The following is a 65,706-nucleotide window of genomic DNA, read 5'->3' as shown; positions in this document are numbered from 1 at the left end:
GAGAGATAACGAGAGAGAGAGTTAGAGAGAAGGAGAGAGAGAGAGAGAGAGAGAACTAGAGAGAGATAACTAGAGAAAGTTAGAGAGATAAGGACAGTTAGAGAGTTAGAGAGACAACGAGAGAGATAACTAGAGAGAGTTAGAAAGATAATGAGAGAGAGTTAGAGTTAGAGAGATAACGAGAGATAATGAGAGAGAGTTAGAGTTAGAGAGATAATGACAGTTAGAGAGAGTTAGAGAGATAACGAGAGAGAGAGTTAGAGAGATAGAGAGAATTAGAGAGGGAGTTAGATAGATACGAGAGAGAGAGTTAGAGAGATAACGAGATAGTTAGAGAGATAACGATAGAGAGTTAGAGAGAGTTAGAGAGATAACAAGAGAGAGAGAGTTAGAGAGGGAGTTAGAGAAAGTTAGAGAGTGAGTTAGAGAGAGAGTTAGAGAGCTAGTGAGAGAGTTAGAGAGAAAACTAGAGAGATGGTTAGAGTTAGAGAGAGTCAGAGAGATAATGAGAAAGAGTTTGAGTTTGAGAGATAACGAGAGATAACAAGAGAGAGTTAGAGCGATAACGAGAGAGAGAGACTTAGAGAGATAATGAGATAGAGAAAGAGTTAGAGAGAGTTAGAGAGATAACAAGAGAGAGTTAGGTAGAGTTAGAGCTATAACGAGAGAGAGAGAGTTAGAGAGATAACGAGAGAGATACAGAAAGACAATGTCAAAGATAACGGCATAAAGAGAGAGAGAGACACATGACAGTACACATTGATCCCTTACATTCTTCAGGCCTAAGCTGCAAGCCCCATAATAATTCATGAAACAAGACAGGGTCCTCTCTCCTTGGCCTTATGTGGCAACAATCTACCTCCGTTATCCTGAGATAAAAAAGCAAATGTCACTGCCACACAACACAGTTATTATCCCCTTTCACCAATGTTTGGAGATTATCATTTGCAAGTAATATATTAAATGTAGTCACCATTTTCTATTTTACTTCATATTTTTGCCTATTGAGACAAAGTGTAGTTTTCCAGAGAGATCTAGATATGATACCAGGCTATCAAGGATATAACTTTTTTCATGGCTGGATACCTCTGTCTTGGGATAAATTAAAGGGAAGAGCAGGTAGTAAAGAGAATGTCTCTGTAGGAGAAGGCAGAGAGAGAGAGAGAGAGAGAGAGAGAGAGAGAAAGAGGGAGAGAGAGAGAGAGGGAGAGGGAGGGAGTGAGAGGGAGAGAGAGAGAGAGAGAGAGAGAGAGAGAGAGAGAGAAAGAGGGAGAGAGAGAGAGAGGGAGAGGGAGGGAGTGAGAGGGAGAGAGAGAGAGAGAGAGGGGGGAGGGAGGGAGAAAGAGAGGGAGAGGGAAAGAGAGAGGAAGCAGCCATCTGAACCCAGTCAAATCCAGCCTCTCTCAGACCATTACCCCATATTCACAGATAATGACACAGTGAGAAAATACTCTTTCCCCTCTTCTGCTCATCCTAATCATCAGTTTTTCCCATATTTTTTTCCATTGTTACTTAATTGTTTCCTATGCCCTTTATATCCCTTTTATAATCTGTCTTTAATGAAAAATAAATACTTGAGAGTTTGACTTGAAATGAAGTGATTGTGGTAAACGTGTGTTGGAAAAATAGGCACTGAAGAATCAAGGAAGTGTTAATGAAGTCTGATCAGGAAAATATATGAATCGCCTCCACAGGAACATAGTACTTTAACCAAATAGTGTGGCAGTTTGTCTGACTATTGTGTGGGTAGGGTAGAATATAACCTACATTTATTATGCAGTGGAAATTTCAGGAGCATCTCTCACACACTCTCACTCTCCTTACTCCCTGTAGCCAATAACATTAGAGCTGTTTCCTTGGAGACCAACAATTCACCCCTACATCGTATTATGCCATTTCTGTCATCTAAGGACTGAAAAATGGACACTTGACTGGCCTTCGGGTGGAGAGGAGTCAGCTGTGGTGAAAGTGACAATGACACATAGGAATTTGAAGGAATACAAAGCCAAAGCCTTTTAGCATGTCTCTCAGCTCTAAACACTTGAAACTGTTGCACAGGTTAGATGGTTAGATGGCCTGTCGATTAGAAATATTGTTAATCTCTCTTTGAAAGACCATAGAAAGGGTTAAGCGGGTCCATTGCCATCACACTAAGGCGATGCCAAAAGGGGGGTCTACACAGGGTCTTATGTACACAGGCAGGAGCAGGACAAGGTTTCGATAAGGAGCAGGAGGTTTCGATCTTGCTCACCTTTTGATACACACACACACAGAGAGAGAACAAGCAACCTATTGTTCACCTAATGTCAGATTAAATTAAAAATAAAAATTCAAGGGGGACCTGTCTGGGAAAATGTCTGGTAAATGTCAGCGGCTGACCCGCTGTGAAATTGATGAGTCTATATCGCTCTGTCTCAATCAACAGCCATTTTAAAGCCTCTGGGAGAAAGAGAAAATATAATCACACTCACCACAGCTGAGTTCTGCTTGCTAACACTGGCTCACCCTATTGTTCAAAGCCAGCCAGTTGGACCTTCATAGACACATTAAAGGAACAGGTTTTATTTGGCTTTAGCAATGATCTCTGATTCATATGTCATTTGGATAAGCAGACAGTGGGTGTGATTGCAATGCCTAAGTAGATCTGTGCCATTATATATAGGTGAAAGGGTGTTTACTTACCTTGTTAGGTTGATTGGGTGAATGATGGTCCGGATTGAATGAGGAGTCAATAACAAGTCTTACCCGTGAAATTCAGGTGCATACACTTAATTGCCAACAGGAGGATCATAGAAAAAACCATTCCACTTCCAAGCCCACTAATCTCGGTCAATAACAAGTGAGTGGCTATCTTAGCCTGTGTCAGATGTCAAACTGAACAAAGACATTCTTCACACTTTGATAATTCCTTGCAAAGATGATGGAAAGGATAAAGTGCATAAGCAATGATTTGAGGGCATGGTGACGCCTTTCTATGTACAATATTTTTAAAGCGTAAAATGAAATAGTCCCAATACTTTTTTCTGAGACGCCCTCAGCGTGCTCAGTTTTAGAGGATCATCCAGGGGCTGACCTTTATTTGGTTCTCCTGACAGCTGCCAAAATATAACGACAGAATGATAAAAAAAAAAAAATGGACTCAGACAAATTATACTGTGCTTTTCCTTTTATAAAGTAGACTTTCCTCTATGGTCCGGTTCTGGTTTACAGCCTTGAGCCAAATGATGTTGATGTCCTGTGTACTCCTGCTCACTGCAAATCATTCATGACTGAGTTAGAAGATTAAGTTGAGTAATCATGTTTTACTTTTTCATTTGGTGTGCAAACACTATCTTCATTCATTTCTGTGGTTCTTTAGAAGTCTTTGAACACAGTGGGAGTGTGTAAGGAATAGCGATGCGGGGTGAAATGTCACTGGCAGGCCAATCAAAGTCGGATCTTTCTCAGCCCTACTTACACAACCCAACTATGTGCCTTCTGTTTTTTCCCCTCATAAAATGTGACAAAAGATGTGTTAAGATTAAAACTAGGCTGTCTACAGAGATCAGACGTATTTCTTGGAAATATAGTTGTTGTTCGATGGATAACGTCTAAATAGGAAAGAGATAATAATGACAGAGGGAAGCTATCATCAATTGTATTGCTTTAGCTCTTCTCACCTTCATTTCTCTGTTTCATCTCTGTGTATCCCTTCATTCCACTGTTAGTCCTTGCACTCAATTACCTGCCACCTCAAGCAAAATATAGATGACACACCACATTAGAGGCCTAAACTGCAAGCCCCATTAAATCTGCACTTTGATTGGATGTGTTTCCTGTCTGGTCACCACAAAGGGCCACATTTAGATCAGAGCTATGAGAGAAATATATAGAGAGAAATTATATATATATATATATATATATATATATATATATATATATATATATATATATATATAAATAAGAGAGAGAGAGAGAGAAAAATATATATACAGAGAGAGAGAGAGAGAGAAATATACAGAGAGAGAGAGAGAGAGAGAGAGAGAGAGAAATATACAGAGAGAGAGAGAAATATACAGAGAGAGAGAGAGAGAAAAATATACAGGGAGAGAGAGTGAGCGAGAGATAGTAGCAGGGATGGAATTAATAAGGGATCACACTTATCCCTCTCAAATGAGGAGAGAGTATATGGGTGTGTGTAAGAAGGAAGGAATTATGTTTTCATCCCTCAGATCTTTAGCGCCCAAGACAGTAATGATCTATGCATTTCCATTACTCCATCAGCTCAGACTAAAAGCTTAACATTTCTGTCCAGAGTCACTGGTTAGACCCAAGACACGTCTAAAACTGAGCAATCTCCATACTAGGCAAAAAAGGGCTATGCTAAACATTAGCATGAGAAGCTAAATCACAGGCAACTGACTAATAACCACTGAACACCAAGTTGGATAAGAGTCATTTGAAAACACCAAGACAAGCTTAAACTTGACTCCCAGTGGCACACCAAGAACTCACATCATTTTATGGATAATCCAAGATTAAACACACATTTAGAAAGTGTATACAGAAAGTTGGCTGTGCTATGCGAAGTGGCAAACTGTATTTTCCCTGCCATTGCCCGGGGGAGCTCATTACCCACCCTCAAAGCAGGGTTTTGATGCATGTCTGCCCATATTCTGTCGTAATTAATTCCAGTCCTTTTGGCTTTCTTTTCTCCTCCATTAATCTGTGTATTTAATTAAGGCCCTCCTTGTTTTTATGGTACACGGAGAGAGAGAGAGACACCCCTCGGAACCGTTTTGCTGGAGCTGTAAACGGTTTCATGGTTGCTTCAACATCAGACGTATCGAGTGATGGGAATGCTTGGCAAAGCAGAAAGTTAGATAAACAAACCGGCTGCTGGAGGTCATCCAGACTGAAACTTAAACTTCCCCCTTCCTCCTCTTTTCCATACGTGTCTCTATCTCTACCTCTTCCTCTCTTTCATGGGTGTCTATCTATCCCCCTCTCCGGTGTATTTTGACCTCTCTTTCACACCGGCTGTATCACCCAGTTAGCCATTAGACAAAGGGAAGATGGGGTGAGAGATTATCTCCCTGTGTGCCAGTACATTTATTTTGTTCTCAGCAGAACATGCTGTATTCTCTGGGATGTTGTTGGGTGGTCTGCGCAAACTGAATGCTGATTAGAAACTAAACAGTACCTGTCGCATACCTTTCTTGTCATTTCCTGCCTCTTTAACATGATTTGTGTGTATTGAAATAAATAAAAAATCAAACAAATCTGGCCTGAAGACAAAATATGGATACTGCGGTAATAAATCCAGTTATTCAGCAATCAGCATAATGAATTGTGTATAAATATTTACATTTTATTCATATTATTCTCCACAAAAGTATGCAGTCAAAACGGAGGCAAAATGTGGGTGAACATGAAGCAAGCTATACAGTACTCATCACGGAACACAACACATACAGTGGTCGAAACATATACATGATCTTTAACATAGAATTAGCATTGCACAACAGTGGTTGGACATTGAATGAGGCCATCTACAGTAGCTATATGTGAAACCATATTAACTGCTGACAAGCTTTGATACAAAATATCTTTAAAAAAGGAGTAAAAAACAAAACAACGGCAGGCATTTAAGGTTCCTTTTAAAAGAACGAGGTGATAGAGAGGCGAGAGAAGAAGCAGAAAGACTATTTGAAATATACACAGTTCTCAAACAAATGAGTTGGGGAAAAAAAAAAAATGGACCACAGCCGGAGGAAACCCTGAACAACAAGAGTGCACGTTCATCTTAACAATTACAGAGCTTTATAAATAAACGTATTCAGCTTGTTTGACACACGTGACAAAGACTAAAGAACATGGACACCATTTCAAAAGTTTATCCTCTTAGTAATGGGTCGAGTCCACAGTCATGAACGGAAGGTGTCAAAGAGTCTTAAAAAAAATGTGGTGCCATATTTAGAGTACAAAAATACATACCATGCCAGGTAGTGACAGTTAAAATAGTATTTGTGAATACTGAGACTGTAGCATTGTGTAGTTTGGCTGGTGGCAATACGAAGGTTGGTGGGTGAGGGGGGCAGTCTAGTGCTCTCGTCCTCCCGGGGGTGAGAGACTGAAGGCAGATTCGGAGGAAGCAGGACTCAGAGGGAGCAGACAGACAGGCAGCTGTTGTGCAGAATCTCCAATACAAAACAGGGAATAAGGTATGTTCTACATTTTAGGTAGATATGCAAAATGATCCAGAAAGGTAGGGTCAGGGGTTGGGTTAGGATGGTGATCGACGTTGGAAGGACAGCAGAAGACGGAGTCTGTAGGTCCAACTCAACAGTATAAAGGGGCTTTCTCTCTTCCTCGTTCTTTTAGCTATACTGATGGGAAAGAAATTGAAAGGGGAGGAGACAAGTTGCAACCTGTGAGGGATGACGATGGTGATGATGATGGCCAGTTTGGTCTAGATGGCACAGTCGTCCTGAGAGGCGGAGCTGAAGGCGGAGCTCCTGAGCATATCCAAGCAGTTGACAAGGATGAGCGTGCCCGTAAGGTGTTTCCAGCGCTTGGTGATGGGGCTCTTCATCTTGTCTAGGCCCATGTGCAGCTCCTGGATCACGTCCCGGTAGCTGTCCCCGATTTGGGCCGCCCACGTCAGCAGGAAGTCATAGGCTGGCTTCCACATGGCCTACACAGGGAGAGAGTGAAACAGAAAGAGGTGGAGATTGAAGCGACCATATTTAACTGAAAGAAGATCACATGGGACTTCCATGCTGTTTCCTGATGTTTCTATGGTCATAATTATGTTGTTGGCGTATAGCCTAGTGGTTAGAGTGTTAGAGTGTTGGACTTGTAACCAAAAGGTTGCAAGATCAAATCCCTGAGCTGACAAGGTAAAAAAATAATGTGTCGTTCTGTCCCTGAACTAGGCCGTCATTGAAAATAAGAATTTGTTCTTAACTGACTTGCCTAGTTAAATAAAGGGTAAATTTAAAGCAATTGCACATGAGAGAGCTGGCTAAACAGCTCAATGAAAATACAGGCCTAGTCCCGACACATCTATGGTTGCTAGCTGGCCTTTCATTCTATAGGTTAGGTTGCCAAAGACTTGACCCAGTCGTAAAGTATTTTTTGTTCTATATCCAGTCGTTCATTCTAAATGTTTCATTGCCATGCTGGCGGGCAATGCTCTTACCCCTTGCTAGCTAGCTAACTATGGCTAGGTCAAACAGCTAGAATAACCGCAAAGTAGCTGCATTTACGTTTGTTGAAGCTGTTTTGGACACATGTATAACAACGAGCTGATTCATGATTTCGACTGGCTGAGAAAAGATGTCTGTCTCTTCCTGACACATTCATTCTCAATAGGACAGTGGAGATCGAATTTCAACATTGAAACAATGTTGCAAATGTCGAGAGACAGAAAACATCGTCTGTACAACCCCGACCGTTGTTGCAAACCAAATGTTAGGCTAGACGCAAGGGGAAATACTGTGTAGATGCTTTTTACAGTGTAGATCAAGATAATGAATTGACTGTGCAGGGCTGATGGGACAGTAGCTGCGCAGGGATTTCTCAGATGGAACAGAAAACATTTTTGCGTCATAGGCCTACTCGTACTAAACAGATTGTTTTGTATGGTTTAGAACACGTCTCAACCAATCACAATGCTTGTTTCGACCAACCCGTTGTAGAACACACAGTACAGGGAGAGAAAAGGTCAGAGGACAATGAGGGGTGGCAATTGAAGACAACATTATGAACAGTGTGACAACAAATTGCATGCTATGTTCTGCCAGTTTAATTTACTATGGTCATGGTTATATGGGTGACATTCACTGTATATCATTCCAAAAGTATAATTAAAAAATGAATAAGCATATCTATAGATCGCAGGTAATATAATTTCAAACAGCTATGTCTAGTGTTCCATTTTTCAATATGGTTGCCAACAATGTTTCAGTAGGATCGTGCCATCCAAACCACTTACCTCATTGTCCACTACTCCATTCTTGTTTCTGTGGGGTGCCTCATATGCATCCATCTGCAGACGGGACACCTTGGCCAACCTCTCAGCCAGCTCCCTCCATCGACCGGCCACCTCCACTGCTGTGGTCAGCAGGACAAAGTCCATCACCAGCCTGGCCACCAGGCCCTGGCAGTCCATCTTCAGCAACGCCTGAGAAGGAAGACAGAGAGACAGACTGGTCAGGATAAAAAATAAACACACTGTACATTCTTATCAATACAATTCCATGAAATGACTGGCTCATAGACAAGGAGACGCTGGTCAGGACAGGATAACATACAAAACCCACATAAACAAACACACAAGAACACAAGCATAAGAGCCCATGAAATTCCATGACTTCCTCCTCTGCATTTTGTTTCTTGGCTATGCTTCACATTGCTCCCAAAACATCCTATTTTCCATCATCTGAAGTCTGTGTCATTTCTTCAGATGTATTCTAGAAGGCCTGACGGGAACTGAGCCGCTAAGCACCACCTCACCAGGAGGGCTACAGCATTCCAAGGCCATGCAGGCTCCAACTCTCTGGCTCCGGCTAGCTAGCAGTTTGATTAACTCAGCGATAGGCAAGGGAGCTGAGCAGGGGACTACGTGCCATTATGGAGCACAGCTAACAGCAGAGAACCAAAACTACACTACTTCAAATGGAGAAAGAGTGACATTTGACTGACTCGTGTGGCTTATATTTCTGTATGTCTAATTTGTTTGGAGTGTCATCCAGACCAATCCTTCAACCTTTAACCCCCCCCCCCCACCACGTCTTGTCAAGTTGGGGTGAAACTAAACTGTGCCTGTGCTGTGCTCATTGAATCTGAAAACACTATGGAATATTTTCAATATAAGCACAACCTCAGGCAAAGAGAATCATAGGGCAGGACTGAAGTGCTGCACACATGGACATTTGCAAAGTCAAATGCAGCCACACAAACAAATGCAAATACATGAACTCACAACAAACCCATGCACACACCAAAGAGCCTTCCCGTAAATGATACTCGGCAACCACAGAATACATGGTTAGACTCAACAGAGCCAGGGAGAATAAATGGGACATTAAAGTGCAGCCAACTAAAGCTCTGATTTGGGCTTTAGTTCCATGGGCAGGAATGCATGGAATGACAGGAAACCGGCAGGGAGGGGGGTTGAGGAGGTGAAGGAATGTGGTGATGCTTGTCTCTCTTACACCCCCCCCACCCCCCCCCCACACACACACACACACACACACACACACACACACACGAGGATGAGATAGTGTGCTGGATGCCTGGAGCTCCTGTTAACAGTTAGCCAGGAATGCACCGTTTCGGCCCAGATCACAGTAAAAAAGCAGAGGGGATTTCCACTTCAGCCCAGACTACATTATATAATCAGATTATTTCTGCTAAAGCAACATGGAGTTAATTTCCATTTTAGTAACTATGCAAACATTCTTATGCAGAATGATTTAGAATAAGGACATTGAACGATCCCATCTGTGTGCATTTGTTAGTATGTATTTCCGTACGTGTGTTTCTGTGTGTTTGTGTATGTTGTGGAAGGAAGAGTCCTACTGAAAGATAAGGCTTCAGACAAGCACCTGCTTCCTCTCCGAATAACAGCAACAGGAAATCCCTGCAGAATTCAAGGAGAGTACTGCCCATGTCACCTCCAGCTAGATCCCGACACAGCTAGGAGTCATGCTAACAGACAGACAGACGATGCTCCACATATAAAACCAGTTGACTGTACAAACAACGCACACAGAAAGTAGTTCAGTGCTGACCTACTACACTGTTTGCCTGGGTTGACAAAAGCAAATAATTCTTGAGATCTAGGCCCTCTTCTGACCACAAAACTAACAGCCTGTTACTGGTTCATTAAGGAAACAGTCAGGAACAAAACAAACATTCTTATTAGGTTTATATTCGTGTGTTGAACTCCCGCCACACAACTGCGCCTTCACATTATAAACACGTCTCTCGTCCTTGTTAGAACTGAGAGATGGATAAATCATTGACAGAGCCAGTAAGCCCATTCTACCATGCTCCGCTCCCATGTGCCTCTTTGTTCGCCTCACACTGTTAATACTGCAAGCTCCAGTCAAATTGCAGGGTAATCTGTGCCTGATCCCTCCCCTTCACTGTGACTTGGTGCTGAACTGTGAAGGCTTTTGCCAAGTATTACCAAAGATTATGAGGGCAAGAGCGGAGATCCAGAAATGACAGGGTTGGATATAGTCGTCAATATGTCCACTGTTGAGGGGTGAGGGGCTTGCATGGATGTGGGGTGAGCGTTTATGATCACAGAATATAATGAATATAGCAAAAGGCTTTAAGACTGAATAGGAGATGCAGTGTTACTACTGTAATGACGCATGACACACTTGACATGTCATAAATTCATGCTGTCAAGAGTTGTATGATATCCGGTCACAATGCCGACATGGTTTCAAGGAAGTTTGAGCTAACTGCCATTTACACAGCTTTAGGCCAAAGACCGTCACAGACAGCTGAAGAGGAATTATAAACGGGGTGGTTTTGAGCCCTGAATGCTGATTGGCTTACAGCTGTGGTATATGAGACCATATACCACGAGTATGACAAAATATCTATTTTTACTGCTCTAATTACATTGGTAACCAGTTTATAATAGCAATAAGGCACCTCGGGGGTTTGTGACATATGGCCAATATACCATGGCTAAGGGCTGTGTCCAAGTACTTTGCATTGTGTTGTGCATAAGAACAGCCCTTAGCTGTGGTATATTGGCCATATACCACAACCCCTCGTGCCTTATTGCTTAATTCCATACTGAGTATACAAAATATGAACAAAACTTGATCCATGACAGACTGACCAGGTGAATCCAGGTGAAAGCTATGGTCCCTTATTGGTGTTACTATTTAAATCCACTTCAAATCAGTGTAGATTAAGAGGAAATGACAGGTTAAAGAAGGATTTCTAAGCCTTGAGACAGATTGTGTATGTGTGCCATTCAGAGGGCTCCTGAGTGGCACAGCGGTCTAAGGCACTGCATCTCAGTACTAGAGGTGTCACTACAGACCCTGGTTTGATTCCAGGCTGTATCACAACCAGCTGTGATTGGGAGTCCCATAGGGTGGCGCACAATTGGCCCAGCGTCGTCCGGGTTTGGCCGGGGTAGGCCATCATTGTAAATAAGAATTTGTTCTTAACTGACTTGCCTAGTTAAATAAAAAGAGTGTGAATGGGCAAGACAAAATATTTAAGTGCCTTTGAAATGGGTATGGTAGTACGTGCCATGTGCACCCGTTTGAATGGTCCACCACACAAAGGATATCCAGTCAACTTGACACAACTGTGGGAAGCATTGGAGTCAACATGGGCCAGCATCCCTGTGGTACACTTTCGACACCTTGTAGAGTCCATGCCCGACAAATTGAGGCTGTTTTGAGGGTAAAGAGGGAGTGGCGCAACTCAAAATTAGGAAAGTGTTCCCAGTGTTTGGTATACTCAGTGTATATGCTGTGTTTTTATTCTCAAAATGTCACTGAGGCACAAGGGATTGGTGTATTGTGTCTGTGGGTGTGTCCGAGTGTGTGTGTGTCTGCCTGTCTGCATGCAACTGGTTTAGCTAAATGTCACAAAGACATCAATGCAGACATCAGTGCATAGAGACACTGCATCTTCTCAACTCCATAAATCATCTCACTGTCAAGGTGAGAATGCAACTCTGTCAGGCATATTTCTGAAAGGGGCGGTCGGGCGGGGGGGGGGGGTCTCTGCGGTATGCGTCTTTACACAGTGTCAATCAGTCTTCGAAGGTATCGTCTTCTATTTGAAAACAAAAGTGTATGAAAGCAAGATATCTCAGAGTGAGGATAGCTCAGAGTGATCATTGTCAGGCTGAGAACTGAGGGACTTCATTTGATAAATGTGATGCTTCTTGAAGAATAGCAATCTATTGTCTCTCCAGTCTCCTCCTCGTCATCCTCCCATTCCTTGGTTTTGTCTAAACTTCCATCTTTTCCCCCTCTCTTCTATCATCTCGCTCTCCATCTCCATTTATGTCTGAAAGGTTCCCGTGTCGCTCTTCCCATCTTAGCCACTCACTCTAATCTGTATCTCAGTCACAGTCTTGCCCTCTACTTCAGGGGTTCTACTGCAGGGGTCCGCGGCCAGATCTCAAAATAACATTTCATATCTTTTAAGAGTATTTCTACCAACAGACGAAACACATTTTGGCTAAAGTATCCATAGAATAATTTGAGGGTGTAATAAAATACAATGTAATATTATTAATTTACTCATATACTCTTAACCTTGGGAAACATGGGACTGGGAGGGTCACATGGGATATTGGTATCCACAGTGCTTCACCAATTATACATTTTTCAACCAGTTATAAGATCATTTTACCTAAATGCACTGTAATTTAAAGCTAGAATCCTTAGTTGCTACATCCATTTTTGGTATGGCATACCATGAAATAGCCCATTTATTCTTGAAGAACATGATTTATAAATGCCTCAGGAGCTTAGTTCAACTGTCCTACCCAATCAGAACCAGAAATATAAGCAGAACCCAAAATATAACCCAATGTTTGTAAACAATGTAAATGTAAACAAACAATATATAGCCTGAAACATTGCTAAAACTATAATTTCGATATTATGGATGGTCCGTCCTTGCATCCATAGTCCTGTCTCTGAATTTGAGAGGGGTTGCATTTCTCCAGGCCCATCCCTCAGCTTTTAACCAAAACAGAGGCGTGTAGAATTAGCTTAAACTGCTAAATGTTAACTCCAATGCCAAGAGTTGGGCCTTTAAAATGTTAATTCGCAGGGCCCAAGACTTGGTTTGTCCTGCCATGCACTGCCAAAGTCATAGTAAAACTCCTTGTATGCTATTTTTTCTCTCACTGGAGTTATGAGGGGTCCCTGGTGAATTAGCTATTACAAAAGGGGTCCCCGGCCCCCAAAAGTTTGAGAACCCCTGACTACTAAGTTCTACTTTTCCCTTTCAACTTGTACTTTCAACGTGTACTTCTCTTACTGTTTTCCTGTTCTGAATACACAAATCCACCTGATCGCCTTTATACCCTCAACCAAACAGTCTGCTGAGCTGAGATGAGAGAATTCTGGGTTCTTTTCGTGACACTCCGCCCTCTGTGTGAACCCCGTCCATTCTACCCAGACTGGCAGAAGACGAAAAACACACAAACAACGTTTCTCCAGAGAGAGACAGATATGTCGTGCTGTCAACTGTACCAGCACAGCAGTTGGCCACACCCTACTGCTGAAGGAAGGAGGAAGGGAGAGTGTTGAGCAGGAAGTGAAGAACAGAAGATGGAGTCTAGGGATGCAGAAAAAAACAGGGTCTGTGTTAAAAAATGGCAACACAGAGCTAACTGCACATGATCATCCCGATGGCCGCTCCCAAAGTCATCTTCCAGAAATAGATTGTTATTATTACTCCCAAGTGCTATCAACTTCAGGGATCTCTCGCTCTCTCTCTCTCTCCACAAATAATTCAAAGCGTAGGATGAGGATTGGGACTCGGGAGGGTCTGCTACAGAGTTGTGTGCGTGAGTGGGAACTAAATCCCTCTTAGTGCAGGACACAGTGGGGTGCCCACCGCGCAGTTTAGAACCTCCTCCAGATTTTTCCTCTTTTGCCAAATCCTATTTGAGGAATGGGTGCAATGGTGGCTCAGAACCCGCCTTAAAACTAAAGTCAGTATATATACACAAAACAGTACATAGCACACTCACTGGCCTCCAATTCGTGGCCCAACAACACCAGACAGAACAGGCAGCTCCGTAGAGTGTTTCTGCATAGTTGTCTGGTCATAGCTGAGTTGAGGTAGAGGGGCTATGTGAGGGGCAAGGGGAGGTGGTGTGGAATGCAGGCGCCTCTTGGTCCATAACTGGCACTTCTGTTTAGTCTCAACAATGAGACAGGAAACATCTGTGGGGTAATGATCCTCCACAGAGACATGTCTTTGCCCACATCCATCAGACGCCAAACGCCACGGCCATTTCACACAGACCTCTAGTCCTCAGACTGGGGTTGATACAATCCCACTAGGAGTTTAAAAGACTCAATACACACAATAAACAACAATATGGTGTTTCTGCTTATTTTAGTCTCTCAGTCAGTGACAGGGCTGGATGTTTGATGTCAGAGCAGAGATTCAAAAGCTGGGGCTTGATTTCATACATACCGTAAGGCAGGTCTGACAAAGTATTGGGTTCTTTCTAGTCGGGATTACATTAAACTGCCGGACAAAACAAAGCAAAAGAGAGTATGTGTCAAGTCAACCTTGGGAATTGTTTAAGTATTATTATTGTGCTGATGATCTTGTCCTGCCCTGAATGTTAATGTTGGGAGACATAGCTGAAGAAGCTTAATGCTGAGGACAATTTACAGTTTTAATTTCATCTAGACTCAAGTGCATTTGGCTGAAATGGTGAAATCAATAGAGCTCACTGACCGCCAAGCGTTAATGTGGTGATTATTGCACACATACTATGCAAGTGGCCATTTTGTAAACACAGGATGCATGTGCAGTTTAAATGCGTCCATAATGTTAGGACACACAGGGGCCTTAAACCTTACAAGGATGAGGGGCATAAGGGACAGGTTAGTAAACTGATTTAGAGGCTTTGTCATTTCCTTCCTATGTGTGAGTCAGTAATATAACAAATTACACAGCGAAAGGAATACAATACATTGTTAAAAGCAGGGCACAAATATGAACTTAGGCTGGGTTACAGCAGGTGCATACATACACACACACATTCCCTATGCACACAGCCAGACACACGCAAATGTGTGCAAAAAAGCAGTGGCTAGGGCTGTTATGAAGGCAGTGAAATTCCATGTGACCATTTAATCATGATAATAAGGCCTCTCCAAGCTCTGATGCTACTGACGGTCATTAGTAGCCTACCAAAATTGGTAACTTCATGGTACTCAGCACTCTATTGTCCCTCTAATCACTCTGACATCAATACAAATGTATTCTAAAATCGAATTAAACACTTAATACTGCGCAACATTACAATATGCTATGCAATTGTGCGAGAAAACAGAGTGATGGCCTCTACTAAAAAGAGGAGAATCAGCTTTCTTTAGGCTAGGCCTACTACAGTGCATTCGGAAAGTATTCAGACCCCTTGACTTTGTCCACATTTTGTTACATTACAGACTTGTTCTAAAATTGACAGTGCATGTCAGAGTAAAGACCCAGCAATGAGGTTAAAGGAAAGGTACCAAAACATTTCTGCAGCATTGAAGGTCCCCAAGAACACAGTGGCCTCCATCCACCTTACATAGAAGATGTTTGGAACCACCAAGACTCTTCCTAGAGCTGGTCGCCCGGCCAAACTGAACAATCGGGGGAGAAAGGCCTTGGTCAGGGAGGTAACCAAGAACCCGATGGTCACTCTGACATGGCTCCAGAGTTCCTCTGTGGAGATGGGAGAATCTTCCAGATGGACAACCATCTCTGCAGCACTCCACCAATCAGGCCTTTATGGTAGAGTCGCTAGACGGAAGTCACTCCTCAGTAGGAACATGACAGCACGCTTGGAGTTTGCGCAAAGACAACTAAAGACTCTCAGATCATGAGAAACAAAATGATCTGGTCTGATGAAACCAATATTGAACTCTTTGGCCTGAATGCCAAGCGTCACGTCTGGAGGACACCTGGCACCATCTCTACGGTAAAGCATGGTGGTGGTAGCATTATGCTGTGGAGATGTTTTTCAGCGGCAGGGACAGGGAGACTAGTCAAGATAGAGGGAAAGAAAGACAGGACAACGACCCTGAGCACACAGCCAAGACAATGCAGGAGTGGCTTCGGGGCAAGTCTCTGAATGTCCTTGAGTGGCCCAACCAGAACCCGGAGTTGAACCCGATTGATCATCTCTTGAGGGACCTGAAAATAGCTGTGCAGTGATGCTCCCCATCCAACCTGACAGAGCTTGATAGGATCTGCAGAGAAGAATGGGAGAAACTCCCCAAATACAGGTGTGCCAAGCTTGTAGTGTTATACCCAAGAAGATTTGAGGCTGTAATCCCTGCCAAAGGTGCTTCAACAAAGTACTGAGTAAAGGTTCTGAATATTTATGTATAAGCAATTTCAGTTTTTTTGTTTTTATAAACGTAGCTTTTTCATTATGGAGTTTTGTGTGTTGATTGATGAGGGGGAAAAAAACATTTTAATCCATTTTAGAATAAGGCTGTAACCTAACAAAACATGGAAAAAGTCAGGGGGTCTGAATACTTTCCGAATGCACTGAATATTTATTTCTCAACTTTCCTAACATTAACCACATTGCTTATATTTACAACAGGAGTATAGTCTACCTGGTTGGCATGAAAATAAACCACAGGGACAAGCATCTCCCATTCGCTATTTAAGTGCAGAGATGACATGTATTTTTTCCCGTTTCGATAATGGTCCATTCTGAATCAAAATCAAATTTCACACATATGTTATTTAGGATATGAAAAATCAAGATGAAATCAAGAATAGTCTGATTGGTGACAATATTAGCCTATGACTTGTGAATGATATATTATCACTTGTGATGACTTATGATGCCAAGCATGAGAAACCATGTTTTTCTTTTGCAACTTTTTCGAATCATCACCATCAGCATGTCATCAGACTCATTCTGATGAGATGTTCTGTCTCCTAGAGATGAACGTACTTTGGTGTGAAAAGTGCAAATCAATCCCAGAACAACAGCAAAGGACCTTGTGAAGATGCTGGAGGAAACATGTACAAACGTATCTATAACCACAGTAAAACGAGTCCTATATCGACATAACTTGAAAGTCTGCTCAGCAAGGAAGAAGCCACTGCTCCAAAACTGCCATAACAAAGCCAGGCTACGGTTTGCAACTGCACATCGGGACAAAGATCGTACTTTTTGGAGAAATGTCCACTGGTCTGATGAAAAAAATATATTACTTTTTTGCCATTGTTATGTTTGGAGGAAAAATGGAGAGGCTTGCAAGCCGAAGAACACCATCCCAACCGTGAAGCACAGGGGTGGCAGCATCATGTTTTGGGGGTGCTTTGCAGCAGGAGGGACTGGTGCACTTCACAAAATAGATGGCTTCATGAGGGGGGAAAATTATGTGGATATATTGAAGCAATCTCAAGACATCAATCAGGAAGTTAAAGCTTGGTTGCAAATGGGTCTTCCAAATGGACAATGACCCCAAGCATACTTCCAAAGTTGTGGTAAAATGCCTTAAGGACAACAAAGTCAAAGTATTTGAGTAGCCATTACAAAGCCCTGACTTCAATCCCATAGAAAATTTGTGGGCAGATCTGAAAAAAGCATGTGCGAGAAAGCAGGCCTTACAAACCTGACTCAGTTACACGAGCTTTGTCAGGAGGAATGGGCCAAAATTCACCCAACTTATTGTGGGAAGCTTGTGGAAGGCTACCCGAAACGTTTGACCCAAGTTAAACAATTTAAAGGCAATGCTACCAAATACTAATTGAGTGTATGTAAACTTCTGACCCACTGGGAATGTGATGAAAGAAATCAAATCTGAAATAAATAATTCGCTCTACTATTATTCTGACATTTCACATTCTCAAAATTAAGTGGTGATCCTAACTGACCTAAGACAGGGAATTTTTACTAGGATTAAATGTCAGGAAAACTGAGTTTAAATACATTTGACTAAGGTGTACGTAAACTTCCAACTTCAACTGTATGTCACAACCTTTGGTTCCTTCCCCAGGCGTTATTGTTTTTGTTTCAGTTTCATGTCTGTCCGTTGTTTGTGTTTTTTGTTTTGTATTATGTTTAATTTATTGATTCAATTATTCACTCCTTAAACTTGCTTCCCGACTCCCAGCAGAATAACGTTACAGAATAATCCCTCACCCAAGGGAAGCATCAGGGAGTGTTTTTTTTTTTTTTTTTTTGTGGTGGAAGTTATGTCAGGTCCGGAGCTACCGGGGAGTCCTCAGCCAGCTCGTCGGGCTCTCAAGCTTCAACCGGCTCGTCGGGCTCTCACGCCTCCGCCGGATCGTCGAATTCTCAAGCCTCAGCCGGATCGTCGAATTCTCAAGCCTCGGTCGGATCGTCGAATTCTCAAGCCTCGGTCGGATCGTCGAATTCTCAAGCCTCAGCTGGCACGTCGGGCTCTCACGCCTCATCCGGCTCATCAGATTCTCAAGCATCAGCTGGCTCGTCGGGCTCCTACTCCTCATCCGGCTCCTACTCCTCAGCTGGCTTGTCTAGTTTCTGCGCCTCAGCGAAGGCGACTGGTCCGCTGCTGATCCCCGGGATCAACCACTTGGTTGGCGTCCTGCGGGTGGAGCTGGGCACCAGGGAGGGGGTACTGTCACGTATATTCCCTCTCAGTTCGCCAGGCTCCTGCGCCTCAGCAGAGGTTACCGGTCCGCTCCTGATCCCCGGGATCGTCCCTTTGGTCGGTGTCCTGCGGCTGGAGCTGCACGTTGGGGAGGGGGTACTGTCATATATACTCCCTCTCTGGCACTCTAGGTCACCAAGCTGCTCGTTATGGTGCACACCTGTCACTCAAGTTACACGCACCAGCATGTCATCAAACTCACCTGGACTCCATTACTTCCCTGATTACATTCCCTATATATGCCACTCCCTTTGGTTCCTTCCCCAGGTGTTATTATTTCTGTTTCAGTTTCATGTCTGTGCGTTGTTCGTGTTTCTTGTTCTGTATTAGGTTTTGTTTATTGATTAAATGATTCACTCCCTGAACTTGCTTCCCGACTCCCAGCGCACCTGTTACAGGCTTGTTCTCCAAAGCCTAGAGGATTGTATGTATGTACCAGGAAGAGAATACTTTCTGTTGTAGTCGGCTTAATTATCAGGCTCAAAATCTGTTTTGCTTTTTTGTTGTCAAATGTAGATTCGACTGAACTACAATTAGTACTTGATTAACCCAGCTCTGAATTATACATCCATAGCTCAACTCCTACACAATCAGTCATGGGCAAATTAGCTAGATCACAAAAGCATATCAGGGCTGAGTCTTGAATGAAATAAAAATGCAAAATTAACAGAATGTACAAAACATACTTGATCATATGTGGTGATTAGATAACCTCATAGGCATTGCAGGTTTCATTAAAACAAAGTTTAATTTACAAGCTCGCTCCTAGATTTGGATGAACATGGGCACTACTGTTTTGTGGTTTCGCAGTAGAGTTCAATGTGTTCACCATTACCATATGCAAAATCATTTTCCATATATTTGTTTTGAAATAGAAAGTGTTAATTAATTGTGATTATGTTTCAATAGGCAATTACTACAGGCAATGCAGTTCTACCAACTAAGAAAGGGACAAAAGGGGGAAGTGGAGGGGGCAAATAAGAGGAATCTTTCTCTATTTGGGATGTGTGGATATAGGCCCATGCCTAACACTGCTGATAATTCCTTTCTTCCTGAACAATGAGATAAAATGTGCATGCCTTCAGATACTCAAGCACAAAGGCTGTCATCTCCCTCTGAGGTGCACACAATATTTGATTTCCTTTGCATCTAAAAATACACTCTTAGCTCTCCGTCAAATGATATGCAAGCGAATCAGGAGGGATTATTTTCAGTGTCAGAGAAAACACTTAATTGCCGAGAGACGTAGGAGACGGTAATTAAATTGACAGCCACATACAAAGTCTCAGAAGACCGCAATTGAAGCCCACCACTATGTAAGTAATCTATTGTTTGGGGGATAAACAGTTGCAAAAAAAATCAGTACACAAAACTCCTCGAGAAAAACCAGGGTGAACAAGCGGCAACTGTTTTGTTATTGTTGTGCACACAGGAACAGCGGCTACCTACATTGGATTAGCCTAACCTAGACATCAATCCTAATCTGTGAAGCTGGATAGGTGGATTGGTGTAGACACACTGGTTGCAAACAGTTATCCACCCGGTATGCGTTGGTTCCCTTGTAGCCTGCCGTGGAATGTGAGGATATCTTAGCTGGGCTTAAATAACACTAACATCCTCTCAGTGGAAGGAAGTGGATACTAACTTTATAGTGCCCATTTCAACTCTTGTTGCATAAGTACCAAATAACCTTGTGTGAAGTTGTTTAGATTGCAGTATTTTCCATAAATAAACTAAGAGTGTTTGTTGATGTCTTTGGTAGTTATTCATCAGGAGTTGTACATTCTATGCATGCACGGCTGGATGAGTTTGCTCTAAGTATGCCACTTGCTTTGTGAATACTTTTGAATTCTGTAAGGATATCAGTATGACTGGTTGCTGCACCATCGCTTCCAAAGGTCCATCCAATGAAGTGCATCCTATTTGCCAACATGTTCTATGTACATTTGAAAAGGGGAAAACACACCCAATTAATAGTACTGATTCTATCACATCATTACGTAGTGTACACCAAACAACTGAGCCTGAGAAATGGGAAGTGTTGTGGAGGACATGTCTTCTCCACCACGGACTCGTCTTTATATAGTTCTTCTCCTCACTGAAGTTCCCCCATGTCTCTAAATGGTTGTAATTGGTGTTTACAACCCGGCGTAAATTATATAGTGTTTATGTTCCATCCTACCTCAGAGCCTGTTCTATTATGACCATGACCTCTAAGAGACTTCAACAAAGGGATGTTATTGAAAAAAAGAAAATCATTATGTTGGCAGTGAGAGCGAGTGAGGCTGACGTTGAGTATTCTTTCTCTTTAAGTTTGTGAACGTTCTTACCCAACACACACTGTATCGAACTTGGAATGATATTGGCACGCAGATGACAAAAAAAATAAATGATTTCAAATCAACATCACATCTCAGAGGTTGTCAACACTTTGAAACATGAAGGAGAGACTACATATTGAAAAAATGTTCAATTTTGTTCTGCATAGAAACTTATTGCAGGGCCTGCTGCCAATTTTTCCAAAAGCAATACTGGGAAATACTGAATGAAACTGTCTTGAGGACAACATCTTTGCACACAATAATGTGAGAAAGGGAAACAGACAGACAAGGGTTGGGTTTGCAGGAAAGTTTCCAAGTCAGGCCCAAACCAGCTGGTTTCTGGTCTATTGGTGGGTGGGGTGAGGCTACAGTGTAAACGAGTCTTGACACGACAGGGTCAACAATGGGGACAGAGCCGACTGAATAATGCAGATGTTTAAAGATTACAACAAAAGTTATATCTGGTGTGTGCCCGCTCTTCCGTCTCAGACACTTTTGAGGGGAAACCGTCTCACCTCATATCAATGTCATTGTTACGGCGTGACATGAACTTCACCTATCAAAGAGAACAGAGAGCAAAGTGATACTCTCTGCACTCCCTCAGCAACATGAGGTGAAGAATATTCATCAGATATACTGCTAATCCATACAGTATGACATGCTTCTATGGCTCTATTCTTCAATCATGTTCAGTGTTTCCTCCATGTTCATTGAAAAGTGTCAGGGCTAAATTGCTGACCCCAACACCCAAAAATGTTTTATCGGGATGACTAAAACATGATACAAAGGATGTAGAAAAAGATAATGGAGCTACACTATATATTTTTGAAATAAGATCTTTAAGAACTAAAAATCACCAAAATAAAAACTAGACAGTCAGGGAGAATCTAAAATTCAAAAAAACGTCATGGCAGATACATATTGATTTTGTTATAACGTTTGTGTCACTCAGAAAGCATAAGAACATTGAATAAGCCATGGTAAAATGTGTACAATTGTATAAAATAGCTTTAAACCTGTAAAATGTTCTCTCCGCCCCATAGCAAAATGTGTAGAATTACAAGAAAATAAGCATTTTGTGTCTGCGTCCAAGACGAGGGCTTCTAAAACCACGCCATTGGCCGTGCCCACTACCACGCCCTCCCTGCTAACTTTGCAACTGCTGCTAAAAAACATCCTAGGGGAAACACCGATGCTAATTATTCTCGACACCAGCGGAGGCTGCTGAGGTGAGGACGGCTCATTATGGAGTGAATGGAATGGTATCAAACACATGGTTTTAATATGTTTGATACCATTCCATCCATTACACTCAATTCCAGCGATTATGATGAGCCATCCGAGCCTCAGCAGTCACTGCTCGACACCATCTACAATGGTCAAAACACTGATTATCACTTCCAAAATCAAACCAAGGACTTTTTCATAAAAAGTGTTTGACAGTATGGTTGTATTCCTGTAGGTTTTGGTTTACACATTATGACTAGAAATGAAGACGGAGCATTATCAACACAGGCTGAGCCATGATTTGCATTCACGAATGCAGCACATACAGTATCTCTAACTCAATGTTTTCGAGACAGAGGTGTGGGTTCGTGCTGTGCCAAAATATTCTGCTGCTCTCCACAACTCCCTAGTCCCCATAAGACCCTGATGCCCACGCAGCACTTATTGACTGCCCACTGGACCATAGCCTCAGGCAGCTGTAAGTAGATAAGGAACCAAAGCCACGACTGACCTGAAAAAGACCTAAGCTAGACACACAAGTATAGAGACAGATGCAGGCACAGCGCACACACAAGACCAAACACAAGACACAAATATGCACACTAGAACAAACAGAAGAAACAAAAGTGCTAAACACATAACCTCGGTTTCCATCCAATTGGCGACAGATTTTCATGCAAATATTATAAATATGCGCATTTTCCCAACCAGCGAAGCGTTTCTATCAAACTGACTGGTTGCGGATAAAAGGCTGTGCGTGATGAAGTGAACATAAAATGACTTTTGTGGTTAAATTCCCATGTACGGAATAACAAATACTAGTTTAAATGGATTTCCATCACATTTTCAACTTTACTGATGGTTTTGTCCCAAAACAATGTGTTATATAGCAAATGTGCCCACTCTGGTCTTGGCACGTGCACTCTAGCCAACAACTTTCAGCTAGTGTGTGGGTAAAGCCTACGTCTGTGTTTCCCAACTCCAGTCCTCCAGTATTCTCAACAGCACACATTTTTGTTGAAGCCCCAGACAAACTCATCTGATTCAACTCATTGACGACTTGGTGATTAGTTGACAAGTTGAATCAGGTGTGCTTGTCGAGGGCAACACCAAAAAATGGTTGGATGGAAACATGGCTATATAGAAATAAAAAAAAAGTGAATCACGCAAAAAAAAGATTGAAAGATATAGACAACCATTTAAGACTGAAGCCCAAACAGATAACATTGAACTAAAATATAATAATTTCAAACATTGCTTAGATTCGTATATGATCACGTCTCTCTATTATGCGTGGGAATACTTGGGAACAAATTTCCAAAATTGAAAATCACTTGATACTAATTTTCTGGTGTTTTTAAAAGTATTTCATGTCCAACAATAATACAAAAAAGTTATGTGTATGTATTTATATATAATATTGTACACACAATATTTATACACACATTGTAGCTGGAAACGGCAGATTTTTAATGGAATATGTACATACAGTTGAAGTTGGAAGTTTACATACACATTAGCCAACTACATTTAAACTCAGTTTTTCATCATTCCTGACATTTAATCCTAGTAAAAAAAAAATGTGGATATAGATACTTTTGTAGAGATGATCGTACTTTGGTGTGAAAAGTGAAAATCAATCCCAGAACAACAGCAAAGGACCTTGTGAAGATGCTGGAGGAAACAGGTACAAAAAGTGTCTATATCCACATTAAAATGAGTCCTATATCGACATAACCTGAAAGTCCTCTCAGCAAGGAAGAAGCCACTACTCCAAAACCACAAAAAAATGCCAGACTACGGTTTGCAACTGCACATGGGGACAAAGATCGTACTTTTTGGAGAAATGTCCACTGGTCTGATGAAAAAAATATAGAACTGTTTGGCCATAATGGCCCTCGTTATGTGTGGAGGAAAAAGGGGGGGGCTTGCAAGCTGAAGAACACCATCCCAACTGTGAAGCACGAGGGTGGCAGCATCATGTTGTGGGAGTGCTTTGCAGCAGGAGGGACTGGTGCACTTCACAAAAAAGATGGCTTCATGAGGGGGTAAAATTAAGTGGATATATTGAAGCAACATCTCAACACATTGTCAGGAAGTTAAAGCTTGGTTGCAAATGGGTCTTCCAAATGGACAATGACCCCAAGCATACTTCCAAAGTTGTGCAAAATGGCTTAAGGACAACGAAGTCAAGGTATTGGAGTGGCCATCACAAAGCCCTGACCTCAATCCCATAGAAAATTTGTGGGCAGAACTGAAAAAGCATGTGAGAGCAAGCAGGCCTACAAACCTGACTCAGTTACACCAGATCTGTCAGGAGGAAAGGGACAATTTATTGTGGAAGGCTACCCGAAACGTTTGACCCAAGTTAAACAATTTAAAGGCAATGCTACCAAATACTAATTGAGTGTATGTAAACTTCTGACCCACTGGGAATGTGATGTAAGAAATAATTGAAATAAATAATTGTCTGTACTATTATTCTGACATTTCACATTATTAAAATGAAGTGGTGATCCTAACTGATGTAAGACAGGGAATTTTTCTTAGGACTAAATGTCGGGAATTGTGAAAAACTGAGTTTAAATGTATTTGACTAAGGTGTATGTAAACTTCTGACTTCAACGGTATGTACACACACACACACACACACACACACACACACACACACACACACACTACCAGTCAAAAGTTTGAACACCTACTCATTCTGGGATTTTTCTTTATTTGTACTATATTGTAGAATAATAGTGAAGACATTGAAAACTATGAAATAACACATATAGTAACCATAAAAAGTGTTAAACAAATCTAAATATATTTTAGATTCTTTAAGGAAAGAAATTCCACAAATTAACAAGGGAAACCTATTCATTGAAATTCATTCCAGGTGACTACCTCATGAAGCTGGTTGAGAGAATGCAAAGAGTGTGCAAAGCTTCATCAAGGCAAAGGTTGGATGCTATATATTTTTTTGTTTAACACTTTTTTAGTTACTACACGAATAGTAAAACTAAAGAAAAACCCTGGAATGAGTACGTGTCCAAACGTTTGGCTAGTACTGTATAATTTTATATTTTTTTGCTCAGAAAACTTTGGGGTGGAGGGGGGGAATAACACCACTCATGAGCCAAATTCGGCTTGCGGGCCTCCAGTTGGGGAACCCTGCCCTAGGCCATTACTTACAGTCATCAGTTCCTTCTGGAAGGACTTCCTCTCCTTGCCCTCTGCATTGTTGCAGTCCTCCTTCAGCTTCTCCAGAACAGATGCCACCCTCTCAGGCTCACTGTCAGGCTCTGTACGGCAGAAATGTGTCAGTGGTAGGTTGACGTAACCCAGGGCATCAGCAAACGCCCTCCAGCTTCCTACGTTCTCCATCAGTATAGTCCTTACAGAGGCATAGATGTACGTCAGGAACTTGCTGGGCTTAAGTATTTGCTCCAGTAAGAGTGTAGTGGTAAGTTCAGCACCGCTGAAGTATATGGGCTTCACTTTCCCCACCACCAGAACATTTTTTGCATGGACAAGTCCTGTCCTACCATGATAGTAACCAATGTACCATTCCTTAGTCCACAACTGTCCCTTCAGTTTGATTTTCTCCTCGCTCAGAAGTGCAACGTAATCCCCCTTTTTGTACTCCAGTAAGTATTGGTTCTTGGTCTGACGGATGACTGTTTTGATAAATTTACCAAACTTCAGGTTGTGGATTCGTTGGTCATGGAACACAGGGTACTTGTTAGTGATGGCCAGAGGGGACAAAACAATTTTCCCTACTTCCTTCTTCTTCAGGAAGCGCCTCTGCGCAGACGTCCGTGGACCAGTCTTGGGTGGAGGTGTTGGTGTTTGAACGCAGAACTGGGCGAGAATACAGTCCTGGTCATCCTTGACCTGGACCCGCAATGTGAAATCTGAGACATCGTCAGCAGTGCGTGAGGCAATCATATAGACAAGCCGGCTAACCTTTCCCAGTTTGACCTGGAACCCCCTGACCACCCTGGCCTGCTCACTGTCCTTGACCTCATAGTTGGCCATATTGGAGTAAACCCCGACCCGAAGATCCTGTGGTCTAGCCAGGACAAACTGGTGCTTCCCCCAGAGCTGAAGGGCCACTGGAGGAGCAGAGTGGGCCTGCCTCCCCACCTCACTCACCAGTAATGTCTTTGGGGCACAGTCATGGCCGAAGATAGCCACCACAGTCTTAAAGGATGGGTGAATGTGCTTAGGCCCATAGACGCCCAGGGTGACCTTTTTCACCACGTTATCCCAAACTGTGGTGCCTGGAGCAACCGACTGTGCCTGGGCCACAACAGACACATACATGCAGGGTTCAAGGTAATCTAGACAGACCTGGACGGTGTCCCCATACATGTACGCCTGTGGGATTGGAGTGTAGGGGCCCTCCTTGCAGTCACTCCTCACACACATGACCTCTGTCGTCTGTCTGCTCTCCTTCTTCACCACAACTGACACGTTCATCTCAAGGGTGACTGTGGTTTTGGTCTCCATGTTGCTGAGTTTGATCTCCACAACGGGGCTCACAGTGGTGCAGCGGTCATTGTTGAGTTCCAGAGGCGGGTCCAGCAGGGCCTTCATGGAGATCTGCTGGGTGTCTCCAGGGGCCACGTGGCCCTCAGGGATGTGAATGCTGATGCTGGTGTCTGGAAGCTGGACAGCTCCTCCAGAACTGTCTAAACGACAGACAATGTTGGTCTCTACCGGCTGCGTTTGGCCCCAGCCTGGGTTCTGGCCCAAGGAGTCCAGGTCATGGCAGGACCTGGCTTGCTTGCGGTGATTGAGCCATGCTTCCCGGAAATCCTCTCGGCTCTGGAACTGCTCAGGCGCAGGTGCTTTCAGGCCTCCAAAGAAACTGGAGGATGCCTTTGGGGCGTCATTCTGAGCCTGCAGGATGGAAAGTTCTGAGAGACTATAGGATCGCTTGCTCCTGAAGAATGGGTTGTCCCTGCGTAAGGTCTGGCCCACTCCCAGGCTGGGGCTGATGTGGTTCAGATCAAAGATGTCACTGCCAAAGCCATTGATGTTGACAGTGCTGCTGGTGGAGTTTGGTGGGACAGAGGGTGCTGTGTCAAAAAGAAGAAGATCCACTGACTTACTGTTTTCATTACTGTTCTGATCCAGCGAACCCTGAAGGGCTCCATTGAGGAAAGGGTTGGTGGCGCTACGACTAAGGGGCTGGTGATGGGGGGCAAAGGGGTTCCCGTTTTGGGGGGCAGTGGGTTTCAGGAACACCCCGGTCCAATCTTCAAGGAGGTCCAGCTCCTTGGCTCCCTCCTCAACAGAGCAGTCTCCTAGGCTGTCGATCATACCACTGTCACTGAATGAGGAGTCCCGGTAGTTGATGGGTTGGACGTATGCTGCAGGGATGTAACCCATCTCAGTGCTGTTGTGGGCGTACCACCACTCTCCACCCGATGTGTCCAGCACAAAGAGATGTTCTCCCTTGGAGAACTTGAGGGTGGTAAAGCTGGAGGGACAGTAATCCTTAATTGCAATGACTTCCCTGGCAGTGCCAAAGGAGGCAGTGGCGTCCAGTCTTAAGGCACTGGGAGAAGGCACTGCAACAAAAAAAAGAACACCAAAAAAGTCAATCTGTTAACAGGTAATCAATACTACAACAAAATATCTCAAATATGAATAAACTTCATTAGCATACCTTTGACATCTGTGAGGCAGTTAGATTCAGAGACTCCATCACTGAGATCAATGAGTGTCCCCTCTGACTTGCAGCGTGGCAGTGCAATGTTGTTGGTCGCCCTGATTCGATGGGCGGCCATTGTTGGTTCTTTCCCTGCACACACAACCTACGTGCTCAGGCTGCTCTCCTGGGTTCCCTTTCAGCCAATGGCAGAGTTAGTCGTCAACAGCCTTTCATAGTCTCTGGAGATGAAATAGAAAAAAAAACAGGATTAACTAAATGGCTTATTTATATCTAATTAGCTTTTAGCGACACTTGACAATCTCATTAAATGGGCCTGATGCATTCTGATTAGAACAATATATCTTGCAACCTGCTCACTAATATAATTAAGAGGCACAAATAATGGATTGCCAAAATGGTGACAGAAAGTAAATATCCCCCAGGTATTTACAAGTTCCACATCCCAGAAGATAGGATTTTGGACGTGGCAATTACAAGAAAACACAAATCCCTAGTGTCTCTGTGTGTGTGGTTGGGGGTGGGTCTGACCATGTAATTTCTGCACACACAAAACACAAATTCCTCTACCTCGAGGTGGGTGGAGAGGACATTCAACGTGAGATTTCAAGGTATGCATTACTATTATTGGAATTTCATGTGAAACCCTATAGACACTGAATTGTATTAACCTCATCTCTATTTGGTCTACAACCTTGACATTATGCATTATGTTATACTATACCAAAGGCAGGTCGCCCTGAGAGAATGCAACTGACAGCTTAATAACTTTTTTTGCCTCCTCTCGTCTTTGAAATATATCCTGTTGATGTTAGCAGGGCCCTTCATAACGCTATGCTTGAAATAGTAAACCCTTGGGTCCTCCAAATGTTGTTTTAACTTTGAAGCGTTTGTGGGTTTCACTCCACTCAGTTAGTTCTCCTGTACTTTGAAAAAAAAAATCGAACCATCAAGGAGATATCAGTGAAAGCAATTTCTAGAATATGTACGTTACAAATAGTGTGTAGAGCTAATTTCCATATCCATTCCCTTCCCTTCCCTGTGAAACTTTTTTTTTATCCTTGATCATCCTTTGGAGAGGATAGTTCTGCACTGAGGGCCATCAAAAAGGACCTGGAGGAAGAAAGGGGATAGCTAAAGACCCATACGGAAACAGAATGATAAATGAAGTGCATATCCAAAAAGCTCCATTTGAATTCAAGTAAACATTTTAGCCCACAGACTTCAGACGGGAGAGCAGACAGCAGTTTGAGCTGCAGCCTAAAATAATCGGACAAAATAGGCGTGAATCACAACATAACTTTTATTATAGCCTACTTTTTGGCTAAAAACAATCTACATGAAGCCTTATATATTTTACTGCTTTTAACAAAACAACAGACCAGGTGTTGCTACTCGCTGATCCAGACCTTATCTCAGCTAGTCTCCATTCTCTTTCCGCATATTTTTTTGATGACCCAACGGCAACACACATCAGAAAAACAGTCACATCTGCTGCCTCTCCCACACTCAAGGAGAGGTGGTTTGTGTAAAGTGCCAAAACCCCATGCCTAATCTCCTGTGCAGTACGAAGGCAACAGCACACAGTGGCTTCTGACAAATGAATAGGCTTGTGGCAAAGTATACAATTTGAACTGTAATATGACTTATAGCAGTGGTCAACAACCTTTTCTTAGTCAAGATCTACCCCTCAGGATTATTTTTTAAACATGACATAGAAGATGCAACATTAACCTAATAAAAATAGTTATGTAGGAATGAGGTTTGTGCAGTAGGCCTAATATATTATCACAGCATATTGGCTGTACGCCTGGCCTGAAATATTGTTATTCTCAGACCATATTATATTTCAAAACTTGACCTTTGATTACAAAATAGATCAGGTGGAGTAGCACTTGCGAAGCACAGCGGAGCATGAATTGAAATAATTAGATTTTTTATGTTACTGGTGTACCTGCATCTGATGGACATGGTGCTTTCAAGACAACTGGGACGTCAGTGATCTTCAGGTCGGAAAGTCAGGGGTCTAGAAAGATGTCAGAGTTTCCAACTTGGAACTGGGAGTCCCATAGGGCTGTGCACAAATGGCCCAGCGTCGTTGGGGTTAGGGTTTGGCCGGGGTAGGCCGTCATTGTAAATAAGAATTTGTTCTTAACTGACTTGCCTACTTAAATAAAAGGTTAAATACAAATAAATAAATTAAAACAATAAAACATTTTTAAAAATCCCCAGTTGGATCACGTTTTTTCCCAGTTGTCTTGAACGCACGGAAGTCTGAGATTTCCGAGTCCCCAGTTGTTTTAACACACCATTAGTCTCAGCTGGAAGGAGGGAGAAGCACGTTTTCTGTTTTGTAATAGTGTTGAATAAAAACAGTGCTGAATATTTTTTTTTAACATAAATAATTATAAAAACAGCAGCTCTTTGCTGTATTCTTTGACAGTTTTCGCTCTGGTCATGGTTTTAAAAGTTATTAAATCTTACTTAGGCTAGTGTCAAACTTTGCTGTGGCCGGGGTTGTAGAAGCTCTGTAGGCACTGTGATTTGAGCTATCCAATTGGCCAGCGCAGTAGACGCACTTGATTTACCCACAGATCCTCCGGTCCGCCTGGTAGGCGGCGATCCTCTTTTCAGACAAATTCAATGGTTCAAAATAGAAAATACTTTGCTTACCAGGTGCGCAAGGCTTCTGAATCAAGTGCACCTACCGCCCACAGTGCAACATGAATGATAAAATAAAAGGAGAGCAAGCCTTTCTCACAGCCTGATATCACAGTGGCTTTTTCACTGAAATGTTTGGTGATCGACTAGGAATGGTCGACCGGTTGGTGACCACTGGCTTTCAGTTGTGACTATTATAGATGCTCTCTTGACAAAGAGATTATGTACCAATAACACCAAACTTTAAAACCTCTTTGAAAAACCAGACTAAAGAGGTCAAAATGCAGCAGAATACAATAAACAAAACGTACATCTCAACTCTATTGCTCTATTCTTGTAACCAGATGTGGGTCAGTAGAACACAGCACTGTTTCTTGATACACAACAAACTACAATTCATCTATAATTCAGTAACTTCATAGGTTCTGGGAAGGGGTGTTCATGGAGGAAAGGGCTTATGACACCACTGACATGTTTTTAGTAGAGCATGAGTGATTCTAAGGGTGCTCCGCCAGACACCAGCAAGAGAAAAAAAAGGTATGATGTGAGGAATGCAACATTGCTTCACAAAGTGGTGAAGATGAACTCCTCTGTCCTTAAGACTGCCAACACGAGACATTGATAAAGAGTATGGGGGAATTTGATTGTCAAATGTACAGTGGGGCAAAACAGTATTTAGTCAGCCACCAATTGTGCAAGTTCTCCCACTTAAAAAGATGAGAGAGGCCTGTAATTTTCATCATAGGTACACTTCAAATATGACAGACAAAATTAGAAAAACAAATCCAGAAAATCACATTGTAGGATTTTTTATGAATTTATTTGCAAATTATGGTGGAAAATAAGTATTTGGTCACCTACAAACAAGCAAGATTTCTGGCTCTCACAGACCTGTAACTTCTTCTTTAAGAGGCTCCTCTGTCCTCCACTTGTTACCTGTATTAATGGCACCTGTTTGAACTTGTTATCAGTATAAAAGACACCTGTCCACAACCTCAAACAGTCACACTCCAAACTCCACTATGGCAAAAACCAAAGAGCTGTCAAAGGACACCAGAAACTAAATTGTAGACCTGCACCAGGCTGGGAAGACTGAATCTGCAATAGGTAAGCAGCTTGGTTTGAAGAAATCAACTGTGGGAGCAATTATTAGGAAATGGAAGACATACAAGACCACTGATAATCTCCCTCGATCTGGTGCTCCACGCAAGATCTCACCCGTGGGGTCAAAATGATCACAAGAATGGTGAGCAAAAATCCCAGAACCACACGGGGGGGACCTAGTGAATGACCTGCAGAGAGCTGGGACCAAAGTAACAAAGCCTACCATCAGTAACACACTACGTCGCCAGGAACTCAAATCCTGCAGTGCCAGACGTGTCCCCCTGCTTAAGCCAGTACATGTCCAGGCCCGTCTGAAGTTTGCTAGAGAGCAGTTGGATGATCGAGAAGAAGATTGGGAGAATGTCATATGGTCAGATTAAACCAAAATATAACTATATATAACTAATATAACTTTTGGTAAAAACTCAACTCGTCGTCCTCGACACAATATTTTGCTGCCTGTGCCATGTCCCATAGCAGTCTCTTTCTGATTTAAAGCAGAGGCAAACTGAACAAGTGGTGCAGTTCATGCGACACAGAACACAACGACGCCTCCATGCTGTGCCCTTTTGGCTCTGAGGCACAGTCATGCCTGCAGTAATGAACTGTGGCTTATGAACACCACAGGGGGCAGAGGTAGAGCGGGCAGCTTGGCACCGGGGGCTCCCAGTCGGAGTCGCTATCATCGTGAAAGAAAACATAAAAAAATATTTGTATTGTATGAGCCTTTTATCATCACATAAAATAAACAGATATGTATTGTATAGAGCAGAGGGAACAGTCACTAAGGTGAAGTGCTGTTCCGTTCAACTCCGGCCATTGTTGTGGGCCTGCCCTTCCCTGAACAGCACCCAATGGCTATTTCATATGGAAATGGAGAGGAGTAGCAGGCGCAGTGGCCATGTGTGTGTTTGCTGTTCTACTCCATTCCATTTGAATAAAAAAAATGGAAAATATAATCTGACATGGAAATATATATATATCTGACATGGAATATATATATATGCACACACACCCAAACAAACCAACACACACACACTTCATTGCAAATTAATTAAAAAAAAATTTTTTTGGGGGGGGCATTAGCACTTACCCGTCCAGAAGTACGTCCTGTCCTTGCAGAAACAGCTCCTCAGTTCCTATTTAAATCATAACACTCAAAGATTCCTAAAACTAAAAATCTGTCTCACTTTCACTTTTTCACTTTCACTTTAGACTTTGACTTCGCTTTTCCTGATTTATTCGCCATGATATCTTCAACGAAATCGTTGAAAATACAACTTTCCGAAATACAGCTGTGCGTAACAAGCCTCACAGCAACTCCTCTGATCATCAAGACGAGAATGGAGTTCGTTACGCATGCGTTTACAAACAAGGAATGGTGGTCCAACCCAAAACCATTACATACTGGCGTTTACCTCAGCTCATTGGCTATCTACCCAGCTAGATTTCAAGAAGATCAGTGGTCATTGGGCAGAAATACAGTCCATCAGCGAAGCTTCGCTAAAATGATTGGTGCGCAAGAGAGTCATTGCTCGTTGTCTTCAAATCAGTTCACTTCGGTCAATACTCCCCGCAAAAAAACAATGACGTTTGGGTGTGTTGCAAACATCCAGAGGAATGCACTGAAACCAACCATGACTAGATAAATAATGGTTTACCATGTGTAATTACGTCGAATGCTCCGTAAAAAAATGATAGAGATGGAATTCACGGCACAAACGGGTTAAAAATGTTTCGATTTAAGCTATAAAAATGGATTTTTATCAAAGAAAACGGCACTTCATTTGATCACTGGGACCCTCAGGAAGAGAAATAAGAGCAAGATATTAGAATGTAAGTCATAATTTTACCTTCAGATGTGAATGTGTAAAAACTGCCATGGCGGAAAATGTTTCTGTTGTTGATTGCTCTTCTCAAACAAAAGCATGGTATTTGTTCTCTGTAATAGCTAGGCTAGCGGAACCCCTCGACAACATTCCGCTGAAAAGGCAGTGCGCAAAATTCTAAAATATTTTTTAGAAATATGTAACTTTCACACATTAACAAGTCCAATACAGCAAATGAAAGCTAAACATCTTGTTAATCTACCCATCGTGTCCATTTTCAAAAATGCTTTACAGCGAAAGCACAACATATGATTATGTTAGATCACCGCCAAGTCAAAAAAAAACAGCCATTTTTCCAGCCAAAGATAGGAGTCACAAAAAGCAGAAATATAGATAAAATTAATCACTAACCTTTGATGATCTTCATCAGATGACACTCATAGGACATCATGTTACACAATACATGTATGTTTTGTTCGATAATGTGCATATTTATATCCAAAAATCTCAGTTTACATTGGCGCGTTATGTGCAGTAATGTTTTGATTTCAAAACATCCAGTGATTTTGCAGAAATACTCCTAATAAAAATTGATAAAAGATACAAGTGTTATTCACAGAATTAAAGATTGACTTCTCCTTAATGCAACCACTGTGTCAGATTTCCAAAAAACTTTACGGAAAAAGCATAATCTGAGAACGGCGCTCAGAGCCCAATCCAGCCAAATAAATATCCGCCATTTTGGAGTCAACAGAAGTTAGAAATAACACTATAAATATTCACTTACCTTTGATGATCTTCATCAGAAGGCACTCCCAGGAATCCCAGTTTGAGAATAAATGACTGATTTGTTCCATAAAGTTCCATAAAGTCCATCATTTATGTCCAAATAGCCACTTGTTGTTAGCGTGTTTAGCCCAGTAATCCACCTTCATGAGGCACGAGCACTTCGTCCAGACAAAAACTCGAAAAGTTCCATTACAGTTCGTAGAAACAAGTCAAACGATGTATGTAATCAATCTTTAGGATGTTTTCAACATAAAACATCAATACTGTTCCAACCAGAGAATTCCTATGTCTGAAGAAAAGCACTGGAACGAGAGCCAACTCTGTTGGGAGCGTGCGTCACGAAACAGAGACACTCTGCCAGACGACTGACTCAAACAGGTCTCATGAGCCCCTCCTTTATAGTAGAATTCTCAAACCAGTTTCTAAAGACATTTGACATCTAGTGGAAGCCTTAGGAAGTGCAACTTGACTCCATAGACACTGTGTATTTGGTAGGCCAAGCTTTGAAAAACTACAAACCTCAGATTTCCCACTTCCTGGTTAGATTTTTCTCAGGTTTTCACCTGCCATATGAGTTCTGTTATACTCACAGTTTTAGAAACTTCAGAGTGTTTTCTATCCAATACTAATAATAATATGCATATATTAGCATCTGGGACAGAGTAGGAGGCAGATCACTCTGGGCACGCTATTCATCCAAAAGTGAAAATGCTGCCCCCTATCCCAAATAGGTTAACTGACTTACATAGTTAAATAAATAAAAAAATAATAAAAATCCCCACAATGGATATCAGAGTAGTGGAGGTATACGCCATATCAATTAATAAGGCTGATGGAACAGATCAAAATCTGCAGCTTAAAATGTTGATAAACTATTATTTCTTTGCATATGCCAGCCGTTTCATGGACAGAGATGGAGATATCCATTAGACATTTTAAAAGAGGGAGATCTAAAGACGCAACAACTATCATGGGTTGCTAATATGACTAGGATAATGCCTTCGGCTCCTAGACAATGAAAGAAAGATTAAATAAAACCAATAGAACAGGAGAACGCATATGAGGACGCCTTTATAAAATAATTGCCTCACGTTTCCATGGTGGGCTATAGGCTACTTTGAAGCAAGGTAAGACATCCATCATAATATGAAGTAAAACGTAGAGGTTTCAAACAATGAGGGAACAGGAAAAATAAAGTGACACTAATGATAGGCCTAATCCATAAAACTTTCGCAAGTAAAATGTTAACTAGCTACAAAATAGCCTGTGCTTACCTGGCAGAAACCTGTGCATGAATTTCTGACTTTATCTGTTTCAATAGTAAGCCTACTATTAGTGTACTTGCACAGTACAGCTTGGGTTATCCTGACTGTGAAAAACCAATATGGGATAAATAATTGTATGTAATTCAGAGTGTATGTCACCGTTTCTCATACAAAAAGGGTTCAAAAAGGGTTCTTCGTCTAGAAAGGGTTCTACATGGAACCCAAAAGGGTTCTACCTGGAACCAAAAGGGTTCTGCCTGCAATCAACAAGGGTAATTCAAAGGGTTCTCCTATGGGGACAGCCGAAGAACCCTTTAAGGTTCTAGATCACACCTTTTTAAAAAAAAAATTCACACCGCTCGTCTTTCCTTCGCCAGGTGGGCCGTTGGGAAACATATCCAACTCTCCAGGCAGCACTACTCCACTTTGTCCATTTGCTTTGACACTACCCCTGGGTGGTCTACATCTCTCTGACCTATCCCCTGACCTTGACCAGTGACCACCCTTCAGTACTTACTTAACCTCACAGCAGCAGATCAAGGACAATAGCGGAAAGTGACATGATACCCAATATGTAAATCTAGTTGCAAAAGCAGCACATTAACAAAGCGTTTTGAGAGAGAAAGCTAAATTAGGTTTCAAGATAACGTCACTAACAATGGCATGTCATTTAGAGTCTCACTTCACATCTCAGAAGCCCTTTCTGCTCTGCTTAGCTGCTCAGCCATAATCTCTTCCTCGTTGGTTCACATAATGGGAAGATAACTAGTCAGGGATTTATTCCAGTAGGGTGATTCCTCAAAAACGAGATCAAAGGGCCAATACTTTTGGTGGGTTTTCACAAAATGTAATACATAGAAGGCTCCTTTGGAGGAAGGATTGTAGACATATACAGTGATGTCCATGTTGGTCACGGATACCTTAAAAAAATAATAATGGGCAAATGTTGTACAATCCAGGAGTGCAAAGCTCTTAGACACATGCCCAGAAAGACTCACAGCTGTAATCCCTGCCAAATGTGATTCTAACATGTATTGACTCAGTGTGTGAAAACTTACAGTTGAAGTCAGAAGTTTACATATACACCTTAGCCAAATACATTTAAACTCAGTTTTTCACAATTCCTGACATTTAATCAGAGTAACAATTCCCTGTAATAGGTCAGTCAGGATCACCACTTTATTTTAAGAATGTGAGATGTCAGAATCATAGTAGGGAGAATTATTTATTTCAAGTTTTATTTCTTTCATCACATTCTCAGTTGGTCAGAAGTTTTCACACACTCAATTAGTATTTGGTAGCATTGCCTTTAAATTGTTAAGCTTGGAACAAATGTTTTGGTTAGCCTTCTACAAGCTTCCCACAATAAGTTGGGTGAATTTTGGCCCATTCCTCCTGACAGAGTTGGGAGTAACGGAGTCAGGTTTGTAGGCCTCCTTGCTCGCACACGCTTTTCAGCTCTGCCCACACATTTTCTATAGGATTGAGGTCAGGGCTTTGTGATGGCCACTCCAATACCTTGACTTTGTTGTCCTTAAGCCATTTTGCCACAACTTTGGAAGTATGCTTGGGGTCATTGTCCATTTTGTAGACCCATTTGTGACCAAGCTTTAACTTCCTGACTGATGTCTTGCTTCAATATATCCACATAATTTTCCATCCTCATGAAGCCATCTATTTTGTGAAGTGCATTAGTCTCTCCTGCAAAAAAGCACCCCCACAACATGATGCCTTCCTGAGCGGTATGACAGCTGCGTGGTCCCATGGTGTTTATACTTGGGTACTATTTTTTGTACAGATGAACTAGGTACCTTCAGGCATTTGGAAATTGCTCCCAAGGATGAACCAGACTTGTGGAAATCTATCTATTTTCTTCTGAGGTTTTGGCTGATTTCTTTTGATTTTCCCATGATGTCAAGCAAAGAGGCACTGAGTTTGAAGGTAAGCCTTGAAATACATCCACAGGTACACCTCCAATTGACTCAAATTATGTAAATAATCCTATCAGAAGCTTCTAAAGCCATGACATAATTTTCTGGAATTTTCCAAGCTGTTTAACTTGTGTATGTTAAGTTCTGACCCACTGGAATTGTGATACAGTGAATTATAAATGAAATAATCTGTCTGTAAGCAATTGTTGGAAAAATGACTTGTGTCATGCACAAATTAGATGTCCTAACCGACTTGCCAAAACTATAGTTTGTTAGCAACACATTTGTGGAGTGGTTGAAAAACGAGTTAATGACTCCAGCCTAGGTGTATGTAAACTTCCAACTTCAACTGTATGTGAATGCGTTTTCTGCTTCAGTTCAGTACTCGTTTCTGATTGGCTTGAAGGGCATTCTAGAGTGTGCATTATTTCCCTATAACGCACGGTATATCAGCACGGTGGAATTCAATAGCTTTAGTTCATTCTTACATGTTTGAGCTGCTTTGAAAGCAAAAGTCAACATTATTGGCATTGTTTAATTCAATTTTCATAATAGCAAGCTAGGACTGATGGTTTGGTTAGCTAAACTAGCAAGTCTATTTGTTCGGTTACAAAGGCAACTACTGTATATCTAGTAAACTTGCTAGCTACTTGAGTGGGATGTTGAGCACATTTCTACTTTTCTAATGGATAATGTGTTAAATTATAGCCATGTTATTAAAGGGATAAACTCGGGTCTCTATGCGATCTCAGTAAAATAATGCAACTCCATGGAAGGTTAGTTCCACTCCGCTAGCAGTTCGTGGAACACACCTTCCACGTCGTTCATTATTTCCCATAGAATGCATAGCCCCTCATTGATTATCCCTTACAAATACATACAGTGCCTTGCGAAAGTATTCGGCCCCCTTGAACTTTGCGACCTTTTGCCACATTTCAGGCTTCAAACATAAAGATATAAAACTGTATATTTTTGTGAAGAATCAACAACAAGTGGGATACAATCATGAAGTGGAACGACATATTGGATATTTCAAACTTTTTTAACAAATCAAAAACTGAAAAATTGGGCGTGCAAAATTATTCAGCCCCTTTACTTTCAGTGCAGCAAACTCTCTCCAGAAGTTCAGTGAGGATCTCTGAATGATCCAATGTTGACCTAAATGACTAATGATGATAAATACAATCCACCTGTGTGTAATCAAGTCTCCGTATAAATGCACCTGCACTGTGATAGTCTCAGAGGTCCGTTAAAAGCGCAGAGAACATCATGAAGAACAAGGAACACACCAGGCAGGTCCGAGATACTGCTGTGAAGAAGTTTAAAGCCGGATTTGGATACAAAAATATTTCCCAAGCTTTAAACATCCCAAGGAGCACTGTGCATTCGATAATATTGAAATGGAAGGATGGAGTATCAGACCACTGCAAATCTACCAAGACCTGGCCGTCCCTCTAAACTTTCAGCTCATACAAGGAGAAGACTGATCAGAGAGGGAGGTGAAAATGGGAGAATCTTCCAGAAGGACAATCATTTCTGCAGCACTCCACCAATCAGGCCTTTATGGTGGAGTGGCCAGAGGGACGCCATTCCTCAGTAAAAGGCACTTGACAGCCAGCTTGGAGTTTGCCAAAAGGCTCCTAAAGACTCTCAGACCATGAGAAACAAGATTCTCTAGTCTAATGAAACCAAGATTGAACTCTTTGGCCTGAATGCCAAGCGTCACGTCTGGGGGAAACCTAGCACCATCCCTAAGGTGAAGCATGGGGGTGGCAGCATCATTCTGTGGAGATGTTTTTCAGTGGCAGGAACTGGGAGAGTAGTCAGGATAGAAGGAAAGATGAATGGAGCAAAGCACAGAGGGATCTTTGATGAAAACCTGCTCCAGAGTGCTCAGGACCTCAGACTGGAGCAACGGTTCACCATCCAACAGGACAACGACCCTAAGCACACAGCCAAGACAATGCAGGACTGGCTTCGGGACAAGTCTCTGAACGTCCTTGAGTGGCCAGCCAGAGCAAGGACTTGGATCCAATCAAACATCTCTGGAGAGACCTGAAAATATGCGGTGCAGCGACGCTCCCCATCAAACCTGACAGAGCTTGAGAGGATCTGCAGAGAAGAATGGGAGAACCTCCACAAATACAGGTGTGCCAAGCTTGTAGCATCATACCGAAAAGACTTAAGGCTGTAATCACTGCAAACGGTTCTTAAATATATTACTGAGTAAAGAGTCTGAATACTTATGTAAATGTGTTATTTCATTTTTATTTTTTATCTATTAGAAAACATTTCTAAAAACCTGTTTTTGCTTTGTCATTATGGGGTATTGTGTATAGATTGATGAGGGGAAAAAAACAAATAAATCAACTTTAGAGTAAGGCTGTAATGTACCAAAATGTGTAAAAAGTCAAGGGGTCTGAATACTTTCTGAAGGCACTGTATATTAAAGTTCCAGAGTGGGATATCTGCTACTTTTAGAGTTATGATCCAATTTGTAAGCATTGTCAACAGAGTTAAATGTATTCAAAATGATCAACCTCTGCTGGTGATTTGCAGGATGTGCAATGATGCAAGTAAAAGGAGGGCTGTGATTGGGTACATTGCCTATAATGCCAATTTCTCTGTATAAAGTAACTGGCAGAGATCCCACACTGGAACTTATACTATGTTCAACAATATATTGAAACATTTGGCAAATTAAAATGGTTTATTTTCAATATTCATATTTTTTCATATTCATAAATAAATGTAAGAATGTTTTTATTGAAATAAAAATATGACTCATATTATAGAGCAAGGTTTAAAGCGTCATATGACCCCATATTTTGCTTTGTAGCACCTACAGATGAAACATTATGGAGTCTTAAAGGAGGCCTTGGTAAGACCAAAATGTAAAATGTTCCAACTTCAATTCATTATTTCTCAATTAAGCTTTATGATACAAATGTCAGATAGATGTCAACTATCCTTCCCCCAAAGGACCCTTCTAATCGATGAGATTCCATGCAAATCCCACAAAAATGTGTCTAGTTTTGTGAGGAATCAAACAAACGCAGATGCTTTAGCAAGATATTACAGATTCATCAGTAGGGCTGTGATGATACCAGTATCACAATATTTTTTCCATGGCAAAATTGAAAACACGAAGCAGAGCAAACTTTTTTGTAAAATGTAGTGTGCTTTAGCTTGGAAAATAGATACATGTGAATCTGGATGACAACCTAAAGATATTTGTTTCCAGCATTAGGTTGCGCAAGGGGGTTGAAGGGGAAGAAACACTGTCTTGCTATCGCCGAAAATATCTCTCAAAAACAGTGGAAGAAGCCAATGTAAACCAAACAAAAAGCAAAGATTTTTTGCCACTGCTGATGGTGCCATTAGACTAATGAATGACAAGGGGGTGTGAGGTTTGCATTCATGAGGTTTCTTCATCAGTCTTTAAAAACGGGTTAAACCAAATCAATCAACCTACAGGTGGTACCTTTAGTTAAACCCTGATAAGTACCATTACTGCAGGCCATCTATTTCTAAACCTCACCTGCCAAATTAATTACATAATTAAAGTCACATAAAGAAACAATGAACAACATAATTATTTATGAGTGACAAACTGCCATAATATTATGGGTGGTTGGATTGGTTAGTCTACGTGGCTGCAGGTTATATGAATCAGATGGTCCCTTGTGTGCTGCCCTAATTTGACTCGTACTTTTACCCATACCTCCTGTCAGCATTCTCAACTTCAGAGAGGCAGTGAGAGAGAGAGAGAGAGAGAGAGAGAGAGCGAGAGAGAGGCAGCGAGAGAGAGAGGTAGCGAGAGAGAGAGGTAGCGAGAGAGAGAGAGAGAGAGAGAAGCAGAGAGAGAAAGAGAGAGAGAGAGAGAGAGAGAGAGAAAGAGAGAGAGCGTGAGGCAGCAAGAGAGGCAGAGCGAGAGACAGGCAAAGAGAGAGAGAGAGGCAGAGAGAGAAAGAGAGATGCAGAGAGAGGGCGAGAGAGAGACAGAGCGAGGCAGAGAGAAAGAGTGGGTGCAATCAGCAGAGGATAGGCTGATTTTAGTGCAATTTACGCAGGCCCTGGCATAGACACACCGAAGCATGAATATAAACACTACATCTGTTATAAATTTAACCTCTGCTGCTCCAAGGAGCCTACCATCACCATGCGTTGGTGGCAGGTAACTCAACTGCAGCACCAGGCAGTGTATGCGGATTAGCCTATCACATTCTGAAACAGTGCTGAGGCCATGACAGAACAACCGAAATGCCCTTTCTCTTAAATCCCTACAGGGGAAATGCAATATGAATCTATCATCCACACCACTCCTTATATCCAGTGATTTGGTTCCTACTGTGTTCAGGCCCCCAAGGGGAGGGCTGGTGCAAATGGTTTTATTACAGACTACGCCTGTCTTTTACATCCAGGTCAGATACATGTGCTTATAATCCTCATCTAAGGTGTAACATGTCATTAAATACATCATGCAAAAACACAAAAGCAATCAATATGTTCACTGAAATGTAAATGAATGGGCTTTGGTAATTAAATACAGTTAATCGGCTTGGGCGGTATTGAGATTTTCATACCGTTCTTCTGCCATCCCCGGATTTACGGTATCACTGACATCGCACACAAGGATGCGTTAAAAACACACAAAAAATCCTATTGGGCCTCTATTACTAAAATGCTAATAAGATTAGCACAAGTAATAGCAAAATCCCAAAGATACTGTTAGCTAAATGCTAACAAGCGAAAACTAACATGAAATAATTGCTAAGATAGGCAAATCCAGCTCCTAAAGTTATACAAGCATATCTAGTAGCTACGAATGTAATTTCCGGTGAGTGTGGACATTTACAAGCGAAAGTGAATGAGAGAAATTGTGCAAATGAACAACGTTTTGATGCATAGTTTTCTGAAGAAAGAGCCATATGTGTACACCGAGAAGAGGGGAGCAGAGGAGAGAAGAACGGAGGAAAAAAACTCTAGTAGGAAGCGCAGGGAAAAATGGCAGCTGTGCCTTTAACAGAGCTCTCTGACTTCTAAAACATGGCAGAAAGCAGTTGTAAGATATCTGACGGCAAACATTTAGTTGTAAATTGCATACAAGTGTAACTTCATTACCTCCACACAACAGACACTCTCCAATAGAACGCTATGGACAGCTCATGCTTCTCTTATTGTGCTCTCTAAAACGAACACGTGACTGGCTCAACTGTTCTGGGGCACTATAGTAAGCTTAATAATGTAAAATATTTGTGACAGGTGAAATTAAGAACGCAATCTGCTTTATTGCCTAATGTATTGCACCAGTTGACTGCAGGTATTAACTTACAAGATTGCTACAAATATTCACATTTATTGAAAAACTCCTGTGGGTTTTTCAAAATACAGTATACCGCCCAACAGTAGTACAGTATATTTGTCCTACCATGCAAGTGCAAGAAAAGAAGAGACAGGCTGCATAATTAAAATAATCCCAGAATGTGTGCATCTTGAATTGGCACTTAATTCTCCACTCTACTGCAAAATCTAGGCTACTCTCTGTTATCAGACAATCTGCTGAACTTGAAAATTGAAAAAGGGCTCTACAGTTTTCTTTGCTTTGGTGTGAAGTTGAGAATTAGTGTGGAACTCAAGTGGACCAACTGAAATAGGGAAGGGAGGTGACCTTTCTTTCAAGTTTCAAAGGGAAAGAGTTCCCAAGTAAAACAATGCCTACAAAGGACATTGTGTATTGTGTAATAGCTCCAACAATCAAAACAATGAGAACCTTATCAGCCATCTACATCAAAACCACTGTCATTTGCTAACTGCCTCTACTTTTTCAAGATAATGTATTCAGCTATAAAGATATTCTCAATATATCATCATCCTCCACACAGGATATGGACTCAGACACCAAGGTGATGTGATTAATGTTCAATGTAGAGTCGTCCCTCTGTAGGAGAGTACGGGCATTGTGTTGTCTCCCTATAGACAGTGGCATTGCATTCCTGACTGACTGTGCACATTATACTCCAGATCTGATTAAAGAATGAAGTTGATAAATTTACTAGCATGATTAATTACATTGAAATGTTTACTGACAACAGATGGACCGAGCAGTCCTATGATGAGTTTTCACTGGTGTGTACCGCGTTTGTAAAATCAGATGTTGGAACCGGTTCAGGGAAAAGAACCGAAAACCTGAAAATAATGTAATTTGATGGGGAACAGAATCAGAACCGCAAACGAAAGTGATCTTTAATGTTGCGAAACAGAAACATTATTTTAAAATCATAGGAACCGGTTAGTAATGTGCTTTTACGTTCCCAAAATGTTTTCCCCGTACCACAAAAAAATAAAAAGCCTGTTCCACTGTGTGCCTGCCTGCCAGAAGATCTTTGCAAGCGTGTGTACCAGGGTTTCCTAAGGAAAATGTATCACCAGACACGTGACCGGAAAAATTTAAATTTACCAGACATTTGAGAAATTTACCGGACATCCATATGCATTCAGATCCGATCTGGTGCTGCCAGCGCCATCAACAAACGAGGGATATTGGCCAAATGAGCCACATTTACGTGTCCATAAAAACAGCATAAAACAAATTACAAAAACACTTTCTTGTATTTGATGTGTAGGATATGTAAAACTTTCTAGCCTATTTTATGTTTTGTTTTTTACTTTCCTAAAGCAATAATTTCCCACCCCTCGGTTCAGCTGTCAGATTTGAGGCATTGCATGCATAGGGCCTATAGGCTTAGGTGTCCACTGTGTGCATCACTAATATTAGTATTAGTGCATCACTAATACTGTATATATATGTGACAAGTTACTTGGCAGTGCGTACCGGTGCTCGACCAGTCGGCGAAAGCCAACATCACAGAAGATAGCCCTATTTGGTAAAAGACCAAGTCAATATTATGGCAAGTACAGCTTAAATAAGCAAAAGAAATGACAGTCCACCATTACTTTAAGACATGATGGTCAGTAAATCCAGAAAAATTTCAGGAGTCGCAAAAACCATCGAGCGCTATGATGAAACTGGCTCTTATGAGGACTGCCACAGGAAATGAAGAGTTACCTCTGCTGCATAGGATAAGTTGATTAGAGTTACCAGCCTCAGAAATGGCAGCCCAAATAAATTCTTCACAGAGTTCAAGTAACAGACACATCTCAACATCTACTGTTCAGAGGAGACTGTGGTGAATCAAGCCGTCATGCTCGAATTGCTGCAAAGAAATCACTAATTTAATTTAGCCAACAATTTTTTTTCAATTTAGCATATTTAAAGAACTAGTTTCGATAAATAAATAGGCTTACAGTAATAACAAAGATATACAATAATAATGTTAAAACAAATTATCATTCAACCTTAATAGCGCGTTGCACAGTATCCTGCATTTGGCCGCGCCAACGTTCTTCTCATCTTAGTCCACTACTATATTAAAACTTGTCCACATGGAGTACATTTCTCTTGTAGGCTTTTAATTATTATTTTTTAAATTTTACCCCCCTTTTTCTCCCCAATTTCGTGGTATCCAATTGTTTAGTAATTACTATCTCGTCTCATCGCTACAACTCCCGTACGGGCTCGGGAGAGACGAAGGTTGAAAGCCATGCGTCCTCCGAAACACATCCCAACCAAGCCGCACTGCTTCTTAACACAGCGCGCCTCCAACCCGGAAGCCAGCCGCATCAATGTGTCGGAGGAAACACCGTGCACCTGGCTACCTTGTTTAGCGCGCACTGCGCCCGGCCCGCCACAGGAGTCGCTGGTGCGCGATGAGACAAGGATATCCCTATCGTCCCCAAAAAAGAATGGTTCTGTTCAGAACAAAACGATGGGAAATTAATTTAGGTTCCAAATCGTTTGTAATAAATATGTCATACAGAATATTTGGTTATGTGCCGATGTTATTCATTTCAACTCTAGGCTTGAGATACTGCTGTTTTGGCAATAAAAGTGCACATCAGATATGTGTGGAACAATGCTGGCTTGCAGATGAAGTTGCCTGACATCATTTGTCATCACAGCTGTAAAAATGAGTGAGCAATGAGCAACAATTTCAAAATGCTAGTTTGAATATACACAGACAGTACATGCTAGCACCCTGTGTGAGAGCAAGACTTTGATAGCTGAGAGATTTGGGTTCATGTTCTCTTTAGCGCACAGTACAGAGGAACTGAGGAGGTTCTTGCCTCTGTGTTTGAGGGATGTTCGTGAACAGGAAGTGCCTGAGGAGCAGCAATAAGGAGGAAATGCCTTTCTGATGAGTGGCAACAAGATCCCCCATGCCTCCCACTACCTCCCTCCCATCCCTCCAATACCTCCATTTCAACTGTGACTAGGCTTGACTTGTTTTTGACTTGTGCATTGTACTCAGTTATTGTGATTAAACAGAAATTCAAGCACTTTAAAATCAAATCAAATCCAATTTTATGTCACATACACAGTGTAGCGAAATGCTTGTGCTTCTAGTTCCGACAATGCAGTAATAACCAACGAGTAATCTAACCTAACAATTTCACAACAACTACCGTATACACACAAGTGTAAAGGGATGAAGAATATGTAAATAAAGATGTGATGGTACAGAATGGCATAGGCAAGATGCAGTAGATGGTATCGAGCACTAGTGGCTAGTGATACATTTTTTTCATCAATTTTTCAATTATTAAAGTGGCTGGAGTTGAGTCAGTATGTTGGCAGCAGCCACTCAATGTTAGTGGTGGCTGTTTAACAGTCTGATGGCCTTGAGATATAAGCTTTTTTTCCAGTCTCTCTGTCCCTGCTTTGATGCACCTGTACTGACCTCGCCTTCTGGATGATAGCGGGGTGAACAAGGCAGTGGCTCAGGTGGTTGTTGTCCTTGATGATCTTTATGGCCTTCCTGTGACATCGGGTGGTGTAGGTGTCCTGGAGGGCAGGTAGTTTGCCCCCGGTGATGCGTTGTGCAGACCTCACTACCCTCTGGAGAGCCTTACGGTTGTGAGCGGAGCAGTTGCCGTACCAGGCAGTGATACAGCCCAGCAGGATGCTCTCGATTGTGCATCTGTAAAAGTTTGAGTGCTTTTGGTGACAAGCCGAATATCTTCAGCCTCCTGAGGTTGAAGAGGCGCTGCCGCGCATTCTTCACCACGCTGTCTGTGTGGCTGGACCAAAACAGTTTGTCTGTGATGTGTACGCCGAGGAACTTAAAACTTACTACCCTCTCCACTACTGTCCCATCGATGTGGATAGGGGGGTGCTCCCTCTGCTGTTTCCTGAAGTCCATGATCATCTCCTTTGTTTTGTTGGTGTTGAGTGTGAGGTTGTTTTCCTGACACCACACTCCGAGGGCCCTCTCCTCCTCCATGTAGGCCGTCTCATCATTGTTGGTAATCAAGCCTACCACTGTAGTGTCGTCTGCAAACTTGATGATTGAGTTGGAGGCGTGCATGGTCATGCAGTCGTCGGTGAACAGGGAGTACAGGAGAGGGCTCAGAACGCACCCTTGTGGGGCCCCAGTGTTGAGGATCAGCGGGGTGGAGATGTTGTTACCTACCCTCACCACCTGGGGGCGGCCCATCAGGAAGTCCAGTACCCAGTTGCACAGGGCGGGGTCGAGACCCAGGGTCTCGAGCTTGATGACGAGTTTGGAGGGTACTATGGTGTTAAATGCTGAGCTGTAGTCGATGAACAGCATTCTCACATCGGTATTCCTCTTGTCCAGATGGGTTAGGGCAGTGTGCAGTGTGATTGTGTCATCTGTGGACCTGATGGGGCGGTAAGCAAATTGGAGTGGGTCTAGGGTATCAGGTAGGGTGGAGGTGATATGGTCCTTGACTAGTCTCTCAAAGCACTTCATGATGACGGAAGTGAGTGCTACGGGGCAGTAGTCGTTTAGCTCAGTTACCTTAATCCGTGTAATCCATGATTAACTGTAGAACCCGCCACATACCTCGTGTCTGAGCCGTTGAATTGCGACTCTACTTTGTCTCTACTTTGTCTCAAAACCAATGGAATATGGCAATTAAATGGATACAGTACTATATGCTAAATTCACGGGAATATGATGGAATATATTTTTGTAAACCATTTTACTACCTTTGAGGCCTGAATACCTGTGGCTACCACTGAGCCTCAAATGTACTAAAAGCATGCACTAAATAATAGGTGTAAACGTTTCAGTATGTGTCCAGACTCCTCTGTGTCGTAAGTTTTATAACCAGCCTGTGGTCCTTATAGTCTGCAGAGAAATAGAGCTCTAACATAATACAGACATACACTCTTTATGGTACTATGTGGGGCTATATTGACCATTGGCAAGTCTGTAAAGATAATGTCATCCAAGACATGTTGATGAGAACCATAACAGACACCTCACTGTCTACATTGACTGATTTTGTCTGCGAGCGCTGACAGCTTCAGTACCTGGATTCTTCAGTGACATCAACTCAGTCTTACATGGTAGAGAAATAGGGGGTAACTAGCCTCCTGGGGTAACTGCCCCCTCCCCACCCCCTCTCTGTAATTCACATTAAGACCACAAGATGGGGCGGCAGGGTAGCCTAGTGGTTAGAGCGTTGGACTAGCAACCAGAAGGTTGCAAGTTCAAACCCCTGAGCTGACAAGGTACAAATCTGTCATTCTGCCCCTGAACAGGCAGTTAACCCACTGTTCCTAGGCCGTCATTGAAAATAAGAATTTGTTCTTAACTGACTTGCCTAGTTAAATAAACGTAAAATAAAAAAAGATGACCAACTCTTTCCCACTGCTCTTGCTCAACATTTTTTTTTGTCTGTGTCATCACAACTTGTGTCGATACTTCAACATAACGATTTTGTGGCAAGTTGATACATTTTTGGGACATTTTCAAAATGTTGTAGATATATTCCAATGACGTTGGATCTATAATTGTTTTTTAAAATATACAAGTGGGAAGGCCTTAAGATAAATAATCCACCTGTTTAGAGAGAGCGGGTAACTGGCCCCTGGGGGTTAGTTACCCTTTTATGGTTATGAATGTGTTTCTACCTGTCATTTAGACAATGCCTAGCCCAGATAGAGCTAGTTTATGCTAACTTGCTAGCTAGCAACTTCACAAGCAGTAAATGCTAGCCAGCTAACTAGTTAGCATAAGCTGCTAGAAGTGCTAGCTAGCAACCTTACCACCAGATTGTCTGAGGTAAAATACATTTAAAAAATATAACGGAACTTAATAGCAATTGTAAATGTTTCCACTAGTGACTGATAGCTTTACAGTTAATGTTACTTTATAGCATTTTAGCTATTTACATAACATGTTATGAGAGAGCTTTTCAAGTGGCATCTCTCAAAGGTGGGGACTGGATTAGGTGTGAGCAGTGCAGGAGGTGGGCTCATGAGTTGTACTCCAATTTTACTGCGTATAGCTTTATTTGTGACCTATGTACAAATTAGAATTGTGCAATAGCAGAGCACAAGAGAATTGTCACAATGTTACACTGAATTCATTAGTTAAGTTATTTTTATCAAATGCTATATTCCAATGTTATTTCATACTATTTGTTATATTTAATTCCAATTCTATATTCCAATGAATATTTTTTTAGGGGGAACTAAAAACAACCATTGAAAACCTTTTGCTCCTGAATGTAATTTTAAAAGACTACTGGGAGTTACCTCGGTGCTTTAAAAAAAACACCCTTTTCTAAAAAAACAGAATTTAATGAAATAACTAAAAAAGTGTAGCTAATTATTTCCCTTTAGAGTTTATTCGCCTAAGCATGACCTTCATCCACATAGAGGTCGACCGATTATGATTTTCAACGCCGATACCGATTATTGGAGGGCAAAAAAAGCCGATACCGATTAAATCGGACTATTTTTTAAATGTATTTGTAATAATGACAATTACAACAATACTGAATGAACACTTATTTTAACTTAATATAATACATCAATAAAATGAATTTAGCCTCAAATAAATAATGAAACATGTTCAATTTGGTTTAAATAATGCAAAAACAAAGTGTTGGAGAAGAAAGTAAAAGTGCAATATGTGCCATGTAAGAAAGCTAACGTTTTAAGTTCCTCGCTCAGAACATGAGAACATGTGAAAGCTAGTGGTTCCTTTTAACATAAGTTTTCAATATTCCCAGGTAAGAAGTTTTAGGTTGTAGTTATTATAGGACTATTTCTCTCTATACCATTTGTATTTCATATAACTTTGACTATTGGATGTTCTTATAGGCACTTTAGTATTGCCAGTGTAACAGTATAGCTTGTGTACCTCTCCTCGCTCGAACCTGGGCTCGAACTAGGAACACAACGACAACAGCCACCCTCGAGGCAGCGTTACCCATGCAAAGCAAGGGGAACAACTACTCCAAGTCTCAGAGCGAGTGACGTTTGAAACGATATTAGCGCCCACCCCGCTAACTAGCTAGCCATTTCACATCACATCGTTACACCAGCCTAATCTCGGGAGTTGATAGGCTTGAAGTCATAAACAGCAGAGCTGCTGGCAAAACGCACAAAGTGCTGTTTGAATGAATGCTTATGAGCCTGCTGGTGCCTACCATCGCTCAGTCAGACTGCTCTATCAAATCGTAGACTTAATTATAACATAATAACACACAGAAATGCGAGCCTTAGGTCATTAATATGGTCAAATACGGAAACTATCATCTCGAAAACAAGAAGTTTATTCTTTCAGTGAAATACGGAACAGTTCCGTATTTTATCTAACGGGTGGCATCCATCAGTCTAAATATTCCTGTAACATTGCACAACCTTCAATGTTATGTCATAATTACGTAAAATTCTGGCAAATTAGTTAGCAATGAGCCAGGCGGCCCAAACAGTTGCATATACCCTGACTCTGCGTCCAATGAACGCAAGAGAAGTGACACAATTTCACCTGGTTAATATTGCCTGCTAACCTGGATTTCTTTTAGCTAAATTTGCAGGTTTAAAAATATATACTTCTGTGTATTGATTTTAAGAAAGGCATTGGTGTTTATGGTTAGGTACACGTTGGAGCAACGACAGTCCTTTTTCACGAATGTGCACTGCATCGATTATATGCAACGCAGGATACGGTAGATAAACTAGTAGTATCATCAACCATCTGTAGTTATAACTATTTATTATGATTGATTAAGTTTAATGCTAGCTAGCAACTTACCTTGGCTTCCTACTGCATTCGCGTAACATGCAGACTCCTCGTGAGGCAAGTGGTTTGAGCATTGGACTAGTTAACCGTAAGGTTGCAAGATTGAATCCCTGAGCTGACAAGGTTGTTCTGTTGTTCTGCCCCTGAACAAGGCAGTTAACCCACCGTTCCTAGGCCGTCATTGAAATTAAGAATGTGTTCTTAACTGACTTGCCTAGTTAAATAAAGATTAAATAAAGGTGTAAAAAAATATTTAAAAATAAATAAAAATCGGCATCCAAAATTACCGATTTCCGATAGTTATGAAAACTTGAAATCGTCCCTAATTAATCGGTCATTCCGATTAATTGGTCGACCTCTACTGATCCACATAGCATTTATTTTCTACAAACATTGCTTTTTTGTGTCAGCAATTAGACATTGTTCTTAGAGGGGGCTAGTTACCCCTTAGTACCCTACTGAGATAATCTTACAGACAGTGAAGAGATTTTACTTGGTTGGTAAACATTTGACTAATAGCCAAACATCTATCTGCATGCAAACACCTGTCTTGCAAATCAGACATGGTAATACAATTTACTTCCAAAACTTTACAAAAAATGCATTAAAACTATGTTGTGGTTGTGTATCACATTGCAGATTCTAAAACTGGCATTATTCCTTAAATGGTTGTGGAAAACTGAGGGAAAATATGTTTCCTGCTAGCTTTGGCTATCCCTCTCCACTTCATTCAATCCACTTGCAAGCTTTGAATATAAACACATTATTGTACATTTGTGCAAGGGAAGAAGAGAAAAGGAATGGCAAGAATGTCTGGACTCAAAGAGATACCATGCCTTAATCATGTAAAGAGGAGAAGACGGGGAAAACATATATTTTTTTCAATAACAAGGTCAGGGTTAGAGGGTGTGTTCCCACTGTCATTTCAGGCAATTTAATCAGACATTTCAGTGGACTTCTCATCACAACGCCAGTCTTGCCATGCATGGAGTATGACAAATGGTACAGAAACATTATAATGAAAGGGAAAATGTACCCTCTGGTTTCTCTTCCTAATCTCACTTTCAACAACCTGCTCTGCTTGTTCCAGGTTGATAACACTCTGGTTGTGCACAAAGACCCAGAATTTCAGAGGCTATACAAATAAAGCAGAGAGAAATGTTATCCAGTTAATATAGTTTATGGAGATGGGCATTCAAAATATTGGAACAAATAAAAAACAAAAGCTACAGGGAAGGTTGGTCTGCTCCCTCTTCGGCAATCAATGTTGATTAAAACGGTTCAACACTTGGGAGAACATGCCCACTTAAAACCCACGATACAGAATGAGCCAACCTAACTTCTAGCATGAGTCACACCTGGTAATAATTGGCTATGATCCAATGAGTCAGAGAGTGCCAGGCTGCCCTGGGGCCAACGCAGCTGCACTGTCTCATGCCAATTGTGCCAGTGTGCCCTCTATGTTGTAATGCATGCATGTAACTAACCAACTGGACTCTCGGTTCAGCACTATCGTAAACCAAGAGACTGTGGCATGTTCTCACTGTGGGAGCATCTTATCTGGAATCACATGCACATTCATTCACACAATGAACTCCATTTAAATCCCGTTGTCACTCAAGAGCTAGCTAAGAGAAGGAAAAATAAGTTATGCTTGGGCAGAGACTTTGGCATTAAACAGATGACCTGAACAGAACATCAGAAAGTAGGCTGAAGATGGGAGATGGAGATAAATTCCATCCATCAGAAATTAAATGGTATCACCAAATTACAATTTCAAATGTCACACAGAACAAACGTCCTCATCTACTCATTATTGGTTGCACTATGTTGCCATTGATATCGTGTATCAATCAGTGGCGGTCAGTGCCATTTAAGATTAGGGAGGATGATTTTGTTAATGAGCATGGCCTTATTTCCATTACAGTCTTTCATATTCCCAGTGGCGTGTATTCATGGATGCCAAGGGAAGCCAGGCTATCCCAAATAATTGACCAAGCAAAAATAAACATATAAAATAATGTATCTTTCGTCTCTCTGGGTTTCATAATTTTCCTTAAATTCGCAGAGGCTGAATGTACGTCACCAGAGAAAGCATCCAAGCGAGTGAAACAGAACCCCTCTGTCTCTGTAGGCCATCTATGTGATGCTGTCTGGTCCAAAAGTGTATGACATTGTTGCCGACCGTAGCATTGAATGCAAGGGAAGCCAGCAAGCATCTGGCCTCTCTTGTTAAAAAAAAGTATAAAACAAATAGCCAATCAGCGTTGAGCTAAACTGAGTGAAATCAACTGTGAATGGTCCTGGCGCACCAAAAAAAGTGTCAAGGGAATCCAGTTTGGATTTGGCATCACTCCTATCAAATCGCATTGAGAACATACGTCATTGACAGAAACAACTTGAATTGTTGCATCTCATTGTGTTGTTGTCCTCCGGTGGCTAGCTAGCTAACTAAAATTGTCCCTTTCCTAAATTAGCCATGAATGGAGATGGGGATTTGGACTTGTGGTTTTACTTCATTCTCCGTACTGGCCAATGATTATAGTGGCGATTCTGATCCAACCATTAATTCATATATTGTGCCCCTGGCCTAAGAGGATGGAAGTTCAATATGTAGCTAGATGTAGAAAGGAAGTTAGGCTAGTGAGCAAGCATTTTAGCCAGGTAGGCTAGGACAAAACAAAATAAAAGCATGTACTCTATGACAGAGTGATAAACCTTTTCATCAAAATGAAAGAGGATGACATTGGCATTTCTCTACAAGTGGGGTGAGTCAACATGTTTTTTCTACTTGCTTGAATGTGCACACATATACTGTAAATCAGAACCATGGAGAGCCACATCAGATTTAGCTTATGTTGATTGGACTAAATAGCTTTTGGTACATCACTGTGTTAGAGAAAGCATTGGTTATTTGATGATGTTGAAATGTTGAAGTTGAAATGGTGCTGGAATAATTGAAACAGTTCCTGTTTTCTTTCAAATCAAATCAAAGTTTATTTGTCACGTGCAGTGAAATGCTTACTTACAGGCTCTAACCAAGAGTGCAAAAAAGGTATTTGGTAAACAATAGGTAGGTAAAGAAATAAAACAACAGTAAAAAGACACTATATACAGCGAGGCTATAAAAGTAGCGAGGTTACATACAGACACCGGTTAGTCAGGCTGATTGATGTAGTATGTACTGCTACTCTCTGTTCATCATATATGCATGGTCATTTTAACCATATCTACATGTACAGTGCCTTGCGAAAGTATTCGGCCCCCTTGAACTTTGCGACCTTTTGCCACATTTCAGGCTTCAAACATAAAGATATAAAACTGTATTTTTTTGTGAAGAATCAACAACAAGTGGGACACAATCATGAAGTGGAACGACATTTATTGGATATTTCAAACTTTTTAACAAATCAAAAACTGAAAAATTGGGCGTGCAAAATTATTCAGCCCCTTTACTTTCAGTGCAGCAAACTCTCTCCAGAAGTTCAGTGAGGATCTCTGAATGATCCAATGTTGACCTAAATGACTAATGATGATAAATACAATCCACCTGTGTGTAATCAAGTCTCCGTATAAATGCACCTGCACTGTGATAGTCTCAGAGGTCCGTTAAAAGCGCAGAGAGCATCATGAAGAACAAGGAACACACCAGGCAGGTCCGAGATACTGTTGTGAAGAAGTTTAAAGCCGGATTTGGATACAAAAAGATTTCCCAAGCTTTAAACATCCCAAGGAGCACTGTGCAAGCGATAATATTGAAATGGAAGGAGTATCAGACCACTGCAAATCTACCAAGACCTGGCCGTCCCTCTAAACTTTCAGCTCATACAAGGAGAAGACTGATCAGAGATGCAGCCAAGAGGCCCATGATCACTCTGGATGAACTGCAGAGATCTACAGCTGAGGTGGGAGACTCTGTCCATAGGACAACAATCAGTCGTATATTGCACAAATCTGGCCTTTATGGAAGAGTGGCAAGAAGAAAGCCATTTCTTAAAGATATCCATAAAAAGTGTCGTTTAAAGTTTGCCACAAGCCACCTGGGAGACACACCAAACATGTGGAAGAAGGTGCTCTGGTCAGATGAAACCAAAATTGAACTTTTTGGCAACAATGCAAAACGTTATGTTTGGCGTAAAAGCAACACAGCTCATCACACTGAACACACCATCCCCACTGTCAAACATGGTGGTGGCAGCATCATGGTTTGGGCCTGCTTTTCTTCAGCAGGGACAGGGAAGATGGTTAAAATTGATGGGAAGATGGATGGAGCCAAATACAGGACCATTCTGGAAGAAAACCTGATGGAGTCTGCAAAAGACCTGAGACTGGGACGGAGATTTGTCTTCCAACAAGACAATGATCCAAAACATAAAGCAAAATCTACAATGGAATGGTTCAAAAATAAACATATCCAGGTGTTAGAATGGCCAAGTCAAAGTCCAGACCTGAATCCAATCGGGAATCTGTGGAAAGAACTGAAAACTGCTGTTCACAAATGCTCTCCATCCAACCTCACTGAGCTCGAGCTGTTTTGCAAGGAGGAATGGGAAAAAATTTCAGTCTCTCGATGTGCAAAACTGATAGAGACATACCCCAAGCGACTTACAGCTGTAATCGCAGCAAAAGGTGGCGCTACAAAGTATTAACTTAAGGGGGCTGAATAATTTTGCATGCCCAATCATTTTTCATTTTTGATTTGTTAAAAAAAGTTTGAAATATCCAATAAATGTCATTCCACTTCATGATTGTGTCCCACTTGTTGTTGATTCTTCACAAAAAAATACAGTTTTTTATCTTTATGTTTGAAGCCTGAAATGTGGCAAAAGGTCGCAAAGTTCAAGGGGGCCGAATACTTTCGCAAGGCACTGTACATGTAGATATGGTTAAAATGACCATGCATATATGATGAACAGAGAGTAGCAGTAAAGTAAAAGAGGAGTTGGCGGGTGGTGGGACACAATGCAGATAGCCCGGTTAGCCACTGGCACTGGCTGGTCGGCCCAATTGAGGTATTATGTACATGAATGTATGACTATGCATATATGATAAACAGAGAGTAGCAGCAGCGTAAAAAGAGAGGTTGGGGGGGTGGAACACAATGCAAATAGTCCGGGTAGGCATAGGGTAGACTCCTGTTCAGGAGTCTTATAGCTTGGGGGTAAAAACTGTTGAGAAGCATTTTTGTGCTAGACTTGGTACTCCGGTACCGCTTGCCATGTGGTAGTAGAGAGAACAGTCTATGACTGGCGTGGCTGGGGTCTTTGACAATTTTTAGGGCCTTCCTCTGACACCGCCTGGTGTACAGGTCCTGGATGGCAGGCAGCCTAGCTCCAGTGATGTACTGGGCCATACGCACTACCCTCTGTAGTGCCTTGCGGTCAGAGGCCGAGCAGTTGCCTACCAGGCAGTGATGCAACCATGATCTCGATGTTGCAGCTGTAGAACCTTTTGAGGATCTCAGGACCCATGTCAAATCTTCTTAGTTTGCTGAGGGGGAATAGGCTTTGTCGTGCCCTCTTCACGACTGTCTTGGTGTGCGGACCATTCTAGTTTGTTGTTGATGTGGACACCAAGGAACTTGAAGCTCTCAACCTGCTCCACTACAGCCCCGTCAATGAGAATGGGGGCGTGCTCTGTCCTCCTTTTCCTATTGTTCACAATAATCTCCTTAATCTCCTTAGTCTTGGTTACGTTGAGGGATAGGTTGTTATTCTGGCACCACCTGGCCAGGTCTCTGACTTCCTCCCTATAGGCTGTCTCGTCGTTGTCGGTGATCAGGCCTACCACTGTTTCCAGGGAGTACAGGAGGGGACTGAGCATGCACCCCTGGGGAGCTCCAGTGTTGAGGATCAGCGTGGCAGATGTGTTGCCTACCTACCCTTACCACCTGGGGGCGGCCAGTCAGGAAGTTCCGGATCCAGTTGCAGAGGTAGGTTTTTAGTCCCAGGGTCCTTAGCTTAGTGATGAGCTTTGTGGGCACTATGGTGTTGAACGTTGAGCTGTAGTCAATGAATAGCATTTTCACGTAAGTGTTCCTTTTGTCCAGGTGGGAAAGGGCAGTGTGGAGTGAAATAAAGATTGCACCATCAGTGCATCTGTTTGGGCGGTATGCAAATTGGAGTGGGTGTAGGATTTTTTGTTGTTATTCTGTCTCTCACTGTTCAAATAAAATACTGAGGTAGCCATTTTTCCAATCACTTCTTATGAGAAAACAATTGCCTAGACGGATATATTATCGAACATATATGTTAAAAAAACCTTGAGGATGGATCCTAAACAACGTTTGCCGTGTTTCTGTCGATATTAATGAGCAAATTCTGAAAAAAGTTTGCCGTTATAGTTGAAGTATTTTTCGGTCTATTTCTCAGCCAAAACTGATGAACAAACGGGACCTTTTTCGTCTACAAAAATATTATTTTTGGAAAAAAGGAACATTTGCTATCTAACTGGGAGTCTTCTGAGTGAAAGCATCTGAAGTTCTTCAAAGGTAAATGATTTAATTTGGTTGCTTTTCTTATTTTCGTGAAAATGTTGCCTGCTGCCAGCAGAGCCTAGCATAGCATTAAGCCATGATAAACTTACACAAATGCTTGTCTAGCATTGGCTGTAACGCATATTTTGAAAATCTGAGATGACAGTGTTGTTAACAAAAGGCTAAGCTTGTGTTTGAATATATTTATTTCATTTCATTTGCGATTTTCATGAATAGGAAAAGTTGCGTTATGGTAATGCGCTTGAGGCCATGATTACGCTCCCGGTTACGGGATTGCTAGTCGCTAGAGGTTAATCAGTATCGGCTTTTTGGATTTAAGAAAAACTTTCAAACGAAAGAAAAGTTATTTGCCGGGAAAAATATAATTTGTCTTAACCAGCAACAAATTAACGCAATATATGTCACAAAAGGTCTAAATACATAACAGTCATGACATATTATGACTGTCATAACGTGTTATGACACTGGGTGTCAAGTAAAGTGTTACCAACATAGTAATTTAGCAGATTATAGTCATGTTTTTCCAGCAGTGAGTGCATACATTTTCGTACTGGTCACCTGTGGGACTTGAACACACAACCCTGGCATTATAAGGGCTCTGCTCTACGAACTGAGTCACACAGGACCCTTTGCACAAAGTTTTAAGTTATTTATCTATAAATGGTCATTTGAAGAAACAGCTATGCAAACTAGTTTTGTAGAGATTTTGCTCCAATTATAAAGCTTGAAGGTGACTGACATTATGATGGGAAAAGGCAAACATTTTAGATTATATGCTGTTCCGCAGGCCTGGCAGATGAATTATGCACACTGATTGTTATTCTCCAAGGTGTCCCTCTAATGCATATATGTGAAAGTAAACAAATAGAACAGAGGACAGACATGACAGCAGTCATCCATGGCTACAGTTTTTGTTTTACTGTTCGTACTGTGCGTATATTTGCATCAATGGTCCACAGAATTCAGGTTGGTCTCAGACTATATGTGACATAGTTACGAAAACCCGGGACACTCAAATGTGTATAATATGTTATGTTTGGTATGGTTATATAAGACAGAAGGTTACTTAAGGCAAAAAACAAATGATGGTGGTTGGTGGGGGTGGATGGGTGGGTGTTTACTACTTTTTAGCTACTTTACAACTTTACAGCATGTTAGCTAACCCTTCCAATAACCTTAACCCAACTCCTAACCCCTATCTCCTAGCCTAGCTAACATTAGCCACCTAGCTAACATTAGCCACAACGAATTGTAATTTGTAACATATCATATGAATTGTAATTCCTAACACATCACACGAAATGAATGATGAACAACCACAAATGAATACATACCATACCAATTATAACACATACTCATTTGAGTGTCCCGTATTTTTGTTTACCATGTTACGCCTACCCTAGCCCAATAATGGACTAAAGGAGCCTAACGTTACTACTTATAGTCCAAGAACCATACATGTTCTGTTTAGAAGCGAATTGGCTCTGGCAGCCAAAACAGCCAAATACTCCATCTAAACGTGAATCGACTCTCAATTGCGGTACGGTTCTAGAAACATAAAGCCCTCTACTTTCATCCCCTCAGCAGCCTCCGCTGCTGTGCACTGTTTTAACCCGTTTGTAACACAGATGCAGCGCCAGTATTTTTCAGTGACAACACGTTTGTGGCGGCAGTCTTCCATATACACACACAGGTGTTAGGAGACGCAGATAGTTAATTTGCACAGATAGTCAACTCTGTCTTCAGTCTGTTTTCCATTAACAAGCACCGTAACATGGAAATATGGTTGTGTGGGAACCCTATAAAAAGGTGTGTAGTAATTTAACCTTTTTCATTATTAATTATTTCTTGCTGATATGGCAGATAAATTCCTTACGTTTCCAAAACCATACCGACAGTGTCAGGGCTCTTAAAACTCCCCCGACCAGAAGACACTATCGTCAATAGTCACTAAAGGTTATTAGCATCTACGAATGGGCAACATCTACCCCAGTTTGCAGAATCACACCATACCTTGTTTAGAAGCACAGTAAGAGCCAAGTTATGCTTGATTCGAAATGTGGTCGGAGGCACCATATGGATATTTGAAGCAAGGCACGGCCAAATTGAGCTCTGTAACACGTGGCTGTGAGCCTCTCAAATTTTTTAACAATGTGGAGGGCTCCATATAGCTCCGCAGTGAAATTATTGGTTGACAGTAGGTGAGGGCGGGAGGTCCTGTACTACTACTTAAGTAGTTTACTATATATATTTGTGACAACTTTTACTTTTACTTCACTACATTCCTGAAGAAAATATTGTACTTTTCACTAGATATATTTTCCCTGACACCAAAAAGTACTTATTACATTTTGAATGCTTAGCAGGACAGGAAAATTGACTAATTCACACACTTACAATGCATTCAGAAAGAATTCAGACCCCTTGACCTGTTCCACATTTTGTTACGTTACAGCCTTATTCTAAAATTGATTAAATATTTTTCCCCTGCCTGGTACGGCAACTGCACCCCCCTCAACTGCAAGGCTCTCCAGAGGGTAGTGCGGTCTGCACAGCGCATCACCAGGGGCAAATTACCTGCCCTCCAGGACACCTACAGCACCCGATGTCACAGAAAGGCCAAAAAGATCATCAAGGACAACAACCACCCGAGCCACTGCCTGTTCACCTTGCTATCATCCAGAAGGCGAGGTCAGTACAGGTGCATCAAAGCTGGGACCGAGAGACTGAAAAACAGCTCCTATCTCAAGGCCATCAGACTGTTAAACAGCCATGAGGCTGATGCCAACATATAGACTCAAATCTCTGGCCACTTTAATAAATGGATTTAATAAAGGTATCACAAGTCACTAGTAAATAACGCCACTTTAATTTTGTTTACATATCCTACATTACTCACCTCATATGTATATAGTGTATTCTATACCATCTACTGCATCTTGCCTATGTCGCACGGCCATCACTCATCCATATATTTATATGTACATATTCTTATTCATCCCTTTACATTTGTGTGTATAAGGTTGTCGTTGTGAATTTGTTAGATTACTTCACTGTCAGAACTAGAAGCATAAGCATTTCGCTACACTCGCATTAACATCTGCTAACCATGTGTATGTGACCAATAAAATTTGATTTGACCAAGAACCCGATGGTCAATCCGACAGAACTCCAGAGTTCCTCTGTGGAGAAAGACAACCATCTCTGCATTGTCCAGAAAGACAACCATCTCTGCAGCACTCCACCAATCAGTAAAAGGCACATGACTGCCCGCTTGGAGTTTGCCAAAATCAAATCCAATTGTATTTGTCACATGCACCGAATACAATAGGTGTAGACCTTACCGTGAAATGCTTACTTACAAGCACTTAACCATCAATGCAGTTAAGAAAATATTAACTAAATAAACTAAAGTAAAAAATAATACCACAATAAAATAACATCAATGAGGATATATACAGGAGTACGGGTACCGAGTCAATGTGCAGGGGTACATGTTAGTCGAGGTAATTTGTACATGTAGGTAGGGGTAAAGTGACTATGCATAGATAATAAACAGTGAGTAGCAGCAATGTTAAAACAAATTGGGAGGGGGGGTCAATTCAAATTGTCCGGGTGGCCATTTCATTAATTGTTCAGCAGTCTTATGGCTTGGGGGTAGAAGCTGTTAAGGAGCCTTTTGGACCTAGACTTGGCGCTCCGGTACCGCTTGCCCCAATGATGTACTGGGCTGTACGCACCACCCCCTATAGCACCGTACGATCGGATGCCGAGTGGTTGCCATACCAGGCGGTGATGCAACCAGTCACAATGCTCTTGATTGTGCAGCTCTAGAAATGTTTGAGTATCTGAGGACCAATGTCAAATCCTTTCAGTCTCGAGGAGGAAAAGGCATTGTCGTGCCCTTTTCATGATTTTCTTGGTGTGTTTGGACCATGATAGTTTGTTAGTTTGTTGATGATGTGGACACCAAGGAACTTGAAACTCTCGACCCGCTTCACTACAGCCACAACGATGTGAATGAGGGCATGTTCGGTCCTCCTTTTCCTGTAGTCCACGATCATCTCCTTTGTCTTGCTCACGTTGAGGGAGAAGTTGTTGTCCTGGCACCACACTGCCAGGTCTCTGACCTCCCCCATATAGGCTGTCTCATCGTTGTCAGTGATCAGGCCTACCACTGTTGTGTTGTCAGCAAACTTAATGATGGTATTGGAGTCGTGCTTGGTCACGCAGTCGTGGGTGAACAGGGAGTACAGGAGGGGACTAAGTACGCATCCCTGAGGGGACCCTATGTTTAGCATCAACGTGGCAAATGTGTTGTTGCCTACCCTTACCACCTGGGGGCGGCCAGTCAGTAAGTTCCGGATCCAGTTGCAGAGGTAGGTGTTTAGTCCCAGGGTCCTTAGCTTAGTGATGAGCTTTGTGGGCACTATGGTGTTGAACGTTGAGCTGTAGTCAATGAACAGCAATCTCACATAGGTGTTCCTTTTGTCCAGGGGGGAAAAGGCAGTGTGGAGTGCAGTAGAGATTACGTAGACAAAAAGCACATGAAGGACTCTCAGACCATGAGAAACAAGAGTCTCTGGTCTGATGAAACCAAGATTGAACGCTTTGGCCTGAATGCCAATTGTCACCTGGCACCATCCCTATTGTGAAGCATGGTGGTGGCAGCATCATGCTGTGGGGGTGTTTTTCAGCAGCAGGGACTGCGAGACTAGTCAAGATCGAGGGAAAGATGAATGCAGCAAAGTACAGAGAGATCCTTGATGAAAACCTGCTCCAGAACGCTCAGGACCTCAGACTGGGGCGAAGGTTCTCCTTCCAACAGGACAACGACCCTAAGCACACAGCTAAAACAACACAGGTGGCTTTGGGACAAGTCTCTGAAGGTCCTTGAGTGGCCCAGCCAGAGCCTGGACTTGAACCCGATCTAACATCTCTGGAGAGAGCTGAAAATAGCCGTGCAGCGACGCTCCCTATCCAACCTGACTAGAGCTTGAGAAGATCTGCAGAGGTGTGCCGATCGCTGCCAAAGGTGCTTCCACAACATCCAGAGTAAATGGTCTGAATACTTATGTAAATGTGATATTTATGTTTATTATTTGCATACATTTTTTTTTTTACCGTTTTGCTTTGTCATAATGAGGTATTGTGTGTAGATTGATGAGGGGGGAATTTAATACATTTTAGAATAAGGCTGTAACGTAACAAAATGTGGAAAAGGTCAAGGGGTCTGAATACTTTCCGAAAGCACTATATCAAGAGAACATCCCTGGTCACCCCTACTGCCTCTGGCGGACTCACTAAACACAAGCTTCTTTTTAAATTATGTCTGAGAGTTGGAGTGTGCCCCTGGCTATCCGTAAATATTAATAAATATATTGTTATATTGTGCCACCTGTTTAGCTTAATATAAGGAATTGGAAACGATGTATACTTCTACTTTTAATATTCAAAACGAAATACTTTTAGACTTCTACTCAAGTAGTATTTTACTGGGTTACTTTTACTTGAGTCGTTTTCTATTAATTAAGGTATCTTTACTTTTACTCAAGTATGACAATTGGGTACTTATTCCACCACTGACAAAAGAGCATAGAGGAACGAACAGATAAATAGATTTACTGTTTAAAAAGGTTGTGAGATATCCCTCTTAGCATCCAATGCATAAATTAACATTCTGACCAATGAAGCTTTCTCTGCTATCAAGGTTTTAGAATAGAACGCAGTGACTCACAAAGGAAAATTGAATGCAATTTGGGAAAACTTAACATGAAGAGCAGAACGCGCACCATATCCACCCAACATAAATACCATTTACATATTGGGTGAGTTTACAATTTACATATTGGGTGAGTTTACAATTTACATATTGAGTGAGTTGGATTGTTTGAAACCATGGCGATTGCCAACGAATGTCACGCATGCGAGCCCAGTGCCGTTATACCAACTTTATATGGCGGGGAGAGACATGATTAAGCTACATCATAAAACATTGCAAATTGTGTTCAATGGATGATGCTGAGTGGAGTCAATTCTACTCAAGAAGGCAAAACTGGTTTTCTAACTGATGGGAGCTAAACTTGAGGTGGCAGACATACATTGTATTAGTAACGTGTAGGATGCGTGTCGTGGTACAAAAAAAACAAAAAGCAACAATGTAGCTAGAGCTAGTCATAAATTGTTACAAATTAGGACCGCAAAGACAGAAAAGCCCACCCACCTTTGCGCAGTAAAGTGTGCTCTGGGAGTAACGCCGCGTTCATGTGATAGTCGGAGCTACACAACTCGGACATATGAATTGATAACTGGATGAACGCGGCACGTGTATAACTACAAACAGTTAGCAAGTTTCAAATAACCGAGTTTTCTAGTTCTAGACTACCTATGAACGCGGCATTACCCCTCACCGAACACAGCTCCTAAAAATGTCCCAGCATTAAAAACGACAACAATTCCCATTGATAGAGCATTACAACTATATGGTCCACAATCTGAATGTATCTAAAGTTATTCATAAAATGTGGTAATAACCTGAATCTAATTGTACATTCAAGACAGTCGGAAAGTCGGTGCACTAGAAATATGTCCGAGTTTCAAACATGGAATTTCGAGTTGGATGACCGTTCAATACGATTTTTCCCAATCGGTATCGTTTTTTCCAGAGTTCTCTGTTGTCTTGAGCACATTGAAGTCAGAGAATTTCCAGTTCCGTGTTGTTTTGAACGCGGCATAAACTACGGGAACGCACCTAGATGATGCAAACAGTTTTGTCGACGTGAGCACTTCTGTTTGGGTGAGAGAATACGTTTAACATTTGAAAACAATGGAATAATAACTTTAAAATCTTAGCTCACCTTGTAAAAGTCCTGTGAATAAGTCCATTGAAATAAATGCATCAAATGGGCGTAGTTTTGCGTGCTCCGACTATCCAGTTGTAGCCTAGTGTGAGTCCACAGTCTTTGGCGAATGACTTCGCGATGGGAAGCGAGAGCAGGACCCAGGTGACGTCATGGCGAGAGGGAGGGGCGAGGATCTGAGGAGTTTCATATGGAAACGATGTCATTAGGAGTCAGATAACTTTTCACTGTCTTGGCTTTAGTGTAAAGAAGAAATATGATAATAGGCTGGCCTACTATTCTCATTCTCACCATACTACAATCTTGCTTCAAAATACCACATAACAGATACGTAAGGTCAATACGCAGAGTTCTCAAACTGATGTGAAAAGCAAATGTGTGAAATCAAATCAAATGTTATTTGTTACATACGTCGAATAGAACAGTTATAGACCTTACCGTGAAATGCTTATTTACAATGAAAAATATTTACTAAATAAACTAAAGTAAAAATAGAAGAGCAATAATAAAATAACAATAACGAAGCTAAATACATGGTGGGGTACAGGTTAGCCAATGTAATATCTACAGTACCAGTCAAAAGTTTGGAAACACCTACAATACTGATTCAAGGGTTTTTTCTTTATTTTGACTATTTTCTACATTGTAGAATAATAGTGAAGACATCAAACTATTAAAAAATACATATGGAATCACTTAGTAACCAAAGAAGTGTGAAAAAAATCTAAATAGATTTTAGATTCTTCAAATTAGACACCTTTACCTTGATGACAACTTTGCACAATCATGGCATTCTCTTAACCAGCATCACCTGGAATGTTTTTTCTACAGTCTTGAATGAGTTCCCACATATGCTGAGCACTTGTTTGTTTGGATGCTTGTCCTTCACTCTGCTGTCAAACTCATCCCAAACCACTCTCTTTCTTGGTCAAACAGCACTTACTCAGCCTGGAGGTGTGTTGGGTCATTGTCCTGTTGAAAAACAAATGATAGTCCCACTAAGAGCAAACCAGATGGGATAGCGTATTGCTGCAGAATGCCTTGAGTTCTAAATAAATCATAGACAGTGTCACCAGTAAACCAGCCCCACACCATCACATCTCCTCCTCCATGCATCACGGTGGGAACCACACATGCAGAGATCTTCCGTTCACCTACTCTGCATTTCACAAAGACAAGGCGGCTGGAACCAAAAATCTCAAATTTGCTATATACAGGGGGTACCGGAGCATCGGCTCTCAGACCAACAGGCTCCTAGACAGCTTCTACCCTCAAGCCATAAGACTGCAAATAGCCAGACTGCTAAATAGTCTATTAATGGTACTCTATCTGTCTGCACTGACTCGATCTTGCACTGACCCTACGCACAGTCAGTAGACAATGTATACACACCATATACACAATCATTCACATACACTACATTGACACTCCCACACACATTCACACGCATACAACACACACGCATACCGACACAACACAAACACACATTCATGCACATTACACATGCACACTCACACACTTTTACACTCATCATTTTCTGCTGCTACTCTGTTCTTTATTTTACTCTTATTATTATCTTTCCTGATGCGCAGCCACTTTACCCTGCCTTCATGTACATACAGTATCTACTTCAAATATTATGTAGCTCTGCACCAGTGGTGTAAAGTACTTAAGTAAAAATAAGTAGTTTTTAGGGGTATCTGTACTTTACTTTACTATTTCTATTTTTGACAACTTTCACTTTTACTCCACTACATTCCTAAATAAAATAATGTACTTTTTACTCCATACATTTTCCCTGACACCCAAACGTACTCAATATATTTTGAATACTTAATAGGACAGGAAAATGGTCCAACTCACACACTTATCAAGAGAACATCCCTGCTCATCCCTACTACCTCTGATTTGGTGGACTCACTAAATACAATTCCTTTATAAATTATGTCTGATTGATGGAGTGTGCCCCTGACGATCCGTAAATTTTAAAAACAAGAAAATCGTGCCATCTGGTTTGCCATATTTAAGGAATGTTT

General features: G+C 41.7%; 1 protein-coding gene across 1 annotated transcript; it reads right to left on the bottom strand.

Annotated features, from left to right (window-relative positions):
- Nucleotides 1-5,329: 5,329 nt before the first annotated feature.
- On the bottom strand, nucleotides 5,330-63,822 carry LOC110520178 (SH3 domain-binding protein 4). Its single transcript, XM_021597312.3, has 5 exons — nucleotides 63,668-63,822; nucleotides 27,606-27,829; nucleotides 25,121-27,507; nucleotides 7,979-8,167; nucleotides 5,330-6,676 (listed from the first exon to the last, which is right to left on the bottom strand). The coding sequence occupies exons 2-5, from the start codon at nucleotides 27,724-27,726 to the stop codon at nucleotides 6,452-6,454; spliced, it is 2,922 nt and encodes a 973-aa protein (XP_021452987.1). The 5' UTR covers nucleotides 27,727-27,829; nucleotides 63,668-63,822; the 3' UTR covers nucleotides 5,330-6,451.
- Nucleotides 63,823-65,706: the final 1,884 nt, after the last annotated feature.

Source organism: Oncorhynchus mykiss, chromosome 3, assembly GCF_057628025.1.
Source record: "Oncorhynchus mykiss isolate SJ-2025 chromosome 3, ASM5762802v1, whole genome shotgun sequence".
NCBI classification, from domain to species: Eukaryota; Metazoa; Chordata; class Actinopteri; order Salmoniformes; family Salmonidae; genus Oncorhynchus; species Oncorhynchus mykiss.
This window is presented reverse-complemented; position numbering and strand designations above follow the sequence as displayed.

What these genes read in the sequence shown, in the direction of transcription:
- LOC110520178 (XM_021597312.3), bottom strand. Translation starts at nt 27,726, where the DNA reads ATGGCCGCCCATCGAATCAGGGCGACCAACAACATTGCACTGCCACGC. An exon ending in CTGCCTCACAGATGTCAAAG is followed by an intron (nt 27,508 to 27,605) that starts GTATGCTAATGA and finishes TTTTTGTTGCAG; the next exon opens with TGCCTTCTCCCAGTGCCTTA. An exon ending in ATGGAGTAGTGGACAATGAG is followed by an intron (nt 6,677 to 7,978) that starts GTAAGTGGTTTG and finishes CTCCCTGTGTAG; the next exon opens with GCCATGTGGAAGCCAGCCTA.